This window comes from Nuphar pumila, chromosome 12, assembly GCF_984573655.1.
Source record: "Nuphar pumila chromosome 12, dmNupPumi1.hap1.1, whole genome shotgun sequence".
In the NCBI taxonomy this organism is placed as follows: domain Eukaryota; kingdom Viridiplantae; phylum Streptophyta; class Magnoliopsida; order Nymphaeales; family Nymphaeaceae; genus Nuphar; species Nuphar pumila.
The window spans coordinates 5,675,584-5,747,672 of record NC_143260.1 but is presented as its reverse complement, the minus strand read 5'-3'; the positions used below and the strand labels follow the sequence as shown (position 1 = coordinate 5,747,672).

The 72,089-nt window shown below is 38.8% G+C and overlaps 3 protein-coding genes across 3 annotated transcripts; all 3 read right to left on the bottom strand.

The window, feature by feature from the left end:
* Positions 1-7,225: 7,225 nt before the first annotated feature.
* On the bottom strand, positions 7,226-8,497 carry LOC149819775 (small ribosomal subunit protein eS26x-like). Its single transcript, XM_089983752.1, has 5 exons — positions 8,406-8,497; positions 8,217-8,309; positions 8,054-8,138; positions 7,610-7,740; positions 7,226-7,509 (listed from the first exon to the last, which is right to left on the bottom strand). The coding sequence occupies exons 1-5, from the start codon at positions 8,406-8,408 to the stop codon at positions 7,444-7,446; spliced, it is 378 nt and encodes a 125-aa protein (XP_089839878.1). The 5' UTR covers positions 8,409-8,497; the 3' UTR covers positions 7,226-7,443.
* Positions 8,498-14,567: 6,070 nt separating this feature from the next.
* On the bottom strand, positions 14,568-15,461 carry LOC149819774 (uncharacterized). Its single transcript, XM_089983484.1, has one exon. The coding sequence runs from the start codon at positions 15,459-15,461 to the stop codon at positions 14,667-14,669; it is 795 nt and encodes a 264-aa protein (XP_089839610.1). The 3' UTR covers positions 14,568-14,666.
* A 22,886-nt stretch (positions 15,462-38,347) lies between these two features.
* LOC149819773 (aquaporin NIP1-1-like) lies at positions 38,348-42,607 on the bottom strand. Its single transcript, XM_089983751.1, has 6 exons — positions 42,540-42,607; positions 41,449-41,600; positions 40,414-40,635; positions 39,644-39,841; positions 39,305-39,366; positions 38,348-38,755 (listed from the first exon to the last, which is right to left on the bottom strand). Exons 2-6 carry the CDS (start codon positions 41,596-41,598, stop codon positions 38,536-38,538), a joined length of 852 nt encoding a protein of 283 aa, XP_089839877.1. The 5' UTR covers positions 41,599-41,600; positions 42,540-42,607; the 3' UTR covers positions 38,348-38,535.
* Positions 42,608-72,089: the final 29,482 nt, after the last annotated feature.

The following is a 72,089-nucleotide window of genomic DNA, read 5'->3' as shown; positions in this document are numbered from 1 at the left end:
CACCAACGGAGGCCACCTTCTTTTTAAATCTTGGGCAATCCGGACGAATATGGCCCGGTTCATTACAATTATGGCAAATGATTTTCCTTCCTCCACCACCATTATTTTTGAAGAAATGAGGTGGTTTGTATGGCCTTACATTGTTGCCGGGTCTAGATACGGCATGAACTTCATCAACATCTCGTTTTAATGCCAAACGAGTCTCTTCTTGACATAAGTCGGCCAAAATATCACTTAGAGGAGTAGAGGCCCTATGGAGAAGGGATCCTCTAAGTTGCTCAAATTCGGGGCGAAGCCCATGAATAAATTGGAAAAATCTTCCTTTTTCCATTTGCTCTTGCCTCATAGCAATAGCATTACCTTCCCATTGGGGTTCGAGAAGGACAAGTTCATCCCATAAAGAAGATAGGGCACTATAGTAGTCCCTAATACTCATATCACCTTGTTTAGTAGCTCTTACCTTTTCTTGTAGGAAGAAATGCCTAGCAAGGTCTCTTTGAGTGTACATGCCTTTCATAAAGAACCAAGCTTCATTAGCCTTTTTGAATTTGGCGAGATTTGCACAAATCTTTAATTCAACATTGTTCATGAACCATGCTAAAATTTTAGCATGCTCACTTTCCCAATCTTCTAATTTAGAAGAGTAATCAAGAATAGCCTTCTCTTTTTCCTCTTCGTTCAAAGCTTTTTCCTCATTACCTTCAAACTTAGTCAACTTCAATTGTGGTTCCGGAATGGTTCCACATACATAACCCCAAAGTTTTTTACCTTTGAGATTGTTTTCCATGGCGGCCGCCCACATGCGATAATTGGTCCCATCCAATTTGAATGAGAGGTCGATTTTTGCATCCTTGTTGGCCATTTGTAGAAGAGGAATATAAATGCACGAAAGAGAAGGATATTACTTGTCAAAAGAAGATCCGATGAAGCTTTATCAACCAAGGCTTTGATACCATGTAATGAAGTGCCGGATGAAGTCTCCAAGAGCAAAACAAGAGAGCACGCACATACACAAATAGCCACTAATGGGCAAAAGAACAACACAACCACTTAAAGTGGTAAGGCACCCAAAAGAAGAGGAAAAATATATATTCCACTCAAAAGGCTTCAAAGAAACATACTTTACAATGGGGAGAAACCCCTTTATTTATAGACAAAAGAGGAGGCCTTGGAAGGGCTCCTAGAGGGACGTTGGAGCCCTTCCAACGGTCATAAATATGACCGTTGGATGCTCCAACGTCCCCCTAGGTGGGGCCCATTCCAAGGTGGAAAAGGAAAAGAATAAAGAAAAATAAAAAAGAAAGAAAAAAAGGAAATAAAAGAAAAGGAGAAAAAATACAATATGCGATAAGAAGTAAAAAGACTGTTTTACCCCTATATGGGTCTATTTACAAAAGATATAAATATATATATATTTATATATGTAGATAGACACATAGACATATATATAATTAATATATATATGTGTATGTGTCGTGATCTATATATATAAATATATATATGTACAACATATTTTAACACAAAAGCCAGCCTTTAAACATGTTGACTGGCTCTTGGATAATGACCCAGGAAGGTCGGGGACAGCAAGATGACACTCGATTGAATGGGCTGCATTTGGAGCCTGAGCAACGCCAGAGCCACACGCCTGGCTGATAGCTTAGCAGGCAGGCCTAGAAGCTCCGTAGGCAGATGCCATCATCTGAAAAAGTCATCCTTGTGCCGCTGCCTCTTTCAGCAACAGGTCCAAATGAGTGTAATCAGGACGCAACCGGTTTTGTCACCGTCCATTTTCATTGGGCCCATATCTAGTAGAAAAATGTTCACCCAGTGAAGCAGGCTTGTGTTCCCAGTACAATAGACTCAGTTTGGGGACGGAAAGTAGACACTTACATATTATATTGTACATGCCAGCCTTAGTCGAAAGAGAATGTAACACACCATTTTGGGCTTTATTTGCAGGATCAACTGAGAAGAGGAAGCAAATACTATGAAATAAGGTAAAATAGAGGAAGATGATTGTCCTGCAAATGTGCTCCCTGAATTTGATGAGCTTTTGCTGCCACAGCAAGAAATACCAGGATCTCTCTCTCTCTCTCTCTCTCTCTCTCTCTCTCTCTCTCTCTCTCTCTCTCTCTCTCTCTCAGCATCCAATCAGGTGACTTTCGGTGTACAACTATTGACAAATTGATATTCATAGATTAGGGACAGGTTAATTAAATGCCCCACAGTGGGAAACAGGTTTCAAGCAAAATGCACCGCAATCGATAACAGAATACTTGGAATATAAAGATGCTGAATAGAACATCAATAAAATATTCAGGGGCTTCTTTCCTGTCAGATTGCATTTGGGTGAATGAATTCGCATCTTGACAGCTTTTTCCTAAGCAATTAACCAAATCGCAATTGCAGCCAAAAATAATAAGCAATAGAATAAAACCGTTGGCAATTGCAGCATGGCCGATGTGTCCCCAAAACATGCACACAGTTAAAGACTTACAAGAGAGGAAAACGTTTGGGGAGAAAATAGATCATGTCCACGACCATACAGTAAATAAGGAATTTTATCAAATTCAGTTACAATAAACCATATATGTTATATAATATGTATTCTATCTCACTTCGTAGATACTCGGATGGATCCGATGGATTTTTCCATATAGAAAGAATAGAAAGAAGTTTGTTAATATTGGTTTGGTTGACACTGCACACAAGGGCCGAATCATAATTTTCCAGTTGCCATGTATGATACAGTGCTGTTTCATAGATACCTATAACGATATAGGTGACTGTTCTAAACCAACTAAAACTTAGCAAGAGTTGTTTGTCAAATCTGGTATTTTTTGGGAAAATTAGCACACGACCAATGTATGTATAGGACTGTATCGTACGATATGTATCATTACTATAAGGAATATTGATACAATATGCACTCGTATCACGATACGAGTATCGCATGTATCATACGATACATGGTCAGGCCGAATCATAAATTTTCAGTTTTAAAGACCTCTTGAGAGCTGACTCCATTAGAGAGGTATCCACGCACCCTAAGACTTGTGAGAACGATTTGAAGGCCGATCCGTGCACAAGGGAAAAGGCTTGCTAAAGTAAAAGTACATTTTCACAAATTTTCACTCAAAGTGGGTTAAGGTAAAAAATCTTTATTATAAGTAAAATTACAAAACTAATCAAAACTACAAAATGCCTCCAACAAAGTACTATCTAGCATCAATCCCTGCTTTTCCTATTTCATCAATGACGCATATCCTAATTTAAGTTCATCTTCCAACAACTGTTTACAATAAAGATCATGAACAAAATAAAACTCATATACCTAAATTCTTCACCTCAAAACAAGCAATTGTTTTCTCTTAACCATTTTGCAAAGCACTAGTCATATCCTCACTGAAGACCCTATCATCACCATCAGCTCTTCCACAATTTAACAAACAGCAAAAAAAATCCTGACATATGCAGTTATGTACCACCTCAATACTGTCTTTACTAAAATGATCAAACCAAGCCTAGGGACCTGTAATTGCATGACTCTACCCAAAATTGACATACAAAATCAAGATTAAGATGTTGCAGATATATTTCATAGTCACAAAATTTTCATGCTAGAAATGGATTAAAGTTGGCTGCCCAACCTACTCATGCAAAAGATTTCTCACAGTTGCATACTCGAATTGCCATCCTTTGAGTTAAATGGTTAGGAATCAGATTAAAATTTTAACATGTGGCAGCAAAGAACACCATTTTTTTACATCTAATAATGATTCCAATCAGATGAGCCTTTTCATCTGTAATCATCTTTAGTTTGCTTATTTAGTTGCAGCTGTAATTGTTGCTTTTTGTCATTACTAGGGGTGTTTTCAGCTTGAGCCATGGGATAACCTGGTTTTTGTAAGTCACGACCGGGATGGGTGTGAACCCAGAAGACCATATATCTCCTGATAATTCTTAACCAGTGTCACCGATATATTGAAAATATCACGATATTATCAGCTATTTCAAGGTAGCTGATAATATCAGGAATATATTGCAATATTTCAATATATCAGCAAATTATATTTATCATGATATTATTGTGATAAATATTGTGGTAGAAAGGAAAGGAAAGAAGGAAGAATGGGAAGGAAAGCAAAGGAAAGGAAGAAAAGGAGGAAAGGAAACAAAGAAAGGAAAGAAACAAAGGAAGGAAAGGAAAGAAGGAAGGGAGGAAAGGAAGAGAAGGGAAAGAAGGAAGAAGGAAAGGAAAGAATGAAGAAAAAGAAAAGAAGAAAGAGAAGAAATGAAGAAGAGAAGGAAGGAAAGGAAAAAAGAAATAGAAGAAAGGAAGGAAGGAAAGGAAAAAAGAAAGAGAAGAAAGAAGGAAGGAAAGGAAAAAAGGGAAGAGAAGAAAAGAAGGGAGGGGAAAAAGGAAAGGAAGGGAAGGGAAGGGAAGAAGGGACTGTTTATTTCATTTTTCTATTTTCTTTATTTTTACTTATTTTTTAGAAATTTTATTTAATTTTTATATATTGCCAAGATATTCCTGAGATTTATCAACTTTGAAAATCTCTCCAAGAAATTACCTTTAACGATATAGGTGACTGTTCGAAACCAACTAAATCTTAGCAGGAGTTGTTTCCGTCAGATCTGGTATTTGTTGGGAAAATTAACTCAAAAGACAATTCGTTTACAAAGATATCTAAGACGATCATAAAACCCAATCACAGAGAAACATACTACTTGAACAGGAAGACATACATTAGAATTGTACAGGTAAATTAGCCAGAAGCAGTGTTATTAAAAACGCGCCTCAAGGCGCAAAAAGCGCACCTCGCCTCAAGGCGAGGGCCTTTGTGACTTGAGACGCAAATGCACAGAGGCGTACGCCTCAGAGGCCTTGAGGTGTACACCTCAAGGCGAGGTGTGCACGCCTCAAGGCGAGGCGCGCACGCCTCAAGATTATGGTCAAATGAGGGTCAAAGCCCTGATTTGACCATAATTAAAATCTTGCCCCCGACCCTAACGAGGGTCGGGGCCCCTAAATAGTCTCTCGCAACCCCTCTCGCTCTCATCTCTCACAATCTCTCCCTCTCTCTCGCAACCTCTCTCCCTCTCTCGCAGCCCCTTTCCCATTTTTCACAGTCTATCTCTCTCCCTCTCTCTCGCAGCCCCTCTCACAGACCCTCTCTAGGGTCTCTCCCTTATCGGCCTCCTCCTTCTCGTTGGAAGCAGCCATACCCCAGGTAACCCGACCCCTTCATCGTGTCTGTGTCATTGTGACATAGGTGTGTCATGCTTGCCCTTTTTCCCTGCCATCTCTTGCATGTGTTGATTGATAACCAATGTTTTCAAAGCAACTCGGTAGCATTTTGCGTCAATCTGTGAGCAAATTTTGGCAATATTTGAGCAAAAAATCATTGTGCTACTGCATTTGAGCACCCTCCATCTTTCCGGCCGTGGGGCCCAACAGTAGATGGAGGGTATGCTCAGGGGCAGTCTTACAATGATTTTGTGCAATGTGATTTCACCTGATCTCCATTCGATGTGGTGGTCGTTTATGCAAGTAGCTAGCTAGCTTCCTACTCGGGTCATTTTCTCTATCATAATTAACTGCCCAGAATTTCACGTGACATGAGATAAGTCTCGTGATTTTTTGCATAAAAAAATTTTATTGCAGGAAAGTAGTATCCTTCTACTTTTCGTGATCCTTGGAATTTACTGCATCGCATCATCCATGTGCAACCAAATATATGGACGGAATTAGGACAAAAGCAGTACTTTTGTTGTGCACACACTTTGCATCTTTTAAGCATGAACATTGCATGCAATGTGTTATTTATCGCATTATTCGTGTTGTATAGCCTTGTAAACCGCTGGCATCTGACCACTCTCCATCTCTGTGGCCTGACGGTGAGATGAAGGGCATTCAGGTGTGGCGGCACACTTTTGATGTGCAATGTCGTTTCACCTGATTATCCTCAGTCTAGATATGTCTGCGGTGGGGTTGACTATATCCAATCATCAATTATATTCAATTCCAATGTGACCTCACCTGCATCACAATGATGCCTCCAATCCTTTCCCAGATGTGTCCCATGTGTCCGAGGGATTCGATCTTGGGCCTTAAACTTGACACAGGACTCTGCTTACCACATGGGATACCACCTGGGTATAAAACATAGTAAATATGCTATTGAGAATTCTGTCTCCTAGTTCTGTTTCCCGTGAATTAATGTACCCCAAAAAAGATACTAATATAAGCTAAGGTTTTGTCTAAATTTTTCTTTCTATAAAAAAAATATAGACATTATTTTTCTTTATACTAATTATCTCATATTTTTTCATATTTATTCGAGATTTTTTATTTCGTGTTGGTTGGTGCTTCATCAATAAAGCATTTCTTATTTATTTATAATTTTAGATAATTTTTATAGTTTTTTTAAGTTTAAAAAAAATTGAGGCTTACGCTTTGCGCCTCGAGGCTTACGCCTCGCCTCAGATTTTGGTGGAGCGCCTCGTTATGCCTCAACGCTTTTCACAACATTGGCCAGAAGACTCAAAGTAGAAAGAAAACCTAAGTAGAAGCATCACAGAGAACAGTTGTATTTGTGTGAATATAAAAATGAAGAAGTGAACAACCAAGGTAAAAACTATCTAGTCAGACACAATGAAAACATACATCAAGAAAGGTAGTGATTTCACGTCTTTCTCGAGCCTTGACATAATTATTTTTCATGTATTGATGTTGGAATCAAGGAACAAGAACGTTATGCATTTTATTATGATGGTGGTTGTAGGGCAGCAAGGATAAAACTGCATTAGTGAACATCGATCTTGCATAATGCCTCAGGTGGGATGACATCCTAGAAAATCATGGGAAGGTGAGGACTGATTTCACCTTTCAACTGTTTCATATGTAAGTTCTCTTTCTGGACCCCAGCCAACATACATGAAAATCAAACTTCAAATGAGGCAATGAAACATTGCTGTAAATAACACATGTGATCTTAAACTCCTAGTCAAATGTTTTGTCCACTAAAAACAGTTCAACATTACATAATGGTATCTGAAGACAATGCATCCACTATGGAACAAATTCATATAACTGGCACTAGATTAGCACCATAAACATCACCAATAGAAGCACCACAAACATCACCACCATGACAGATATGAAACAGTAGCAAAATGATAAAGTGCAAGAGGAACACAAACGAAACAAATGCACCCATTAACAAAAAAACATTGCAATAATGATATAAAAAAACCAATGTAGTGCCATAGAAAAGTCTACCACCATCAATCCTATGATCAAGTATCTCAACATTCAAGAGTAAACCTGAATATTTCTCGACAAAGCTAGTCAAAAGTAACTACAAAACGTCTCCAACATTAAATTCTCATCATCTCATATGAACAGAGATGAACATTGAAATCCTATCTGATGCCTCACGGGCGGGGGGGATTCGCAGGTGCACCAGGACGGGGTCCTTGCCCGGGCTTTGGAAGATCATCCTAACGAAAGCATAAATAACAAACCAATCAACAATCAAACAACATAAGACAAAAACAGAAAAAAATTAGTAAAAATGGAAACAACGACCACAAAACACACCCTTCTCCTGAATCGCTGCGGGGGCTCCCTGTTGCGCCTGTTTGTGCGCGAGCGCACACGAACCACATGCGAGTGGATCGCACAGGAAACACAGTACTGCATCTTTGCGTAGAGCTTGGGCAGAGTATACCCTAGCAGAAATTAAGTTTTAATTGAGACTAAATATTGAAAAAAATAAACAGCACCAGTGAGGCGTTTCATGCACTCTTATCCAAAAAAGTGGGATAAGTTAGGATATTATCTCAGAGAATAAACTAGACCTTGGCATTCTTAAACCACTTTTATGAATCAGAATAAACGGTGAACCCAAACGCCCAGCAAATACCACAAAACAAACAGAGAACAAATCCAAGAAATAAAACGAGAATTGGGTGATCCTAATTCTGAACATACGATTCATTTAACACATTGAATAAGAAAAAAATGACTAAAGCATGGATTTACCATCATAGACGCACGCTTCTTGAACATCCCTAACAGCGGCTTGTTCTACGATGTTACGAACCAGAAACCTCTTGATCGCCTTGTCCTAATATCGGATCAAACACACTAATCTCAGACCAAAATCAAAACCACAAAAAGGAAAGGAACAGAGAGAGAGAGGGACCTTAGGGCAGCACTTGCCGCAGTTGGAGCATCGGATGAAGTTGACGTGCCCCCTTCCGTGCTTGTTGCGACCGCCATTCCTCCTCTTGAAGGTCTGTAAAAAGACACAAAACGTAGAAAATCAGCGGGAAACGCCGGGGAATCGGAGAGGGAAACGTGAGAAGGAAGACGAGGGGAAGCGAGATCTCACCATGGTTTCAGAGAGAGAGAGAGAGCGGCGCTGTGGAGGCTCAGGAAGAGTTTTTCTGTCAATAGACGTCTAGGGTTTCTCTCAAAACCGCAACGAGGTTCCTTCAAGGGCTGTCAATGAGTCGGGTTTGTCCCGGATACTCTACTCGACCCGAACCGTCCACAAAGACCGTAGTTTGTCACCTGACATGAGAGGGTCAGGGCTCGAAACCCATGGGAGGCACCCTCCTTGGATGCAGGTTCGATGCTGAGTGTACTATCTGGTGAGCTGGAGGACCTTCAGGGTTTTACTACTGCCAATTTGCGCTACCAAGGACAGGACATGGTGTCCTTGCCCTCTCTTTTCTGCGGACAGGACAGGACAGGACAGGACAGGACAGGACAGGACAGGACAGGACATGACATGACAGGTCATTGGCGGTCAGACCACTGGACCCGCTTGGCATGGTTGCCGTATACATTTAGTCAAAAGTAAATGAAGCTTACCAACGCTCTGTGTGGTTGGTATGAGCTATCTGTGCACGTCTCCTTGTGGTGGGACGTTTCAGGTTCAAACCCTAGCGTTACGTTGAATAATAATTGGTAGAGGTCTGATTAACCTCAGCTTGCCTTTCAAAAAAACAAAGCTTACCCGGTTGTTAACTAGGTGTTTGATTAGCGGCAGGGAAAGACAATCCTAACTTGTCGGTGGATAACTCTTGACAAGGACACCTTAAGACGTGTTTTTGTTTCTATTCAAAGGTGTCTTGTCATGTCTTGTTCTTCCCTGTTGAACACTCTAGGACAGCAAAACGCATCCCAAAGGGACGCACGGGATGCAATGTCCCACAGACACCGCATCTCGCACATTCAAACGCCCCCTAACCCAAATAACGTTCTGAATAACTTGAACCCGCCGCCTCAAGTAGTATGTGGCTTGGATTTGGGCAATGATTTTTGCCAGATATCCAACTTAACCCGACTGACCCGAGTGTTTCTTTTTTTTTTCATGTAAAAATATAATTCTAAATACACTTCAAATTATGTAACTTGGATTTTGGTTTCCATTTTCTCAAACTCGCATAACCTGTACCACACCCGAATCAAACTGCATGTCATTTATGAAAGGTTTCTATGGAACTAGTGTTTTCTACTTTTCTAAATTGTTATGCTGGTTGGGGCCAAGGTTGTTTTGAAGGTCATAAAATTGGATAGCAATTGACACAAGTCTTACATACCCATCTCTCAACCTTGTCAGACTTAAATATATGAATAATTATGCAAAGGTTAATGAGAAATATATATATATATATATATATATGTGTGTGTGTGTGTGTGTGTTCAAACTACAACAAGCACTAAAATGATAATTAGTGATCAAATGCCTCGCATAAGAACGAAATGCAATTCAAAGAACCTTCACATCTGAGTATTAGAATGTTAAAGAAAAGAATGACTATCTTGCAAGGTGATTTGATGAGGATTAAATTTTGCTTACATGCAGGGCTGAGATGAACAAATAATATAAGGCCACTATATCTGTTCTTCCTAATTCTGTCCACTGTACTGATCAAACAGTCCTTTTTGTTATTAAAAAAAATGAGAGAGGAAACCGTGAAGCAACTAAGAGTATTTTATAAATTGTATAGTAAAAGTTGAAAATGGTCAGAATGCTTGATATCTACAACAAAAGCTCGAAGAAATCATTATTATTATTACTTTAACTTTTTTTTTAATTCTGTTTTGTGGATATGTTGGAAAATGCTTCAACAAGAAGATTTAAGATCCATTTTATTTGATTATCAATGTAAACCTTGAGTTATTGAACAAATTTCTCAAAAGATGCAGAAATTTGAGATTAAAAATAATTAGACATATTATGAAGGTATGCTAACCAATGTCCGCACTTGTGGAGGGGTGACAACCAATTTTCCTATAACGGTTGGGTTACATCTAGGATCTGCTTTAAGCCCTTTCCTATTTGCTATAGTGATGGATGAGCTTACGAGATCAATTCAAGAAAATGTGTCATGGTGTATTTGTTTGCTGATGATATTGTTTTGATCGATGAGTCTAGAGCTGGGGTTAATGCTAAGTTAGAATTATGGAGACAAACATTGGAAGCAAGATGTTTTAAGTTGAGTAAGAGGAAGACAGAATACATGAATGTCAGTTTAATAAGCAATGAAGTAGTGATGGGAGTGTAGTGAAGTTTGGTGAGCAAGAAATACCGGTGGATGATTGTTTCAAATATTTGGGATCCATCATTCAAAAGTATGGAGAAATTGATGGAGATGTAAATCATAGGATAAAGGTTGGGTGGATAAAATGGAAAAGTACAACTGGAGTGTTGTGCGATCATAAAATGCCATTGCGGTTGAAGGAAAAGTTTTATAAGACGACTATTAGGCCCGCTTTACTATATGGTACGGAATGTTGGGCTGCTAAGAGACATCATATTCAAAAAATGAGTGTAGCTGAGATGCGTATGCTTAGACGCTTTTCTTGATTTATGAGTAGATCATATTGAACAACAAAGTTATAAATAGTAGAGCCAATTATAATAGATGTTACAAAGCTTTCATACTCTATAAGCATCCCATTGAGAGTTATCTGAATAAGATCTGTGTCATCAATAGAATGATGCAAGGTAGCTAACAAATCATATACAAATCTGATTTTGTCAGGGTATGTCAACATGTCTATTGATTCTTTTTTGATAAAGGTTAACTCTTTATTTAACATCATGATTCACAATGGTGACTGCGAACCATAGGCTTTCTCTAGCATTGACATGGCATCATGGGCAGACTTAGTTCTCATGATTTTCCCAGGAACCGCTTTAGAGACTGTAGTGTCGATACAACTCAGAGAAAGCTGGTCGGCTTTTCACCAGGTGTGATAGTCAGGATTGACTACTTGCCTCCCTTATCGGTAACAAATTCGATGGGTTGAGAAGACGACCCATCGACAAATCTTAAGAGGTCTTGGTTCACCATGACAGACATCAGTTGCGAACGCCAAAGAAGATAGTTTTCTCGTTTCAATTTAATCGAGACTAGACTTGCCACCGCATTCCACTGAGTTATTGATGCAGTGAGTATCATTGAGACAGACGAGTTGGATGAGTTAGATGCCATTGATTTGCTCGTTAGAGTAGGAGGCTCTGATATGTTCCTTGAAAGATGGAGGACATGATTTTAAGAAATGCACACTCACAGGTTGTGTGTGAGATGTGAGAATATCTTGTTTAAAAGATTACGATGGCTGATAGTTACATTTGTGGCCAGAGCATATCTTAGCTATTACACGATTTTAGAAAAATAACTTACATGGAGATGATAGGATATCTGATCACAGGATAATAGCAAGCGGTTAAACCCAGCTACATTTGCCTATTTTTGAGGAATTGAGAATCGGCAAATGCTGGGTGGATAACGATTACATGTTAACTACTGAGTGTAACTCTTGAGAGTTACTTTTTAGCTTAACAGGTATTGCTGGAACCGTTGGCGGGGTGGAGGGCAGTTGTGCGTAGTCTCGCGTGCTGAAGGAAGCATATAGTGCATTGGGTTCAATCCAGATTCTTTGCTAGAGGCAACTTAATTTCTAGGAGTAATGGACGCAAGGTTGGACGAAGGAAGAAGCTGTTGCTGTCATTGAAGTTGCAATCCGGTGCACCGAAGCTGATCCAGAGAAAAAGATGCGCGATGGGAAGTGTTGTTGATATCTTAGAGGGGTCGACTTAACTCGAAGCTGTTATCAAGCTTCTTGTAAATATTTTGGATACAGGATAGTCTTGCGATTGATTTGTCATTGACACCATCGTGGTTGTCCTCGTCTATGCGGATTCCATGGAGTCTTAAGCGAACCGTGGCATCGTGGTTTACTGGCCACGTTCATCATCAACAAAGTCTCCTGCTCGCCTAGCTACTTAGGAAGTTTAGTCAGAAGGGACCAGTGGAAATGATTTAGAGGTAACTGGGATTCTTTTTCGTGTTTGGGAGCATGTCTAATGATTTAGTGGTAATAGGGGTTCATGTTAGTGATTTTCTTGGGGCCTGTTTGTTTCATCCAAAATGGCGTAAAAATGACACACTTTTGTAAAAGAGCATACCAATAAACAAGCTGTATGAACCGAATAAAAGGTGTTCAAGCTCAACTTGCATTGTGCAGCATCAAGGGGGTTGGCATAGTGGGGTGGGGTCTTGGCTGCTTGATGGGCAGTTAAGGTTTGATTCTCATGGGAGTCGCCCCTCTGCGCAAGTCAATGCATATAGCATAAGCCCTGAGGGTAGGGGTCCTAGCCTCGGAGTTTTACGCTGACTGCACGATACCATAGGTATGGCAGACTGAGCTAGTGCGACCAGGCCTTTGTGCCGGGAGTGGTTTTGTCGGGTTATAAATTCAAAATAAAAATTTGTATTCTGCACTATAATGCAATTTTTTCAAGCTTAATTTTGGTTACGTGAGTGCACCCATACCCATATTTACAAGCATTTCCATGTTTTAAATACATGATTTTATAGCAATGTTTAAGGGCACCATATCATACCGACGAACATGACATTTTTGAAATGACGCTTATTTTCAAAACGGTGTTTTTAACCCGACATTAACACAATAAAAATACTTTTGCCTTGTATTGTTTGTATTTGCGTCTTCATTTTTATGTATAGTTTATATATTTTATACACCTATATATACCTATATTCTCCCACGATTTTTTTTTCTTCAAATTATTAGAAGATTTTTCCTTCCCATATTTCCCCAATAACGAGATTTGTGGCTAATCCAAGCACTTATATCATCATACTCAGATCGGGCCTCACAAAAACACAGAAAATCTCTGCACTTGGAGCAATTTTCAGTGTTTGGGTTTAAACAAGCGATTCTGTGGCTCGGTCCGGTCACCTAACCGCACCTCCATCATACTTGGTTCAGCAACTCAGACACTCCTCCAATGAGACCCAAAACTAACTCAAAAATGCCCAAAACGGTTCCACTCAGCCCTTATGTCATCCCTATCTTCGTACCCGTCTTTGAGTTTTCGTTGATCCAAGTTGGACTCCATACATGTACATGTGATGCACAGCATTCATTTTATGAAGATGACATTCAAATCTCTGAAGTTCAATTTGTGTGCAGGACTTTTTTGGTAATTAAAAAATCAGCCGTTGATGAGACAAAATTTACGTGTATTAAAAAATCAAGTTTTTTCTGCCAAAAAAAGTACATTCCAATGGTGGTTTCATGTTAGATCGATGATGCTGAATCCATCTGTTAGATTTGATCAAAATAACTTGCATCAAAAGATTTAAGAGGGGTTCGAAGATGGGGGATGACATAAGGGCTGATGACTGAGAACTCAAAAATGAGTCCAGATAGGAAACACGTCTAGTGGTTTGGACATCCTGCTTGACACAAGTGGCACTGAGATGGAGCAATCCAGACTAATCATTTAGTGTATATATATACATGAAAAGTGGTAGGTGTTTAAACATTAGGCACTTGACAGCTACTTGAAGTCCTCCATCGCATATTTGATGAACGACATCATAATTTTTTTTTGACATCAAACACGAGTTTTTCCCCAAACAAGCAATAGTGGTGACTTTTGTCACCACTATTGACTTTTAGCAGCAATTTTTGTCGCTGCTATTGACCTTTAGCTGTGACTTTTGTCATCGCTATTGCTCATTTGGTGGAAAACTCATTTTCGATGCTGCCCATCCATCAAGCGCATTGGACGTTCAATATGTTCAAATACTGTCAATACCTACCCATTTGGTGTTATAAACCCTATGTTAAATAAGTTTTCTGGGTTTTTTTTTTTTTTTTTTTTTAAATTTTGACCGTACAGATGTGATATTTGTACTTGATTTTATAGGGATCAGCTCTTGAAGCGTTTGATTCCAACAGATAGGTGAGTTTTTATAAAGTTTGAAAAATCAATGGTCCAAAATCTTTGTAAATTTTTGAGGCTCCCAATATTGTTTTTTTCATAGAAAAAAACATGATTCGGGTGCGGATTATTAGTAAATCGACCATGCCCAACACATTTATAGGGTTAGAATAGCATAAAAAGCACAGAAGAAGCTGAAAACCCCATTTAACACGCAGTTTAGCACCAAATATGTTTAGGATGGGACCCATCACTCGTCATATACAGGATCCAATCCAGTTAATCAGAACCAATCAAACAACGCTTTTTATTTCTACAAGATGACGAATCAAATGTTCCACAAAAATTACACCAAGAACAAACGCAGGCTTGCAATTTTCAGGACTCTCTGCAATCCGACCCCGAGAGATAATACGACACGGCGTCCCTCATGTCGTCGAAGCGCCCGGCGATCTCGAAGAACTTGGCGAGTCGCCGGAGCTCGCCGTCTCCGAGGTCGTCTACGAATGGGCTCACCGGAATCGCATTTTCCGGCTGAAACGCGTAAGAATTCGGGTTGTCATCGACGATCACCATGCTCCGCAGATCCCGGCCCAGCCCGGAGAGGTCCTTCACCAGCCTCCCCTCGACCTCCTTACATGAGTCCCTGTACAGCCTGTGGGAGATCAGCCTCCGGCCGGAGTCCAGCCGATCCAGCACCAGGCTGGCGTACTCCATCAGCCCCGCCGTGAAGATAACGATCTCGTACTCCCTGCCGATCTCTTCCAGCAACTCGTCGACGCCCGGCCGCTTGACGACGTAGAACGTGAGCGGCGCGCCGTCGATCACCGGCCGGACGACGAAGTCGTACCTCTTTGGCGGCGGGTCGGAGGTGGAGTGCACCAGCGTCTCGTCGAGGTCGAGGACCACAGTCTTCCTGTCGGCCGCGGGCGGAAGAACGACGGCGGCCGGAGGCGGGAACCGGCTTTTGAGCCGCTTGTAGCCGGCTTTCCGGCCGCCATTGTGGCTCAGGATCTCGTTGAAGAGGCGGAGAAGGCGGCGCTTGCACGTCTGTATGGAGGAGAAGAGAAGGGCCGGGCCGGGGATCGCTTTGACTGGGGTGGTGGACTTCCGGCGAGGGGTACGGCGGTCTCCGGCGAACTTGGGGGAGGGTTTATTGAGCTTAGAAACCATGGCGGTGTGGGGGTTGGTACAGTGGTGGACTGTTGGTGGAGAGCGGTAGGGGGGAGGGGGAATGAAGACGGTGTGAGGCTCTAACGGTCATATTTTTTGAATGGCTCACATTGAGAATTTTGAGAATTGGTTCCAACGGTCAGAAATCTTACCACTTTCCTTTTTTTTTGGAAAGAAAAGGACACGCTGCTCTGGTATCGGCAACATATAACAGTTCTTGGATCGAAGCGGGTCGGACTCGCGTCGGATCTAAGCATTGTCGAGTCTGACCCCTAATGGATGTTGCCTAATTAGATATGGATTTGGAGTAGGGTGGGGAAAATGTAATGCTAAATCTGAATCCAATTAGCTAATTGGGTATCTTTTATATGTAATCGGGTAGGATAATCCGTCTTTCCTATTTGTTTCCAAATTTGATTATTAGTCCGATCACTTTTTCTCTAGCAAATCTGACCAATCAAATTCGGATCTCGTTGGATATCTGTTGTGCCATTAGCAATCCATGGGTCCCACTGATTCTGATTGGCCCTGAAACCCAGGGACTCTCTCTCTCTCTCTCTCTCTCTCTCTCTCTCTAGGCTATATCACCAAGGGGTCGGACTCGCGTCGGATCTAAGCATTGTCGAGTCTGACCCCTAATGGATGTTGCCTAATTAGATATGGATTTGGAGTAGGGTGGGGAAAATGTAATGCTAAATCTGAATCCAATTAGCTAATTGGGTATCTTTTATATGTAATCGGGTAGGATAATCCGTCTTTCCTATTTGTTTCCAAATTTGATTATTAGTCCGATCACTTTTCTCTAGCAAATCTGACCAATCAAATTCGGATCTCGTTGGATATCTGTTGTGCCATTAGCAATCCATGGGTCCCACTGATTCTGATTGGCCCTGAAACCCAGGGACTCTCTCTCTCTCTCTCTCTCTCTCTCTCTCTCTCTCTCTCTCTAGGCTATATCACCAAGGGGTCATGGGCCGCGATCCGCTCGTCTTTCAAGGCTATATCACCTGTCGGTCCCGTTTTCCATGGTGGTGCTCATTATCGTGCGTCGGCTTATCTGTCGCAGCTTCATATTTGGCCTATCTTAGTGCATGCATGCATCATTCTTCTACCCCTGTCAGGTCCCATGCTGCTTTCCTTTACCGCCGTCTATCATTTGATGAGCGTGGTAACGGGTATTGATTGTCGTCTTTGGGGGGCATCTCGAGTCGCTTGGGATGATGGGGCTCGTATGGGGGGTGGTGTCCACATCTCTTTTGCTTTTGTTCTCCCCCATCTCGATGACCTTTTTTTAGGCGTCGGGCTCGATTGCGATGGGGCTGCCGGTGTTATCGGGTCTGCTATGCCTCGATCTCCCTCCCCCCCACTGGTATTGGGGGGCTCGGAGGTTGTTTGATCGGTGCGCTGCGTCCTTGCCGTTAGTCTTGGTGGTCTCTACCTCGGTGGTGCCGAGGGCTATAGGCTTTGGTGTCTCGATGACTCATAGGGCTCTGGGCTTTTGTGTCTCTCCTATTCTTAAGGTTTGCTCAGGTCGGGTGTGCTTGCTTCGGCCATCGGCTTAGTTCTTGACAAGTTTAGTATCTGTTTGGTGATTTGGCATCGCCTCGTATACGCTGCTTGCTCGAAGAGGGTCTCTCGTTCATGGTGTCGGCTATCGGTGATCGTTACTGCACCTCTCCGTTATGTCGGATTTCATGCAGTTTCATCCCTCCATCCCCTCTCTTTGTGGTTGTCGGGCCCCGCTCATCATCTACCATGCTGCATCCCTTCGTGGAGTCGGGTTTCGTTGGACAAGATGTCTCTCCCATTCAGCCATCGTCTTCAGTGGTCGATCCATATTTCCAATGCAGCCATCTATCTTACTACTTGGGTTGTTCAATGGATATAGTAGCTCGGCGTCTCCATCTCTCGCATATTCGCAGCATCTCTATCCTGATGAGGGAGTTGTTCGCTGATATCATCGAGGATTTGCCTTTGGTGGACGTTGATGCCTTGGTCCCCCTTCTGTCCCCTCACCTTCCTCGTCTGCGGCCGGGGGGATTTCTCCGTCGGGGCTGGATGGTGCCTCTCTCAGGGGTCGGCGACGGTCTTTGAAGTTCTCCACATCTCAGTTTGGGGTATCTCCAAGGCATTCTGTGCTGATCCGCTCTCTGTGGCGCTTTCCTGATTTCCTGACACGAAGATTCTATGCTGGAATATCAGGGGCTTGAACTGCCCTCAAAACCCCCTGTTCCTTGCTAGTTGGATCTGACAGGAAAACCCGAACCTTATCGCTATTTGTGAGACCAAGATGGTAGAGGTTCCTTGCTTGATAGTTTCTGAGATCTGGCATGGCACCGTTTCTTTCTTCAAGCCATTGTTGCTCTTTGCGGGCGATATCCTTATTCTTGGGAGGCCGTCGCTCGGAGTTTATCAGCTTGATAAAGGCGAGTTTTCCCTATCCATCACCATTCCTCTTCCGGCTAAGTCGGTGCCGACAGTGGCCACCATGGTGTACGGTCCGCACCGCCAGAGCCACCGGGAGGAATTTTGGGTGGACTTGAATAGGATCCTTCAGTCGTTCGGGGGCCAACACCTCATCATGGGCGATTTCAACTGCCTGTTGTCCTCCTCCGACTCAAGTAATCATATCTCCTGCTCGGCTTCTATGATTGGGTTCCAAAATTTCATTCAATCGAACCAACTGTATTTTGTTCCGCATTGTGGCGAAGCTTTCTCTTGGTCCAATCGTCACTCTCACTCGTGCTACCGCCTGCTTGACTGTGTGCTCCTCTCCCCGGATCTGTTGACCTCGCTAAATGACCTATCGTGTTGTCTTCTCTTTCCATCTGTCTCTGACCATAGTCAGTTGGTTATCCGATAGGGTCATAGATTTTCTCGCCACATCAATTTCCTATTTGAGCAATGGTGGATCAGGGAGTCAGACTTTGAGTCTGTAGTTCATCTATCTTGGTAGGGCTCGTGCACCGCAACTAGGGCGACTACTCGTTGCATGGCTAAGTGATGCCGCTTGTCTCGAGCAATTAAATTGTGGCTTATCTCGAGGCATATCAGCAAATTTCAGCATTTGAGGGATTGAGAGCCCGAGCTGTCGTTGATTCATCAGTCTCTCTCAGATTCAATCTCCTTGGCAAACTCTGATATTGCCAACCTGAATGCTAGATCCATAGAACTGACTCTACTATTACGATCGTGGCGCCTGAAAGAGGAGATTCGCTGGAGGCAGCGGTCTTGTGCTATTTGGCTTAAAGCGGGTGACGAAAATACTCATTTTTTTCATTCCGTTGCCTTTCATAGGCATCGGAGGCAGGCCATTCCTTCCATCTGCATTGAAGGTGTCTACCATTCTGAGGATCAAGTTCTCCCAACGGTGACCAATTTCTTTATCAAGTTTTATGTTGGAAATCCTTCAGCTGGTGGGTCGATGGGTACAAACTTTGTTCGTTGCATTGACCAAGCGTTATCCAAGTCTTTGCAGGTATCCTTTTTTGAAGAGAAAATCTTTGCGGCAGTAACAACTTTGTCCGGTTGGAAAGCCCCTGGTGTTGATGGTTATCCTGTGGACTTCTATCGCACCTTTTGGACGTGCGTTAAGGGTGATATTCTTAGTATGTTCGCTGAGTTCCACCGCAACGGTCGGTTACCGTCTATCCATCATATGGCCATTGTATCTCTTATTCCTAAAGATGCTACGTCGGTCGACATAGCATGATACCGACCCATCTCTATCTTAGGAGGAATCTACCAGATCATCGCCAAGGTATTGGCTACCAGGATGCGCTTTGTTGCTAATTAGATTTTTTCATATGCTCAATTTACCTTCATTCCCCATAGATGGCTGCAACATTCGTTTATTCTGGCCACAGAGGTTGTTCACTCTCTCAAGTCCAGCGGAAGACCATTCTTTACTCTTAAGCTTGACTTTCATAAAGCTTATGACTCGGTGCACTGACCTTTCCTCTTTCACATGTTGGAGAACTTTGGATTTGGTCGACGCTTCTCTAGTTGGGTGTGTGAGTTGGTTACTAATGCACAATCCCAAATTCAGATTAACGGGGTCTGTGGTAAGCAATTCAAGCTTGGGCGTGGTATTCAACATGGATGCCCCTTGTCCCCTCTGTTTTTTAACGTCGTTTTCGAAGGCATTGTGGTCTTGTTCAATAGGGTTGTGGGGTGTGGTTTTATTAAACCACTCATAATTCAGGAGTTCTCGAGCAATATTCTTACTTACGCCGATGACATGATTATTTTTGGCATTGGCTCCATTCAACAAATGTTAAGAGTCAAGCTCATCATCCTCTTTTTCCTATCGATGTCGGGTCTCTCGCTGAACAATGATAAGTGCTGCATTTCCATGATCAATGTTCCTCCGGATATGCAGGACATCGGTCAGAAAATGTTTTAGTGTGCCACTTCGAACAAGTTTTTCTCCTACCTTGGTCTGCCACTTCAGCTCTCACGTATTCCATCGGTTGCTTGGAACGTCACTCTCTAAAAGGTTTCTATGGTCTAGGCAAGGTAACAATAAAAAGCGTCACCTTGTGGGTTAGGATAATATAAGGTTGCCGCAGAATAGAGGGGGGTTGGGGATTTCGGACTCCAGGTTAAGAAGTATTGTTCTGGTTGTTAAACAAAGCTGGCTTGAGCACCAACCGGGGTCCCCTTATGCAAACTTCCTTCTGGCTAAATACGGATCAGTGGAGTTTTTGTTTGGGGGTCATCGCGCTATTAGGTCTCCCATTTTGCACCTGCGTAGATCGTGGATTCAAGCTTGGTCTGCTGTGTGTGATGATGAGGGCGACGACGTTGCTCAGAGCCAGAGCGATCATGCCAAATGGCTCCTTCCGCAACAGAGCTACCTACCTTTCTCTCCTTCCAGCAGGTGTGAATCGATTCCCTGCGAGTATTATCTGGGGCAAAGGTCCTCCTCCGAGAGCGCGCTTTCTTGCTTAGCTTATTTTGCAAGATCGGGCGCAGACGGATAGCTTCCTCAAGTCTATAGGTTTTTGTATTGTGAGTAAATATGTTCTCTACGAGGTGTCTGAGGAATCTGCGCTGCACATATTCTGGAAATGCCAGGTGTTTCAAAATATCTTTAAGGTTACCTGGAATAAGCTGGTTGTTTGCGTGCTTCAAGAGTTTCGTTGTAGACCTCTTTTGGGGCTCCAAGCCAGTTCGTAGATGTAAAAGTTGACAGATCATTTGGAGAACTTGGTTGCTTTCTTCCTGGTGGGTTGTTTGGATGTTACGCAGCAATGCTATTTTCAGGCAAAACCCGGTTCAGTTCAATAAGTTAGTAAATTATATTCTGTCAGATGTATACGCCTCGTTACGCATCTGTCTTCCTGATCTTTAGCGTCACTTGCCGTTAAGGCCTCCCCCGGATCCAGACTGATTGCCTCTATTTTTGTTTTGTATTTTGTGTACTTTTTTTGACTTATGTGTTCTTTGTCGTTCTGAGTCCTGTTTGTTTTGTTTGCCGGTTTCAACCTCCGTTGAACTTGTCGTAATGTTGATATTCTTAGTCTCTCTCTCTCTCTCTCTCTCTCTATATATATATATATATATATATATATATATATATATATATATATATATATATATATATATAGAGAGAGAGAGAGAGAGAGAGAGAGAGAGAGAGATTCCTTTTCTTTTTTATAATGGGTTTTGTCAGACCGCTTCCAGTTTTATTTCATAACAAAAGATTTACATACAATTAGTATTGACAATTAGCTAGGGATCTGGCAAAAAATTGGTATATTTCTCTCCTTTTTGGATTCTAACTCTACTGAAGCTGTACATTAACAAAAAAAAGATCCTGATTTTTTCTTAACATGCCCATGTCTACCTTTCAAAACCTGCCTCACACAGTTTGCAATATCTGCCATGTTTATTTCAATGATTAATTTAGTGTCCTTGCCCTGGACTCTCCCCCATGCAGTCCATTCTCTATCTTTTACCATGATTAATTATATATAGAGTAACTGAAATATGTTTACCAGCCAAATATGTTTATTGGTATAAACCAAAATCTGTGTAGTTTTTTTTTTCTAAAATTTAATCTTACAGATGTGATTTAGATGCTTAGTTTTATAGAACCAGACTCTTGGATCATTCAATTATGATGTATAAATTTTTTTTTAAGGCTTGAAATCAATGGTTCTAAATTTTTGTAAATATTTAAGCATAAAATATCGCATTTCTTGACCTGAATATGCTGGGACCACGCCGAATGCATCTGCAACATTAAATTTTCAAAAAAGTCTATGAAAATCTCGATTCATATCAGCAAACATATGTTGCTGATAAACGTATTTCAGTTTTCCCTGTATATATAGATATATCATCTCTCAACATGATTATTATTAACAAACTCTACTATCAATACTTGAAAATTGATTAGCTTAAAAGACTATTCTAAAGCACACCAGAATTTAGATAGAAAAGGACATTGCTTGAAGCGGGTTTGGGTACAATATATACACTTACAACCCTCCCATAATCACAAAATCTCGTTATGGTGATTTTCTCAGCAGAGAAAAATCTCAGGATCAACTAAAAATATTTGCTTTTCTTGAAAAAAACTTGGAGAAATATCAGTATATTTAAATTTTAATAATATATAATAAATCATATAAAAATTGAAATTAAAAAATACATATATAAATATCACTAACGTGATGATATCACAGTAAAAACATGAAAATATCATGTTTTTCTCAACATTATATCAAATGGAGAGATTAAAAAATGTGATATTTGTGACTATGCTTCACCATCTTGATGGGTTGGTACAGGCCTCTGCACACTATATTTAGGGGTGTAACTAGGTCAGGTATATCCTACTTGACCCGACATCTCGAACCGATTATACCTGACACAACCTGATTTTAGTGGATTCATGGGTTTGGGTCAGGTGTAAAATATATACAAATAATGAAAATGGGACAGGTCTTGAGTATTGTAATTGAAGACCAGAACATGTTGGGACTTGACCCGTTTTTATACCCGACCCAAACGGTTCCCCATAATGTAAAACTGAACTGAATCAATTATGTAATCGAACTCACTCTTGAGCAGACCCGAACCCAAACTGACTCGAACTCAAACCAATTATGTAACCAAACCCGTTTTGTATGTGAACCGACCCGGTACATACCCAATATCATTGATGTCTTTTTATTTCAAACTTGAAATGATTGGTTGGCATCCAGATATTCATTTTATATTTAGATTATGACATTATTTAAAATTTATAAACTTATCATTTTTTTTAACATTACTTGAAATGATTGGTTGGTATCAAGATATCCTTTTTATATTTATATTTTGATATTATTTAAAAAAGTTAATAAACTTCTCATTTTTTAACATATGATCTTCTTTCATTAATTTACATATTTTTTGATTGGTGGGTGATTAGATCTAAAATACCAATCATGTTAAGACGAGCTGAAATTCAAACCCGTTAAAATTCGAACTGATTATATGCCAACTGGTTATACCATATGACGACACATTTTTTAGCCATACCCAAACTAGAACCTGGACCCAAATCAAAATGGTTTGGGTCTGGGTCTAATTCTCAGACCTGATTAAAAAACAGGTCTATTGAAGACCCAATCAGATACATAGCTGAATCCGTTAACCTATATGGGTCCATAATTTTCAACTGTATCCGAACCTGAACCCAGACCTGAATTAAATTAGGTTGGATTTGGGTCTAACTTTTAGACCCAATTCAAAATCGGGTTTAGTAAGACGGACCGGATTAAGCCCCTAGCTATATTGCATCAATTTGCCAAACCTGTGGAGAGAGTGAGCATCTCATGTGATATTCAGAATCACCTACTTGTTTTAACATCATCACCGTCCATTGACTCCATTCAATCAGACGATCAACAACTGAACAAAGAGATGTTGATGATGACGTCATGCATGCCTAGTCTGCATCGGTTTCACTTGTTTGCACAACGAACGGTGGGGATATAGGGAATGAAACTGACATGCCAAAAAAACCTAGGATGGGTGATTCGACTTGTCACCTAATCCTTTTTGACTGATCAACACATAATTTTATACTTTTCGTACTCGAAAGTATGAAATCTAAACTCATGACAAGCCAAGGGGCATGCTTGTAGACTTGAACCAATTCAACTTGGCTCTTTTGTGTGGTGAGCTGACAATGAACCAAAGTTAAATGAGCTAAGTTCGAGCTAGCTTGTTTACAAAAATATATATATTTTAAAATAAAAACTAATAAAATTTAAACTCTAACTTACTGATCTAAGCTCAAATTGACTCATTCACAAAATAAATACATTGTTTCAAAGTTGTAAACAATAAGATTTGAGCTCTAAACTTATTGCTTGCAAGTTGCAAGCCAAACATTTCAATTAATCATCTAAATTTGAACACCCCAACATTTTGACGTAAATTTTTGGATTTTTTTTGAAGTAGTGGAAGTGAGAAAACCAAGTGTTGGGCGAATTACAGATGAGACAACGACTAAATAATTTCATTTATTGATCAAAGTGCCCATTACATCACATAAATGAAGACTAAATAACTAATCAGAGTCTAATAATGAAATACTGAAATAATTGAGATCTCTTGGCCACATCCGTATGTGATGCCCGATGCTCCATTTTACCTGCTACCTGAAAAAGATTGAAAGCAGAAGGATCAGACTCCTCTATCTGCGTAAGCAGCATTATATTTATATGTTGTGCTCAGTGTCCTGTGTACAAATATGTGCAACATTTACAGTTATTCCAATTGTAAAATTTCATGCAATATAACTTGCTAAGAAGAAAAATTTCATTGAGATAGGCATGCTTTCTACTTTACTAAGAAACAATGTAAAAGTACCATATACATGCTCATTCTTATAGACATTACTTGTTTCTACCATTTCTAAGATCCAATACAATGATTATAATATTTACTCATAAACTATTACGAGAACAAAGTAAAACTTTTATGTTTATCTTTCTCTTATCCTATGGGTACGCATAGGCATTCGACATCGTATCAGACCGAGACCATACAAAGGTCTATTATTTTATAACCCGTATGACTAGCCGTACGAATATCTAAAAGAGACGGTTTGTGATCAAGAGAGAACTCTCCAATGACTAAAACGAGAATTAGGATGCACCCTGAACACTTCTGCAGAAGACTTAGATTTACCACATATGACGCATTGGTAGTCCTGCCCCCTAACTCTGTGGACTGGAGACCGGGTGAGATGCCTAGCTCTCACAAAAAAACTCAATTGTGCAACGAAGCTCATACCATCTACCCTCTCCAAGGTAGACCACGAGTTCGGTAACATACACCGTCTTTTAGATGTACCCAGAGCCCAGAGAATCCGGTAACATATACCATCTTTCAAGTATACCCAGAATCTTGAAGATTTTATATTTATGCATACATTTATCACCTTCAATTATGTTCTTTTGCGAGCCATCACACCACGAGGGATTTCAAAAATCCCGAACCTACAACTGGGTTCAAACACATTGTATGCATTTTACCATTTAAGGTGTCTCATAAGCACCGATCATATATATATCTTAGAATTCGGCTCGACCCAGATCCCACATTTGAACCTTTTTTTTTTCTGAGCTAAGGCATATGCATTCGTACCTCACAAATTAAGCCATCCATGTGACATGGTTTGCTTGATCTCTCTCTCTCTCTCTCTCTCTCTCTCTCTATATATATATATATATATATATATATATATATTTCATGTGTGCTATTATTAAGGCCTTAGGTACTTATAGCACCAAATCGGGCTGCCTTGAGCCCTTTCGTGTCGTGGCCTCATGGCTACCACCACCAGGTCATGCCATCAGGATAGTGTACTACCCGCCACCAGCTGCTCAACGAGGAGCTGGAGTCACCGGTTCTACCTACCACACCTGTGTGTGCAGGGCCTAGCTAGCACCCGAATGGGGTCCCCCCTCCGCCCCCTTTTTGCTACACCCATGTTAGTGGTGCAGCGCCACCATCCAATCCTGCAGGTCATGACAGACCCCTCTGGGCCGACCAACCACCATAAGCAGTGGGCTACTACATCCCCAAATCCCGCAGCACTCTGCTCGGTTGATGTCGATCAACTCCAGAATTTTGAACTAACCAAAATCAGGCTGGGGTCCAGCCGACCCCAGGCCACACCCACTCCTTTGCACATGAAGGAGGGTGACCAAACCTGGTTGGCTTCAGCATACCTTCACCAGCCTACAACTGACAGTGCCAACACCACCCGCCTACTTGCCGAGTTCCTAGGTCTACGGGAGGCAACGGGCCAGACCTATCGGATCTGACAGTCTCCTTGCGCCTCTCTGAAATGGTCACAAGGCACAGGATATAGCGTGCATTCGGTTAGGATCACGCTGCACCATCTATTTGTATAGTGCGCAACCAGCCCACGCGCTTACGCACATGCTGGATGACTGTTATACCTATACAAATTTTTGACCCACTGCTGGAATGTAAGGTTTCGTGCTACGAGTATTGGTACCACGTTGCAAACAACCACAACTCTCTTTCAACCAAGGAATAGGTAACTAACTGGATGTACATGTTGTGTCACATATAGATTTTTTTTTCTTTTGACAGGCTATGTGCGTGTGTGTGTCTGTTTTCCAGGATTGTTCATTCAACAAGATCATGAACTACATGCTAGACTCCATTAATACCAGAATGTATATCAGTGATGGACGTGTGCAGCAAAACAACATGCTAAGATCTACTAAAAAAAATGTAGCAAGATCCAAACGTATATCATATGAATTCTTTTCTTGACTAATATCTACTTGCAGCCAACTTCCGAGCAGATTGTCGGATACATATGGAACAATGAAAAAAAAAGAAAAGTTGATGTGTGGTATTGACTGTGGTTGCATTGGCCAAGCACTCGTCAGGTCATTCACGCCAAATGCTTATGGCATATATCCAATCAAGCATTTGGACTAAACCCGCACCCTACTCTCAACGCATGAACCTTCTAATACATATTTTTTTAGTCGTTAAATCTGAGTCCATTCATACCTTGTTTGAAAACTGCATACCCACTACAAGAAATATGTGGATTAGCGACAATCACAATCCATCGCTAATCAGTCGTCAATTCGTCGATGTACAGTTTAGCGACGGACAACCTTCATCATAATTTCTTAGTCGCTTGAAGCATGTTTGAAGCATTGATAACTTATCATTTATTTTTATGTGCAAACTCATTCATAACATGATACATTTATTTAAAGCATATTTTCATGATATAATTTCACATGGAAGGCATAATCAAATTGAAAATAACTGCATTCAAGCATAGATAGAGTTACATCAAACATTGCAATACATTCAAATCAATCATATTAAAACAATGTCAAACATGCACCTGCAGCAAACACACTCCAATATCCCGCTAACTACTATCATGACTAACATAAAATCCGAACTCCAAAAATAAGAACACTTCTATTTTCATACATTAAAATCATGCTCAACATGATCGCCAAACTCCATCAAAGCAATCCTAGATATCCACAACTAAGTGTGTGAACAAAAAAATGTTGCATCCAAGAAATTAAATAACCTGTGATGCGCTTGCATCATTTACTCACCACGGGTATTTACCCGATTTACATTGCTTTTGCATTTGCATTTTTTTTATTGCATTTTTAACCGCATGCGATGCTTAGCACTAAGAACCACACAATTAGCTTAGATACGTACCTGCAAAACATAGTTATATACAACAAAAAAGGAGGGGGGGTGAGGAGATGTGGATGCAGAGGCCAAAGGCCCCTACGACTCTTGAAATGGAGGAGGCAGGAGTCGATGGCCCGTGCCAGACCAAGATGAAGGGGGGGGGGGGGCAAAAACCCCTGCGACTCTTGAAATGGAGGAGGCAGGGGCCGATGGCCCCTACCGGACCAAGATGAAAAAAAAGGAGACAACGCAGGGAGAGAGATGGATCACCTGAGGGAGAGGGAGCGTGGATGGGGGGCTCCAACAACTGAGGAGGCTGGAAAGGGAGAGAAACAAATAGGAGGGGTGAGGTAACCGGATGAGGTCGATCGCTCGACGAGGAGGCACCGGTGGAGCTGTCAGAAAAGAGGCGACGGTGGTCGGACAAGAGGATCGGCTGAGACGGGAGGGTTAGGGTTCGATTTGGGGGAAATTAAAGAGAGGGGAGAGAGAATGTCACGGCTTAGACAGGCTTATATCAAAAAATAGTAACGGATTAGCTACAGAAAAATTCCGTCGCAACCTCCGTCGTTAAGTAGCGACTTTCATAGCGACGAAAAGCTTATGTCACTAATCCTTTGCTACGTTGTGAGAGAGTTTGATACGGAACTTTTTCGTCACTAATCCATCGCTAATTAGCGATGAAGTATGAGACAATGTTATCGTTGCTAAATCCGCAACAAATTTCAATTTTAGCGATGACTACTTTTCTCTCGCTAAGCCGTCGCAACTTTGCGATGGAAATAATCTGTCACCAATTTTTGTCGCTAATTTATGTTTTTCTTGTAGTGACCCAAGCCGTGGTTGGTATGGTTTCACACCGATTTTTGGCGAACAACAGGCCCTATATTCGCACCACACGACAATGAATATGAACACATAAGCATAATACCCATTACCTTTTTGGAGCTTTAACTGGTGATAATGGTGTTCCTTTTCTTCACGTTGCAACCCACTTCTTCATGAAGGAGAAGACCCCCACGTCCCGCTATGGAAGTTGAGCATGATGAGAGAGAGAGAGAGGGGGGGGGGAGAGGAAATCGTGCTCCATGATTTCTAAAGCCTCCCCATCCTATTTTGTCTCCACTTTCATAGGTGGAGTTTCAAAATTCAAGCATCAACCACCCCCAATCCACGATTTTTTTTTTTGCTGAGATTGATTCTCTTCCAATATCGCCCTTTTTTCCATGTGTAGATTTTTTCCCCAACTTCGTCTCCCATTTCCCTCTACTGTTGTACCCCTCCTATCCTCTTGGAAGAGAGGAAAAAAAATAGCCAACTCCGACACATTTTTCGTCGGAGATAGGCTATAATGTAGGGATTCTTGGAGTCCTCATTTTTATCTTTTTACCGAGGTAAAATCATGGTCTTTTTTTGCAAAAAGGGAACTCCATGCACAGGGGTTTCAAACTGGGGTTGCGGCTCCACACAATAGTGCGTCCTACCACAACACCCCTTCACCATTTGTTGTTTTATTTTGCAAAGTAATTCCCTATATGTTTTCTTGGGACGTTTTGCTAGTTGGTGGATTTTCGCATTTCCACGCGGGTTTTTCTCAAGCTTTTCCGTCTCTACACTATCTTATATATAATATGGTTTGGATCTCATGCTATATTCTTGGAATATTCGAATTCCTCGAATTAGCCTCACGAACCGGGTCAGATCTTCGGATCTCACTAAAGTCCGAATTCAAGTCCCACTTCAAGTATTCGTTATCGGATTCACAGTAACTAACTCGTACGCATTGAAATAGCATTGAATATGACATAAATATTCATTGAAAATTTCTTAAAATTTGTGGGTTTTGCGTGTAAAATATACGTACAATATATTTATTACTATTAAATTAACTAGCCTATACGAATTGACTTAAGCCGAACATGTGTTGTTCATATTTGGCTTATTTGTTTCACAAGTTTGAAGATGGAGGCATCAGATCAAATCCAACATACACACGAGTGTATCCGTAGTTAAGAGGTAGACCACGTAAAGCAGGGTGGTCGCGAAGCCCTACCCAGGGATTTTCTCTCTTCGACGAGGGTTCCTCGTTATAAAAAACTAGAGAACTTGTTTTATGAGTTGGATCAAGATCTTTACTATCTGAATATAAGCTCAGTCATGAGTAGCTCATCTAGTTTCCTAGCCCTGCTAGAAGAGTTTGGCAAGGAGGCTGTGCTAGTTCAGTAGTTCCAAAGGATAGGGACAAAAGTCTTTGGTTGGTTACCATATATCAAGGATACACTATTTTGGTTGTGTATCTTTGGTGACATAAGTTCAACGCTGTAAAACCTGTAAATTTTGAGAGTTATAAAGAAATATCCTTATCCTTAAGTTAGAATGCGTTTCTGGCTTTTAAACTTCATTTATTGATATAATACATGTCATTTGCTCATTTATGATCAATAAGGATAAAATTGGTATTTTTATAAGTATTTCAAACAATTTACTATTTAAAATATTTAATTTATAATTAAAACTATTTATTTTAGTGAGTTGTGTCTCATCAAGGTGTTTTCAAAGTTTTTTTAGCATAACTAGATGCATTTTGGGTGTTTATGGAAGAAATTTTATCAAAGAGTATTTTGGTCATAAATGATTTAAATAAAATATTTTAATTAAATATAATCATTATTTTAGAAAGTACCAAAACCATGGACTATCTAGAGTTAGAATAATTATTTTGTGTTAGCAAAATATAAGATTTTATTTTGAGAAAAGAATTTGTTTTTTAGTATAGACCCGAAGTCCAGATGGGTTTGGACTCATATAAGTCGATCCAAATTAGGTTTTTTTTATGAGATTTTTAATAACTAAAAAGAATTTAAATTATTATAATTTTTATCTAAGAATAATATACATAGGGTATAAGATTTATATTTTTATTTTTGGGTATTTATTCAACACATAACCTGATTTAGGGTTTTGAGTTGAAATGGGTCCAAATTGGATCCGATTTGGACCTGGTTTGAATAGGCACATAAGTGGGACTGGGTGGGGCTCACTAGGGCACCCCAACCCCTTAATCTTCTCTTTTGTCTCCCTAGAGGTTGACACCTTCTTCCTCTCTCGTTTTCCCTTTTGGGTTTCTAAGAAAGCCCTATCTTCTTCTTCTTCTCACCCTAGCTGATCGTATTGGGATTCATGCCATCAAATTTTTGGGGATTGGAGCCACCCACGACCACCATTGGTGCCCAGGTGAGTCCCTTTCTCCCTCATCTGCACCTTCTTCACCTTTTTCCTCTCTTCTTTGGTGTTTCTCATTGCCATTTTTCATAAATTGAGAATTTCTTGGGATTTGTGCCATTTTAGCCTTGGGAACCATGTTCGAGCAGATCTGAGCTCTCTCACAACTCCATTGATGTGTGTAGGTATGTATTCTTCCTCATCTCCTTCTTTATCGAATCTTTTTTTATTTTTGAGCCTTCTTCCTAGCTGATTTTCCTAAATAGGAATTTTCTTGGATTTTGTGCACATTCTTTGTATTGGGAATTATTCCCTACAGTTTGATGCCACCTCCATCAGCAACTTCAGTGTGGAGCTTGTTGCCTCTACCTCCTTCGTTTTTTAAATTTCGTATTGGTTTCTCCAAGGAAATCAGATTCCCTTTCAGAGATTGGGTGTCTTGGAAATTGTGCCAACATAAGAGATATCTTGGGCTATGTGTAGATAGAGGAGAACATTCAACCACTGCAGATCAGTCCAGCCTTTGTCGTTTTAGGTGTTGTCTGGTTCGATTCTTGGAAAATCGGCTTACGTGATTACCGATTTGTATTGTTTCATGTGCGAAGAGACCATCCGGTAGCTCTTTGATTCGCATGAAGCGTTGTAGCACTCTCCACCAGAGAGAGCACCGCAACTGAGCGTAGATTAATGTTGTTATTTGGTGGCACACACGCACACTAAGTGTTCAATGAATTGCCAAAAAGGCAATTCGTTGTGGATTTCGTTGAACCCCTTGGATTTTCAGGTTTCGCCAAACATATTATCGAATCTACAAAGGTAGGATCCCTTGACTGAAATTGTAGAATGTATATTAAGCTTGTTCTGTCACAACTTAACATGATTTATACATTATGTTAGTCTAAGCATGTAGCATAGTATCATGTTAGTGAAGTTAGGTTTCGTGATGCCTAATGATTGATTATGTTGAGTCTAATGAGCAATATGAACTTGTAATTAAAATTGATTATTTAACATAATTAAATTTGTTTTGTATGTTAGTAGTTCTGTAGTTTCATTTTTCTCTTGGAAATTGTGTCGTACACTAAGTATTTGGTAACATGCTCGAGAGAGAAAATTTTATATTTAGATGCAGTTTTGAATAGGTTTCAAAATCAATTTTTAAATGTTGATCATATGTATCTAAAACTTAGATTTGAAGTGGTTATGTATACATTTGAGTTATGATTTTACTTATATGTGAAATGCGTTATAAAAATGCATGTGAGCAAGCACGAATGTGCATGGTTAACTATGTTAACAAACACATCATAATTTTAGTTTGGCACAAGTGCTCATATATTATTTATGTTCACAATTATAAGTGCATAGATGCACGTGTTAATTCAATTTTTAATATATATAAAATGAAAGTTATGTGTATACACCACTTAGTTGTGGATGTTTAGAAATATTGTGAAATATTGAAAGAAGTTTGGAGATCATGTTAAACATGATTTGAATATATGAGAATAGAAGTATTCTTCTTGTTGTGGTTGAAGAGATAATTCTTGACATGATTTTAGCTTAGTGAAAATAAGGAGTGCGTGTTACTGTAATTACCTTTATGCATATCCCGTGCTCTTATGGATAATCCATGATTTGTGTGAATACTATTAATGTATATATACTATATATGTGTGAGACACATTATGCATGAAATGCTTGCTTTGCATATTGATTCGCGTGGTGAAAATGTATATATGACTTGAATATTGTGTGTATAACTTGAAATGCGTAGGCGTTACATGTGTTAAAGTTTAATTGCTTCGTAATATGGAATGTGCATGTTCACGTACGCATGTACGAAATTACATATCATGTTTACACATGCTTTGAGGTTCAATTTATGAAATGCAATGTTTCGTGTGATTATGTTATGATGTGTATGATGATATGATTTTGTATGATGTTGAAATGCCACATGATGTGAAATAATGAATGCATGCGATAAAGGTTTAGGCTCAAGATTGAGCTATGGTTCATGAAACTTTGTTGGCTAAATGTGTGATTTTATGATTTAAATGTCATATGAAGTGATGTATGATGTGACACATTAAATGATGCATGAAAAGAAACATGCGATAGATCTTTTAAGATCAGTTGAATGTTCAAGCCCGAATAGTGGTTTATGACCAAGTGTTCGGTTGATTGAATTGATATGTGTTGGTATTTCGAACTGGTAACCTAAAATCTTGTGATTTGCCAATTGATTGCATACATGATTGTGCCGAATTGGTGGCTATTGACTTTGGAAGTGGTCAATGATATTGATGCATGTATGACAATTATATTTATTAGATAAGGTACCCATTATGAAACTATTCTCGAGGGGATCTTTGTGAGGGTGTGCATGACCAAATCAGGTAATTCAGCTAGTGCTTAAGTTTCTGTAAAGATGTGCATTGTCCAAAAGCAGGTAGCCCACTGAGACAATATACCTTGTGAGAAAGTGCATTGTCCAAAAGCAGGTAGCCCGCTGAGACGATATACCCTGTGAGGAAGTGTATTGTCTAAGACTAGGCCATCCAACTAGGGCAACAACTCCTTGTGAGGTTGCACATTTCTGAGAGTAGGTGATCTGATGTGGATGTTGTAAATCTTTATTATGATTAAATCAAATGTTATGATGATCTTCTGAGTTGGTTGTGATAGCCAGTTATGAATATATGAATTTAGGTTTTTTGTTGTAGCATTATTATATACTGAACTTAGAAGTGGGAATCATATATTTATTGATTTGTAAACCTTGATATGAGGTTATGATTGCCACACTTATGTTAGCGTATAGGTGAATGACACATTACGCATACAAATAACTAGGTTGACTTATTAGGTGAATCACACATCACACCTACATAGTCATGTTGCAAATGATTGTATTATGTTTGTCGAATTTAGATATATCACATCTATGTATCATGATTGATGTATATCATGAATATCTAACTCGTTTATTTGAAAAGAATGCATGTGTGTTTTACGTTGAAACGATCAAATAAATTTTGACTTATTGTTTATAAGAATTATGCATACATATGAAAAATGATGTGATTTGTATGTCTTGAATGTATATGAATTATATTTTATGACATGAGTTAATCTTGAATGAAATATTAAATGATGAAATGATTTAGGTTTGAATGCTTGATATATTTTTTTCAAGTTTGGGATTGATTTGCCCTACTAGGCTCTAGCGAGTCTGACCTCATTTTATGAGAACCATGTAATGCAGATAAATAATGATGAGTATCTGAAACGAAGGACCAGTCTAGCTGCATCCTTGAGGGCTCACTCTTACCTTACAATCTTGGTAGATATGATCTTTTTGTTTTAACTACTTGATCATGTAAAGACTAAACTATTATTTGTATACACTGATTTGGAAAGAAATAAATTTTTTTTTATATTTCAGTCTTAAATTGTATGTGATAATTTGAAATGTGCATATCTCGTGCATCTTTGTTTGATTTATCTCTAGTATGACCCTGCCAAGAGTTTTAACTCTTTTGAAAAAATTGTTTCTCCAAGATTTGATTCACTTATTATTTAAAAAAAATAAAAAATAAATTGATCTCAAAATTTTAATATTGGAAAAGTATTTAAGGTTAAATTTTGGGGGCTTAATAAACACACTTTGGCCTTATGACATAAACCAAATGCGTGTCCATATTATTTTTAGTATTTTGTAATATTTTGATAAAAATATATCTATATATTCAAATATGAAAAATAGTTTTATTCAATGGCCTAGCTAGGATTCATGGGGTGGGCAAACAGGGGTGTTGCAAAAAAAAAAAATGGTGTGACAGTGGGGGGGGGGGGGGTTTGGGGGCACCACCTCAAAATTTATTTTTGAGATAAAATAAAAAATGGCTACAATTATTAATAAAAATCTATTTCATATGGACAAATCAAACTATTTGCTGCTGGGCTAGGACTGGGCCGCCTCTGGTTTTATTGATTAATAATATGCATGCCCATGTGATCAGCAGGGTCCTATGTTAAGCTGAAGGGTCACGATCGAATCTTGATGGAGCATGTGGCTGCCATTGCTTTACGCGTAAGGCTGGTCATGTTACCTTGAAAGACAAGCCCATTAAGTGGCTCAGTTTTTTTTTTTGTAATTTTCTTTAGACATTAAAAAACAAAAAAAAATCTCTTGAAGTCGTGTCCCGATCGTATTTTTGTGACGTAGGTTGGTAAGTTCATCAATGGTCTACCGTCTTTGTTGGAACTGATTTAATGAATAAGGAAAATAATTATGGCTACTTTTTCTTTTCCCAATTGCCAACCTAGGTGTGGGTCTGGTGGGATTTATGATATAGCTAATTAGCCGACTACATTATATATGGCACAGACCATCCATCAGTGGTGGGCCACGCGAGCTTTTTCTCGTTTTCGTTTCGTTTCGATAATGTCATCATTTGCTAGTTTTATTCATTCTTAATTCTACAAAAATAATAAAACACTTGACAGATGCCGGAGAAAAATAAATAAATAGATGAATGATTACGTGGACGGCCATATGCATTCCTATTAGATGATGACTATTAGGCAATAGCGATGCAAACGTTCGGATTCGGGTCGGATATGGCCAAATATTATATTCGACTAATCTGATGGCTAAACGGATTCAAATTCGGATTCGCCTGCCGATAGTGAAAAACTTATATTAGATCCACTTATTTATACGTAAATGGATTTGGATATCCATCAAATTTAAATATCTGTTGGATTTGATAGCAAAAAACCAAAATCATTAATTATAACCCGACATAGTTTTGGGAGCAGTGATGGAAACGGCAGATCTGGCAATATCCTCGTGAGGATGTTGTTGAAATCCGTCCATTTATAATGTCATCTCTCTGGGGATGGTAGTGGATCGGGGTGAGTGCAGGGGCCAAGTTCTTTATCCCCGCTTTGTTTCAAAATTTTGTCCAGTGGCCCGGTCACGTGTAGTTTGATCCTATTTCGAACCGCAGCTGCTTTTGGCCGGACCAAGAAGGAGAGAGAAAAAGGGGTTTGCAACTATCTTTCGTCAAACCAAAAAGAGAAAAGAGAAAAGAAAAAAGAGAAAAGAGAAAAGAGAAAAGAAAAGAAATAAATAAATGGGTCACATGAAATGCATGAGTCAAACTGCCGATGCTGCCTTCCATGGGACTAAAAAGGAGAACTGATCAAGAAAGAGAATGAGAGAGAAAACCAAAGAGTCACATGGTAGGCTTATGCCAGACCGCCGCTGCCTTTTCTGCTGCTACCGCCATTTATTAGAGGAAAGACCAAAGGAGAGGTCATTTTAAGGTTAGGAACTTAGAAATATATATATATATATATATATATATATATATATATATATGATTTATATGTAATCTTATAAAATGCTAAGAATATTTTATTTATTTTATTAACAGGGATCAGAGGCGAGTGAGGTCGGGGCAGGGAAAAGCGTAAGTTCATCCCTATCTCCATCCCTCTACAGGTTTTGAATTTTAACTGCATGCCCTGTCCATTCCCCCATTTAATGTCCTCCATCCCCGCTACAAAATGGGGCGAGTTTGGATGGATCCTCATTTTCTCAAGTCCACTGCCATCCCTAGATCTCTCCCTATCAACGCAACCCCAATATTCGTCTCCTACTCCTAATTGCAGCTCCCAAACAGATAATCAAATTTGGTTGGATATCAGATAAAAACCAAGAATTGAATCATTTGAGAATCAATACCATTTTACCATCCGAAGACACTTGTCATTAAACAATAAAAAATATTTTAAAATATTAAACAAATTTTAACTCCCTTAAAAAATTATTAAAGAAAATGAATTGATTAAGCCCTTTTTATAATCATCATTGGGCCAATTCGATCTGAATCGGCTGAGTCAGACAGAATTTAACTACATTGGTCCGATTAAATATTCGGGTGGAACCTGTGAGGTTCGATTAAAACACAGATCACAAGAGCATGGTTTATGAAATTTCATGCCAAACTATGGTCCGACTTGAATTCAGATTAAGACGTGCATTTTGTAATGTAAAAAATATATATATAGAAAATATTATTTTACCAAGTACAATGGGTCTGATTTACATAATCTTTATTGAACCTGGGTATGGTTTTTCCTATAAAAGATTCTCCTTACCTATGAATGGCTGAAAAAGAAAAGAGGGTCACTCTCCAGAGTCCGTCCATGTTTTTCAAACGCAACGGCAACCTCGTGTGAACGGGAACTACAATCGACACCCACACTCCTCTTAAATCATTTTTTTTTTTTGAATTTTTGCTGTGAGAAACCGCCCCTGATGCCGAGACCTAGTTGCGCTGGCTCAGCCTGCGTTACTTACGGTCGCTGTCCGGTCCGGTCGGCATTAAACTCTGAGAGCTTACCCCTTGACCCCATAGAGTCGCCAAGCTTGGCTTACACGGGGAGTCCAACAGCCTGGCCCTATCCCACTGCATCATCCCCCTTCGATCTTAAAACAATTGGTCAAACAAAGATGTGACATTTGTCTTGAGTACCAAATTTTCTTTTAACGAGTGAGAACATAAAGAACTTTATAATTTTTTAGAGTTTCAAAGATCGAGTAGAGCTTAGGTGTTTGATGGGTGTTTTTAGGTCTTTGTTGTTTTATTTATAAATTCTGACCGTACACATGTGATCTATGTAGTTTATTTTATAGGGATCAGCTCTTGAAGTGTTTGATTCTTGACTCACGACTGGGTTTTTTATAAGGTTCAAAAAATCAACGATCAAAATCTTTATAAAATTTTGAGGCTCCAAATATCATTCTCTTCATCGAAAACACATGATCCAAGTATAGATTTCTCGTAAATCAACCATGCCCAACGCATTTATGGAATCGAAACTGCAAAAAAACACCAAAAGAGTAAAAAAACCCATCAAGCACGCATCGTAAGCACCTAATATTCAAGCACCTAAGCTCTACTCTTCAAATATCACCCTTTGATTAAGGAACAGATCACAATTTTGCTTCCCAAATAATAAGAGGAGTATTCTTTTAAACCTTCCAAGCATAAGCATGGGCGGCTTAGCCATGGTATTTTGTGCTTTTGGGATGGACAGACTAAGGCAGCCCGACCGGGTCTTCGGAGACGGTTTATTTGAGTAACAAATCGAGAAAAAAGTGAGCTTAGATACAGCAGCCAAGTTTGAAGACTTTGAGATGCATTTGAACAGCAAGGTCTTAATCCGGCCAAGTAGGTTCTGGTGACCTTCCTGAGTAGCTAGCCATGGTTGAATTTTGAGACAATGTTGGAGGAAGTCTGTCACCTTCATCTACTCTATATTGAGAACTTTATAGCGTAAACGCAAATAACTCAAAAACTCACTAGCTAGTTTGATTTTTTTTTTAAATAGAGGACACATATGGTTTTTAATTAATAAAAACTATTTTTTCATATTTTGATATTAAAAATGCATTGTTATTGAAATAATATTAAAGACATTAAAAATTTTAAATAATATAAAAATATAAGTGTCCGTGTCCACGTGTTTGGTAGTGTCACCAGGGACACACTGCCCAAATGGGTGTGTCCTTTTAACGAAGCACAATAGGTGTGACCAGGTAGATGGGTAACTAGGTGGGGCCATGCCCATTTGAGCGATATGTTACCTAGGGCCCAAGCCTAGCCGAGTTTACTTTTTGGAACTTGGCCACAATGGTTCTTGCAGGAATTTACAAGTTCATGTGATAATATGTCAATTTGAGTTTCAGAATTGGCATTTGAATACTAGGAATGTGAATCAAAAGTGATAAAAATATTGTAACAAAACGTTTAAATCAAGCATAAAGGAGTCAGCGCGACCAGGTCTCTGTTTGTGAGGGGCAGTTTCTCCGTGTAAATATCAAAAAGCATAAACCACCAATCGATCAATGAGAGTTAATTTAATACTCAGTTCATATTTTTGAGGAAGCTTATAGAAAGTTACAAACAAAAGATCATGGAGATAAACTCTCTCTCTCTCTCTCTCTCTCTCTCTCTCTCAAACAAGCCCACCTACAGATCAAGCCAGTACATTTATACTCCACATTAACATGTGGTATCATGAAATGGTAAGTACAACTCTGTTACAGAGAGCCACTCCTCCCTACGCTCTTCAAAAAGGAACCACTCTTGGTTATTTCGCTTAGGGGCCTGTTGGTGAAGCGGATGAGGTTATATGCCAATGCACCACACACTGCACCGCAAATTGGACCCACGATGTAGACCCAAATGCTGTCGTATCGGTTCCCGACTATAGCTGGACCCAGACTTCTTGCTGGGTTCATTGATGCCCCGGAAATAGGCCTGCAATGAGGAACAAAAATCAATTAGTGTACACCTACAAAGCAGGTTAAACGCCATGGTCATTATGGCTGCCAAGTTGGTTGGCCCACTTGAGTGGGTTGGTTGGGTTATCATAACTCACTGGTCCCAACTGAGTTGTGATAATTGGACTAAGCCTACCCCACTGGGCTGGGTCATTATCATAAACAAACTGTGCACTGGGCCCTGTACAGTTTCTAGGTTGGGCCATGTCAATTTGATGCACACATTAACTTGCATGATATCACACATCCCATGGTCTGGATCACTTCTCAAGTTTGGACATGTTGACAAATAATCTTTAGCCAATGCAAAAAAAGCAGAGCAGATCCAGTGACACATCAGACAGAAAATCGCTGCGTGTTTTGAGTTTTTCAGCGATTTTCTGTGTTTTGTGTTATACACAGAAAATCAGTGCATGCATGGTGATTTTCTGTGTGTGTGTGTGTGTGTGTGTGTGTGTGTTTTACAGAGTATGATAGCGATTTTGTGTTTTGTGTGAACCGAAGACAAGGGCTTTTTAATCAATACCCTGAAAACATCACATTTAATAGGATGGTAGCTCCAACTGCAATTCCTGCAAGTTCTCCAATCTGCAGTAAAAAAAAGAAAGCCAGATTGGTTATCTAAAGACAGGCAAACAAGCTAGTGGTAAGAAACAAGCCTCGACAAGAACATTATTTCAGCGTAAGAAACTTTCCAAAATGTGAACAAAATTTAATTCTACACTGCACTTTTGGTTAAACTGAAAATGTGGTATCCACCAACCATTAATAAACTCTAAAATTGAACCCTAATGAAGGGCATCATAACAAAAAATGAAAGAACATAAATCTTAATGTTGAAGTCTTTGAATTCCAATGTACTCACAGCTCTTGTATCAGTGGCAACTCCTGAGATAACGAACATCAGGTAAAATGTGATTATGAATTCAAGAACCAGAGACTGCAGGTTTGATCCACTAGGCAGTGTTCCTGAGAAATGTTGCAGCCCTCCACCAAACATCAGACGAAGTGTTCCACTAGCCAGTGTTGCTCCCAGCATTTGTGCTATCACATAAGCAGGAACCTGCACAACAATAATTCAGTCAGTAAAATAAAGTGCATAAATAATGTAACTTTAGGGCAATACTATGACTGACCGCAAACTAAAAAATATAACAAAACATAGCCAATTTATTGTTTTCTTTACAGTTTTGCTCTTTTGTTTGGTCGAAATCATGGCGCTTTCTTTTTCCAGAGGACAACTTTCATGGCGCTTGATTTTTACAGGCCACAAGTTACACAAGTGGTTTGACCAAGCCGCCTAATTTTTTAGGTGACAAAAAGGTTGAACCATTCAGAAGAAAATTAATTGGTCAGATTTGTCATTTTTTATGATCAAGTTGGGGATTAAAATCCCTCTCTTTCTAGTACACTAGCCGTGTGAGTTATGAATTGATCATGTTTGTCATATTTTTTCAGTCTTGGCCAAAAACACAGAATGGTGCCTAAAGTGAGTGCCATCGAGGTCTTTGTCAGTTATTTTTACCATTGACAGCAGAGTGAAAAGTGAACCAGTTTTAATTACCACTATACTTTTAAACGTGAATGCGATGAAATTTACCACATTGGTCAAGACAGAAAAATTTTTTTTTTTACCTGCTTCCAAGGGAACCTTCTAGAGATTGCAAAGGCAATGGTAACAGCGGGATTGAAATGTGCCCCTGAGATGTGTCCGACGGAGTACACCATAACCATGACCACCAGCCCCCAGACAATGGCAACCCCAGGGAAGGTGATAGTCCCTTTACTCTTGTTAATGGTCACTGCCCCACACCCAGCAAATATTAAGAAGTATGTTCCAATTATCTCTGCAATTATCTGCAACCAAAATTGCAAACAAATTAATCTTTTTTTTAAAGGAAAAACGAATCAACCATCGTCCACATCATCATCATCATCATCATCATCATCATCATCATCATCTCTCTCTCTCTCTCTCTCTCTCTCTCTCTCTCCGCAGTTGTGGGTGTAATGAGAAAACTCAAAAATCGCAAATATAATCAATCTCAACCATACAAGTGTCTACTGCACTGGTGAACCATCTTGGGAATCAGGCTCAATCTAGACTCCCTTGGTCTTATGTCACAAGGACACGGCTATGGACAATTCATGCGAGACACCAATACTCAATTCCTTTTGAAAACTAGGAAAAGGGGAGCCGAACTTTTTTAATTGTTAACTAACTTTAGGTGTGTTACATGATGTGCCCACGTGTCTTGTCGTGTCACACAGACACGGGACACCTGAATGGCATGTCCCCGTGACGTGAGAACTTGGACCGTCCAAGTACCGAATACGTCATCATGGTCCCCCTGAGCTCGCTCGAGACCGAGTCCTCGAAACTCTAGGATTAGCTTTACCTCCATTTCCGGAATTGGTAAATACGCTAAAAATAGACCTGCTGGTGCTTAACCATTCGATAGTCAGGAAACAGTAAACTGGAATTGTAGAACTCATAAATAAGTCCATCTATTTCTTCATAAATGGTTCAATAAAATCTTGCATGAAAAATTAGGTGAGAGCTCTGAAAGTTTCAGAGAAATAAATAAAACCATGAAAAAAGGAAGCCATTCTGTCATATCACAAGTAGAAGAAGAATTGGAAGTGAAATAAAATAGAGAGGAAATTCACCTTCTGCAGTAATTGAACTGAGAGATAGCATCGTGATCCATTACGTGACTCCTGAGAGCAAGAAATATTCCCACTTTCCATTCCACCGATTTGCTCATCGCTCACTGCATTGGATACTGGTTTAGCATGGGAACCGTTGATCTCAGCCATATCTGCATAAATCATAATTGAGAAAATTAAATGGTGGTCTTTGTGAAAACAATGATTAGTAAAACAGAAAGACCTCAACAAAGGAAAGAACTGAGATGAATTCATTTGTGGTAACCACAGAGATCCTAATCAAACACCTCAACAAAGGAAAGAATTGAGATGGAAGCTTGCGGTAACCAGAGACAGAGAGAGAGCCGAAAGAAGATCTACATTACCACTCATGAAGATCAACAAAATGTTGAACCCATGAACCGAACAATATAGAAAACAAACCTAAAATATAGAAAAATAAAAAGCTAAAGAAAAAGAAACTACAAATAGCAACAGACAACAAAGCCAAGCTCAACCAGGATCCGTAGGATTAGAAGAAACCACCGATGAGTGAGAGGGAAGGAGAGGTCTCTAAGATGCATACTTAGAATCACATATATATATATATATATATATATATATATATATATATATATATATATATATATATATATATATATATATATATATAGAGAGAGAGAGAGAGAGAGAGAGAGAGAGAGAGAGAGTCTCTAACAAAAGACTTCACAGAACAGTGAAGAAACCCACAAAACCAAATAGCAAGATTGAACTAAATTTTTTAATGGGTCCCCAAAAAATTGCAAAAAAAAAAAGAAGCTCTGCAAATTCAGATTCAACAGAAACATGTGTAGAAGGCCACAACAAGAACCAGCAAAGAGAAAATGAAAGGACTGAGCTCAAGTCTTCATGAATAACCCCAAGAAGAACAAACAGAAAAAAAAAAACTCTCCCCATTTCCAACTTTTTCACAGCCAATTTTGTCGACAGAAACCACAAAGGATGGTGTTGATGGCAAACCATACAGGTAATTAATTGAAAAACTTTGAGCAGAAGAATTTCATACTTGTCCAAGAAGAAGCACAAAAGCAAGAACAAAAATTCATCTGTACCTTGGAGTGTAGAAGAAACAACAGGAGAATCAGAGTCCTAAAGCCCAGAATCAGAAATGCTGGGTGCTGGTACTCAGTAGTAGAAGGCTCTACTTATAGTCTCACACGAAAAGCTAATTGACTTGTCCCGTTCTTCCTGTCAATTTGGATTTGGACCAAGACCCAGTGATTTCACACACAAAAGTTTGTGGGCTGAGAGAAAGAGAATTAAATATAAAGTAAATTTTGGATGGTGAAAGAGAGCATTGAAGGTAGGCCTAAATAATCAACCGCTTAGTGAAAGAGAAGTTGAGTTGGTGGTTGAGTGCATTAACTTTATATGGTAATTGTCATTAACTAGCAAGAAAATATAAAGTTTAATGTGATCACACTACAAGAAAACAAGTCATTACCTATAAAAAAAATAGAGACTATAAATTATCATTGTCTAATAATTTAATCTCGATGACATAGTGAAAACATCTATCGGTAATGATAAATATTGTCGCTCTTATCCTGTCAGTAATATGAATAAGAATACGCGAAAGATGTTTGGGAAGAGTTGCCGATGAAATTATCGTTGATTTTAAATTACGATGATAATCAATCGTCACAAAAAATCTTTTATCATTACGACGATAATTAATCATCGCCAATGACAAGACGATGATAATTATCGTAGATAATTTAATCAGTAGCCGACAATACTTATCATTAGCATAAAATCATATAGCGGATGATATTTATCGTCGATGTTAAACTAACATGGCCGACGATACTTTATCGCTATTATTAGAAATATAGCCAATGATTTTTATCATCGGATATGTTCATTTTTTTATTTTGAAACTAACATAGTCGATGATAAATTATCGTCACTATAAGAAAAATAGCTGACAATTTTTATCGTCGATTATATATTTTTTATTTTAAAACTAACATAGCTGATGATAAAATTATCATTGGTATAAGAAACATAACCGACAATTTTTATCGTCTACTATGTTAGTTTAAAAAAAAAATGGATATAACCAATGATAAAAATCATCGGTTATATTGCTTATACTAACGATAATTAATCTTCAGCTATGTTAGTTTTTAAATTAAAAAAAATGGATATAGCCAACGATAAAAATCGTCGGCTATATTCCTTATACCGATGATAAATTATTGTCAGCTTATCATCTAGCCAATGATTTTTATAGTTGGTTTTAAACTAACATAGCCGTCCATAGATTACAAATAATCAGCATATCCCTCATAATTTTTGCACATATAATACTAAAATGACAATAATCATTGAGAAAATCCCTTATGTGCAAATTTCGTCTAAGAGTTTTGCGTTAGTACAAAAGCGATCTTTTGATGTAGAAATCATGAAAAGTTTGTAGAATTGACAAACTTTTGCATGCAGTTGACTTTAAGAGATACAAGATTTCATTTTCGCGTTTTAGTGTCCGAATTTACCTATATACGGAATAGTGCATCGCTATAAGTCGACAACATGCAAAAATCTTGACGAATTTCATAAAAAATATTTTAAGAAAGTTAACAACACACTTAATGCTTGCAGAATTCTTATGAAGAAAATGAATTTTGCATCAACTCATGTGACATTTAATAATTTTTGAAAACATTAGTGGTTAATAAGTTGATTATTTGTAATCAATTGACGCCAATAACACATATAGTACTAAAATCATGACAATCTTTACAAAAATCTCTTACATACAAATTTTGTCAAGAGTTTTGCGTTGGTAGTTGCAAAAGTATACTTTTGATGCAGAAATCATGAAACGTTTGTGAAATTGATGGACTTTCACATGTAGTCAACCTTAAGAGATGCAAAATTTCATTTTCACATTTTAGCATTTCAAATTTACCCATATACATGATTGTGCATCGCAATAAGTCAACAACATGCGAAAATCTTGACAAATTTCATAGAAAATGTTTTAAGAAAGAAAATAACACACTTAATGCTTATTGAATTCTCACAAAGAAAATGAATTTCGCATCAACTCATGCAATATTTAGCGATTTTTGTAAACATTCATCATTAATAAGCTGATTTTTTGTAATCTATTGGCAACGATAATTATTGTCCTCAATATGCTGATTATTTCTTAGCTGTTGATTTTTAAGCCTTGAAAGATCCTTCTTATACCTCATAATCAGATGATTCAAGAGTCTTTCTATAAAACCATGCATCTAGATTGCGCCCGTATAGTGAAATTTTAGAATAAAAAAAAAACTATGAAAATCTTGGTGCATACCAGTTTACATATTTGATTGGTTTACATATTTTAGTTATGCTCTATAAAAAAAATTTGAAATATATAAACTGGATGCATTCGGCATGGTCCACATGCTTGGAATAGACAATTGGATCACCATATATAATCAGATCAAGCAATGTGATTTTTTAGGCTTGCATATTTATGAAAATTCTGAGCCATTTATTTTCAAGCCTTAAAAGATGCTTCTTATACATTCTAATCGGATGATCCAAGAGTATGTTTCTATAAAACCATACATCTAGGTCATATTCATATGGTGAAATTTTAGAAAAAAACAAAAAAGCCTATAAAAATCTTGGTGCATGTTAGTTTACATGTTTTAGTTACCCTGGACAAGGAAAACTAGAATATGTAAACTAACAAAATATGTAAACTGATATGAACCGAGTTTTGCATAGTTTTTTTTGCAAATTTAACCCTATTGATGCATTAAGCGTGATCCACTTGCTTGGAATTGATTGTTGGATCACCGTAATCGGATAAAAAATTATAATTTTTTATGCTTTCATATTTATGAAAAATTCGAGTTGTTGATTTTCAAGCCTTAAAAGATCCTTCTTATACATCATGATCAGATTATCCAAGACTTTGTTTCTATAAAACCATATATCTTGATTGAATTTGTACGATGAAATTTTAGAAAAAAAATTAAAAAAACCTATAAAAATCTCAGTTCATGCCAGTTTACATATTTTAGTTACCCTGAATAAAGGGGAACTAAAATATATAAACTAACAAAATATGTAAACTAGTATGAAGCATGATTTTTATAGGTGTTAACATTTTTTTTTTCAAATGGGAAAAGATAGAACTTACCTGGATTCGCTAAAATCCTTTTTAAAATTGTGGGGATGCCGTATATGAGCCTCAATCGTCCTTCGCCTGACAGAAAAGTACAATCCAGGCAAGTTCTCCAATCTTTGTAGAGTTCGAATCACACCATTGAGATGCTTGAATATGCAATAAAGATCAAAATGTATTAGTATCCATTCATAAAATAATAAAAAACAAAAAAAACTGCAAGAAAATGATATGAAAATTTGTCTTTTCAAACTCGAGGGTCCGTTTAGTTTTTAAGTTCTTTTTTTAATCTGATAGCACCTCCATGTAGGTACGATGGTTGTTGAATCGCTTTAATAACACCTCTGCATGGTTATGACAACTTGAAAGAGAAGGGTATGACAAGGTTAGGGCTCATTCTCTCTAGAGCCAACACTTAGATATGGGAATTCCAGATAACCAGGTCCTAGGGGGAGACTCTTATTTATAGTCTTTTGAATGGGTCACAGATCATCGAGTTCTTCTAGATTTAGATTCAGATCCAATCCAAATGAATCTTAATCTATTCCAAATAGGAATAAGGCTCATCCAAAAGAGTCTTTTTTCTTTGAAGCTTCATCGAAGAGGAGACCTCCCTCTTAAAAATCTTGCAGGAAGGAACTATATAGGAATGAAATGAGATGAGGATAAGCCATATAAGCCAAATGACTTATCCTCTAACCAACCTGTGGGATAGTGGGGCTTTTTGGCCATCCTAGGCGAGAGTTGCTAAACAAACAACCATCCCATTGGTGGGATGGTCAGACCAGCCGTCATCTCAAGATGAGATGACACCACGTGTCGTCGTCCCTAAACACGACTGGGGTTAGGACACATGGTGAGGTCAAACAACAAAACAACCACCGTTTGGGTCCCTCACAAGGTAAAAGGAGGCACATAAGGCTGCAAAATAGTTAGGGTTTAGGTTGGATATCTGAACAAATCGAAAACCATTTAGCTAGATTCATTAGCCAAACGAAGATCCATTGGTTCCAGATTCAGTATCAAGTTAGATTTGGATTCGGTTTTGGATTACCTTCATCGGATTCTTAATTTGAATTTGGATCCAATTATGTCAGACCCAACTTAGTTAGACTCAGTAATGCCTAGATTCAACCCAAGTTCGAACCGAGGCTGCGCGGGCACTAGGAGTGCAAATTTCACCTGGGCAGCTTTCTTCGATCCAGCAATAAATGGTTTCGCGGGCACGATCGGCGGCCGGTGTCTCAAATAGTCTTCATAGAGCTAAATCATTGGCCCGTTCGCAAGCCCAACTTCAAGAAGATGGCTCCAGCTCAGTTCAACGCTCATCCAGTCAAAGGCGTCCTAGGGTGCTACTTGATTATTTATCATAAAGATGTGTATTTGGAATATTAGGGACATGAATTGCTCCCATAAGTGCTTGTTTTTAGCTAATTGGATTAGATATGAAAGTCTGGACGTTGTTGCAATGTGTGAAACCAAAATGGAGAATATTTCGTTATCACTGGTGTCTTACTTATGGAGAGGTGCGACATATGCTTTTAAATCGACCGTTGAGTTTGTTAGGGGCATCTTGGTTCTTTGTTAAGCTTCTCTTAAGGTGGCGATAGTGAATATTGGTCATTATTCCATCTTCCTTTCTGCAAACTTGCTACCGTTGCTACAAGATGTCGTCTTTACCTTTGTGTATGGACCTGTCATGTCTGCCTCACTACCAACTTTCTGGGTTGACTTGGACCGAGTTTTGGATACATTTAGAGCTCTTCAGTGTTTAGGAGGAGATTTCAATTGTCTGTTGTCCACGCATGATTCTAGTCTACCGGTTCTTCTCAACCCCTCCATTAGGGGGTTTCCGGAGTTTGTTTGGTGGAACCAGCTTTACTCGGTGTCTCTTGGGGGGGAGCAATTCTTGTGGTCAAATATGAGGTCTTGCCCTTGCTTGCATATACTTGATCATGTATTTCTCTCCCCAGAACTATTTCATGCCGTCTCGGATGTCACTGCATGACTGCTGTCGTGAAACCTATCCGATCATGGACAACTGATTGTTTCTTGGGGCGCAAGCTTCAAAGCGTGTCATAGGTTTTTCTTTGAGAAGTAGTGGATTCATGTGCCAATGGTTGGACAATCGTGGGCTCAACCTGCTACACGATCTTGGGCAGCCTTCCGCATCCATGCAAAGCTTCTTTATCTTCAACAACGTATTGAGGAATGACTCAACTTTAATAACCTGAACAAGTTTAGGTTCATCGGTCAGTGAGAAGTTGAGCTCTCCTCTCTTGCCCAATGTCAGGTCGATCTTGATGGTGTGCCAGAGGGTCAAGTGCTTCAGATGCAGGAGCGTATCATCGTCCTCTCTGCTCTTGTTGCAGAATGAAGAGCACAAGATAAGCTTAGATAGAAGTTGAGGGCCAGAGTTGCATGGTTGGCTAATGGTGATGGTAATACATGATTTTTTCACATGAACGCATCAAATAAATACAGTAAGAACCGGTTCTTTTCGATCCAGATCGATGGATGCCAGTTTGTTCAGCAAAATTGCCTGCCAGCTATTACTTCTTATTTTTCCAGGCTGTATTCGATCGACTTAGGCGTTGGGGAGGTCATCGGTGGTATGGGTTATAAGCGGTTGGCGATAAACCAATTTGTTCCTGTGCAGACTCGATTCACCGAAGTTGAGATTTCTAATGCTATTAGTGGCCTCTCGGGATAGAAGGCCCCAGACCTTGATGGTTTCCACGTCGACTTCTTCAAAGCCTTTTGGGCAATTATTAAAACTGACCTGCTCCACTTGTTCGATGAATTCTATTGTAATGCAAGGCTGCCTAAACCATACCATGTGGCAGTCATCTCTTTGATTCCTAAGAGGCTAGGGGCGTCAGACATATCCAACTTCAGGCCAATTTCGGTGATGGGTGCTCTGTATCGTATTTTATTTAAGGTGTTGGCTAATCAGTTGCGCGCTATCATTGATCAACTTGTCTCTCTGAACCAGTGGGCTTTTATTTCAGGTCGAAGTTTGCAAGGGTCTTTTATTTGTGCAGCTGAACTTCTTCATTCTTTACAGTCGACTAGAGCACCGTACTTCTTGCTAAAATTGAATTTTCACAAGGCTTATGATAGTCTGCCATGGGATTTTCTGATTGAATCTCTAACAAATATGGGGGTTGGGCAGTCGGTTTATAGCATGGGTTAAGGAGTTGGTCACAAAATTTGTGTCGTTGGTTTGCATCAACAGACTAAGAAGGGAAGAATTCAAGTTGGCTAGAGGTGTGTGACAGGGTTGTCCCCTAGCCTCTATCCTTTTTAATATCGCGGCAGATGGTTTACCTATTCTCATGAAAATGGCAAAACAAACAGGCTTCTTGGATTCCTTGGGCATTCCTGGTTTTGTTGGTCACACCATTCAATATGCAGACGATACTATAATATTTGGTTATACGAATGTTAATCAAATGTTCAGGTTGTGCTTCATTATTAAAGTCTTCGCTACAATTTTAGGCCTTCGCCTGAACGAGAGTAAGTGTGCTCTGGTCTTACTCAATGCTGAGCCTCTTCTCCAATCGGCTACTGCAAGGATCTTCAACTGCCCGATATCCGACCTTCCAATCAATTTCTTGGGTCTATCGTTGCACTCACCGTAGTCGTCAGGAATTTCGTCTTGGATGTCTACTATAGAGCGGGTGCAAGGGAGATTGCAGTCTTAGAAGGCCCAATATTTATCTTTTGCGGGCCGATTGATGCTAATACGCCATATTTTGGCCCAATTACCAGATTTTCGTATGAGCATGTCCATTATACCGATGACAGTAGAACATACGATTAACTGTTTGCTCTCGCACTTTCTTTGGTTTGGGAATGAATCTCACAAAAAGACCCTGCTTGTTTCTTGACAACAGATCGTTTTCCTGAGGCAGCAAGGCGGCTTGGAGATTTCGGCTCTGAGAAAGATGAGTATCGTTTTAGTCTTGAAGTGGGCCTGGGTCGCTTCCACATCTCCATCTCCTTGGGCTACGTTTGCTAGGCAAAAATATGGTAATCTACTTGACTCCCTTCTTTCGACGCTCAATTCAGTGTGTCATTCGTCCCTCTGGCTGGAGTGGCGGAACATACTCCGCTCCTTCAGTGGCAGGGATCTTTGGCCTGTCCATGGCCGCTCGTGGCTTCACTGGGCCATTGCGAGCGAAGATAGGTTTTTCATTAAGCAAGTTTACCATTCCTTATTGTCTTCCGGGATTGACTGGTTTTCCATTGATTGTATGTGGGGTAAGGGGCCCGCTCCAAGGGACAAAGCTTTGGCGTGGCTAGTGGTGCTGGATCGTGTTCAAACCCAGACTAATGTCAGGAAACAGGGGCTTCAATTTCTCAGCATGTGTGTTCTTTGCGAGAAGGTAGAAGATGACACGACTCACCTATTTTGGTTTTGCTCGATCATTCTAGACCTATTTTTTCAAACTTGGGGTGCACTGTCTGTTCAAATTCGTTCGAGTTTCATTATTCGGAACCTCATGCTTGGTCCCATGATTTTACGACACAAAAATAAAGGGAGATTATTGTGGCGGGTATGGTTGTTTTCAGCATGGTGGGTGATCTGGACTAAAAGAAATGACATCTTCTTCAGGGACATCAAATTCGATTTTGGAAGGCGGGTTATGTTTGATGTGTATCTGGCTCTTCAATTATATAGTAGAGATGGGGGTTTGATCAGCTTGTACTTTGAACTATGCACAATCACCATCTAGATTGTGGTTGTCTTACTCCTATGTTCTTCTCTCATCTAATATTCTGATGGATGTTTCTCTCTCTCTCTCTCTCTCTCTATATATATATATATATATATATATATATGGGGTTAATATTAGCTACTAACAAAGGTACTAAACTAATGAGTAGAAATTACTCTCTTCTTCAAAGCTTTTCAATTTTTTTCTAAATCAAATGTTACAGATGTAATCTATATGTGATTATGATACATAATTAGGTTTTTAAAAAAGTTAAAAAATCAATGGCCCACATTATGCCAAAATTTCTTAACTCAAAAGATACAAATGCAAGATCCAAGCCTTGATCTTTAGTAAACAATCCATACTGAACACATCTATGTGGTTAGACTAAGTTGATACAACTTGCTTATATGATTTCCATCTCATTAGTTCGTTACGTTCATTTGTACCAAATGTTTTTCCCATATATATATATATTTATATATATATATATATTAAATCTTATAGCAAATCAGATCCTACAGATGTGATATACATAGTTTCTTAATAAGAAATAGGTTTTTGAATCGGGTGTTTTTAACATGTGAACAGTTTTTTCAAGAACATAAAAAAGCAACAGTCTACAATATACCAAGAGTATACGGCTCAACAGATCATATTCTTACATTTGAAAAACATGGTCCAAGGTCCAATTCTTAACTGCCAAACCATGCTTACACATGATTATCACCTCAACAGCCCTATACGTTCATTAGTACCACATCTTTCAAATAAAGAACTGATAGTATTATTGTGCTCCTAAAATCTTTCAATCTCTCATGTTAAAAGCCATGAAAAGAATATTAAATTAACGTTTTATTTTTTTAAAGTAACATATTGAATTGACAAGCTGAAGGCATTCTTGTATTCATGCATAGCGTAGTTATAAATTTGTCTTTGTCAACCTTTAAAATTGGACCATTTCCACAGGGTTGTAGTTGAGTCCTAATCAAGAAATCGACATGAACTCCCCCGAGTCCAACAAAGCCCGACTTGTTTAAGCTAAACAAGCTGCTCATGAATCGAGAACGAGTTTGTGACGAGCTGAATTGATCCGAGTCACGATTTGCCCTGTTCGATTACAGCCCTGTCTACAACCCCCAAAAAATAGGTGAGAGTTAAATGGAACTGTGCCCTGTAGGGCCTGTACTATTTACACATGATTTTACCTTTTCCCCATTATGACAATGAATTTATTTATATTTTTTTCTGAACATTTAATATGGGTAGATGTGTTAGCCTTTGTGTGGGTGATGCAACCCTCTCAAATTTAATTCCTGTACTGACCACAGTTGGGTCATGTCGTTGTTTCTCTTTCCTTATCTAAACTGTTTCAGTGGAGAAACTAGTGATCAAATGCACATTTTTCCGAGTCTGGTTGGGTCGAGGCCCATGATTTGTCACTCTTTGTAGATTGCTACCAGAGAAATGTGCATTATTGAAACTTGGGGATGATTTGTGTTTTATTTTTGGTTATACGTGACCTACAACATCTCAGTAAATCTTGGGTGTTCTAATCTTCATCAAGCTTGCACTTGCTTAGATTGAAGCCTAGCTTTGGTCCAAGTTAGATTGGCCAACATGATCTGGGCTATTTTAGATGCCAGTCAAGCAAAGCCGGCTATTTAAGGAAGGGGAGTACTTAACACTAATGCTGCGCAAAAACAGATATATATGGGAAAATATTGGCTTTACTCTAGGGTACAGTACTCTCTGCTAAGTGCACTTTGGGTTGAGTGGTTTTATCGTAAAAAAAAAATGATTTCCTTCTTGGTGAAATCTTGTGGTATTATAAACTGTTGAACTTTGTGGCACTTAGAAAACCTAATTATACAATATGGTTGGATGATCTAAAACATGTGTTCCAATAATCAAATTATAGATATAGTTAATATTGGTTACTAATGAGTAAAATTCATTTTTTTTTTAAATCTCATTTTTTTGTAAATGTCATGGATATGATCTACATGGTCATTTTAATAGAAAACTTGTTTTGGATCATGTGATTATGACAAGTAATTAAGTTTTAAAAGGGTCTAAAAATCAATGGCCCCACAATGTGTCAAAATTTCATAACTCAAAAGATCACATTTTTTACACCAGAAAAAGACAAATGCTTTGCAAACCAACCAATGCTTAACACATCTATATGGTTTAATTGAGTCGATACAACTTGCACCTATGATTTCTAGCTCATTAGTTTTGTACCTTCATTAGTAGCCTATATATAGAGAGAGGGAGAGAGAGAGAAATGGGTAGGTGCGAAATTGATACGTGCTAAATGGGTTTTTCTGCATTTTTAGTGTTCTTTTCGCAGTTCTGACCCCATATATGTGTTGGGCATGGCCGATTTACAAGGAATCAACACCTGGATAATGTGTTTTTGATGAAACAAATGACATTTGGAGCTTCAAAAATTTACAAAGATTTTGAACTGTTGATTTTTTTTAACCTTATAGAAACCCACCCATATTTCGGAATGGAACACTTCGACAGCTGATCCCTATAAAACCAAGTCACATATGTACGGTTAAAATCTAAAAATAAAATGAAAAACCCTGAAAAACTCATTTAGCATTTATTACATAGCACCTATCATTTAGCACCAACCCATTTCTCATAGTGAGAAATATATATATATAGAGAGAGATAAGCCCGTAACAATGGACCAGCAAATCATCCACTGTTATCATATGCTTTTCCACCGCTGATCGCACATGGAACAACGCCAATAGTTTTTTTTAAAGTGATAGAGAATTAACTACGGTAGCGACCACCACTAATTCTGTTTTTTCCCTCCCAGCACATTAGCAGCGACCGTGACCAAAATGATAAAAATCCAATGCTGGACGTGGGTCCAGCGCTTAAAGCGTTCACTGTTACAGTGAATCATATATATATATATATATATATATATATATATATATATATATATATATATATATATATGCACCTAACAGTTGCTCAAGCATAAATCATGGGTCTGGTCGTCATCTAATTAAATTGATCCTACAAATGTGTTAGACAAGGTTTGTTTATTAAAGCACGTTGAATCAAGTAGTTTCAAAGGAAGAACATGATTTTTGTATTTGTAAAATTTTAGCACATTGTGAATTATTCATCTTTGGAGCACTTTAATAACTTGCTTATGCAAGATATAATATGATCCAAAACGTGTTCGACTAAACAAACCATGTCGATCTGTAGGGCTTGATGCACCCCAATAAAAATTGATGGCATGAGAATCGAGTTCTATATTGTAATCAATTGTACGTAGTCTCTTTCTCTTTCTTTATATATATATATATACATATATATATATATATATATATATATATATATATATATATATATATATATAGGTTAATATTTAAGATTAGATGAATTTAACCTCATTAAAATAACTAAGACACTTTTAAAATAGTATAATCTTTGAAAATACAAAGTTGTTTTTTTAGCATTATATGTCTTTTGAACTTGGAGAATATTGAAAGGTCAAACATTTTTTTGAAAAAATAACTTATACGAAGCTATCATGTTACCTTTTTTACCTTAAAAATAACCTTGTATCTTAAAATTAAGATACCATTATTTTAAAAGTGAATTCATCTAATATTAAACACAAGTTTAATATTAAAAAAAACACAATTAGGTTACTATTAGATTAACCCTATATATATATATGCTCTATTTTGTTGCTTGGTCAGGGACTATTTTAGCATTGACTTGATTGGCAATTGGCCATTAGGCTAAAGGTCTATTGCCTACATCCTGATGCCATCATGATTCAGGGATGATGTCAGCCCGAGCCATCTCGGAACGTCGATTCAAAAGTGTTTCGTTTTTATTGAATGCTTGTGTTTTGACTTAGACTCTTAATTGGGATTTCAATGTTGACATTGATTTCAAGGCAATGGTGGAGACTCGAGTGAGCATAATTTTCAAAGGGCGCATGCACTGTCCAACCATGGTGGAATTCTGATGCCCAGTGGAAAAAGAATTGTTTATTTTGACTTGGTGGTTAAACTTGAGAGAGTTGGTGAACCGAGTTGGACTGGGTCTGACTTCGTTGGCCCGTGGAACTAGACTGGGCAAGGTTCGCTTGGCCATTGAATGAGCCAGCCAGTCGTTTTATTGTGCACCTCGACAAGCAGTAAGAACATAGGAAATAAGAATTGATCGAAATCGTGGTCTATCAACTCGGCCGGCCGGTTTAGACCAGTCTATGGACATATCAGCCAAACTGGTCCATGCCAGGTCCGACTGGGTATGGGTGGGTGAGCCAAGATTTGGGGCCAAGGCCAAGTGGACCTGGTTATGTTGTCAGATTGGGCTGTGAAACGAAGATTGCACTTGTTATGTGTGACACAGCTTGGTCTAAGGTGGTTTGCACCTGAGCTCATAATTGCTAGGCGTCTGACTTGACATGGTGAACTCTATTTAACATAGATGAATCTTGGGGACTGTCAGGACAGCGACCATAAGTAGGTCAATCAGCAAGGTTAGGTCTCTGATCTTGAAGGTGGTTTAATTTCTCCATGTAAATATATAAAGAAAAAAAAAAGGTCAAGAAATGACCCAGATCCTGTGCGTCATATATGACATAAGAATATATACATGCTGATAAGGGAGGGAGTCAGTTAAATTGGTTCAACCAAGGGACGCTTAAAGAAGGGTACTGAAAATTTAGGTTAATTAATGAGGGTATTGAAAATCTAGGTTAATTAATGAGTGCAGTTTCAGTTGAAAGTGAAAACTTAAAGTTCAATATCTGACATATTTCACAAATTAAAGTCTATGTCCATGATGTTCAAAGGAGAAATTGCGCCTGAATTGTTGGGTAAGAAGAGAGCAGGATCCTGAAAAAGTCTTGTTATAGTATTTAGACTCAAAAGCAGAAGCGTGCTTAAGTTACCACTTCCCACTTTAGGTGTCTTAATTTGAGTTCTCTCTCTTCGATACTTTTGTTTGTTAGCACTGTAGAAGAACTGTCACTAGGACCTGCCCTAGTAGTAAGGCAAGACTTTGTCCAGAACAAATTAAGTGGAGCCCTTTGCTTCGTCCAACGAGTTAGATCGACTGATAACCAAAAGAGAAGAAGCAGAGTTTTATGTTTTTTTTTTTTTTGAATAACTAAAGAAAACTACCTCACCCACCTGAGGGATCAAACCAGACCAGGATCTGGATCCGAAATATGAGGTGTGATAGAATCTGGGATGATGGATCAGATGCAATCACATTGCACACTTTAGTCTGCCGCTGCACATGATCCACACACCATCTTCTGTTGGACCCCACAGCTGACAGGCTGTACCCCAGAGATGGAGGGTGGTCAGGTGCAGCGGTACACTCAAAAGTGTGCAATGTGATTCCACCTGATCCACCCTCAGAATCTGGACGTGGACAAGACTGGGTCCATCCCTACCTGCCCACATCTACAACTTACAAGTTTGGAGTGATGATGGGGCAGAAAGTTTTAGAGTACCGTTGGAGCTTCACGGCGATGGGTCATTTTCCATGGTGGATTTCTATAGCACAATGTCAAACATGAACCCAGAGGTTCCATGCTAAGGTTAGCCCCATAACACAAGCACTTGATTTCTACAATATTATTTAGACAGCTACCTCTACGGTTGCAGTTAATGAATATGCTCATATGTCAAACGTATATATATATATATATATATATATATATATATATATATATATATATATATATAGAGAGAGAGAGAGAGAGAGAGAGAGAGAGAGAGAGAGAGTTCTTAATCAAAGAGTAGAAACTCATGGCCCAGCATATTTATACCCAAAGACATTTTTGTCAGTGTTTTAATTGGTTTGGAGTTGGGGTAGGCCATACATGTTTGCAGGGGCAGTGCCCTGTAATTCTTTGATTCTATGATTGTAAATCACAATGGCAATACTTTCCCAAGGTTAGGGAAATATGAAAAAATATTGTAATTGTTATTACCGGCTGTGATTGTTGTTTTTTCCTGATTTGCCTTGAATATTGTGAAAGTTAGTCACTCATGCGACTAACATTCATAACTTCTACTTTCTCACTTCTAATCAAAACACGTGTCTGCAAAAATGTCTCATTTTTTTTTTGTCTTTGTCAAGGAAAAACCGCAGCCACGAAAGCGCCACTCATTTGGTCGAAGGGGCTTGTGAACTTCACCAAGTGTTTGTCGTAAAATCAAGTGTGAAAATTGTGGGAATTCAATTCCCAACAATAAAAATGACAAGAGGCATGTTACATTGATCGCTTTTTTTCATCCATCACAATGGTACAATGAGTTTAAATGTCTACGTTAACAATACAACGAGCCAACTACCAGTGTTGTACTTCTATTCGGCTTTCACAACCTTTCAAAACATAAATGAATGCATCAAGGAAGCTCTTGATAATCTTTGAAAATTAAGATGCAAAAACACTATCTCTATTGCACATAAGAGTTAATGTTTCTCCAGCAACCCAATTAAAAAGCAAGATTGCAAAATGTTAAGAAATCAGAGAGAAAACAAGAAGTGAAAGAATTCTCATGTATTTTTGTCTATTATGTTTTTTAATAAGCAGAAATGTTAAAAAAACATGAGACACCTCATTGCATTTTTACAAATGAGTATTGCCTGTTCATGTCCCTCCATCAACATGCATGGTAAAGAGACCACCAAACCCAACGGTTAAGTGTTTTTTCTCATTTAAATGTGACACGCCACAGTATATATGATTGAACCTCAAAGTCAATATGTCATAAGACACAACTTACGTAAAAAGCTAGCCACCAACATGGAACGTACTAGTCTCTCAAGAGTCTAATTACTACATCATCGTTCGTTCATGTCAAAATACACTATGTATGTGAATGTTTGACTTTAGACTCATGTCAAATTCTATAGCCATAAGGCTTGGATAACCATATACCATAATTAATGAACAAAATAAAAGAGATTTTTTATAATAATTTTTAAAAAATTACATATAACCTCAAATCATTAACATTTAAAAAATAACTCAAATGATTTTATAAATTATTTTGAAACTAATTTTTATGACAGTGTTAGGACGTTATGACTTCAATACCTATGGGTATGTTGCTTGCTGTGACTTAATTATAAGGGTCTGCCTCACCCCAGCTTACCTATCATTATTTAAAAAAAAAAAAACTAGATCGATCCCTCTCATCAACAGCATATTGGCAGACCTCTAGTTGGTGAAACCCTTTAGGTCTTTTCTCTGCTGGATTATAACAGGCTTCAGCCTTGCGGTAAGGTATGCCGCCCTTCATGGGTTTCAAACTGTGATCGTTCCATAGGTGACAAACTATGGTTGCGCCAATGGATCCTTGTAAGCCACAAAACACCTCTTAGAAATGGATTTCATGATATAATATATGGTCTAAGCATTATGCATGTCTAGACTATACGTTTTCTAAACTTTTTTATTATAGGGACGTCAATAGATCCGATGTAATCCAACCTATGACCTGAATCCTAATATGTTTCTTCTTTTGGATTTGGTAGTCAAATTCAAATCCGATTATAATCAGATCCTGATTCAGCATTGAGTTTTGCATCCGAATCCGAGTGTAAATGTCAGATTTTAAGCTATCCATAAGCAGATTTAATTTTAGCTCATACCATCCAACTCCATATAAACATGAATCCAAATCTGGTTAGGTCATATCCAATTCGGTCCAACTTGGTAATGCCTAGATCTGACCTTAGTCCAACTTGTTTACATCCCTACTGTTTTCTGTATCATGGTCCCTCTGAAGAGTAATTGTGGTTTGGTTTGTACTTCCATCTGAGAATTGCCAATCTACTGTAAACGTAAACGTCATACCAACGCCGATCTACATAATTGTAACTTCCTGTTTCAAGAGCAATATTTGATCCTCCAAAAAAGTTATAGTTGTCATTGCCTCAACCTGCCCAAATTCATAAACCCTAGTATTGTAATAACTAAGAAAATAGTTGGCAATTAGCGAACTTGGTCAGGTTTTGTTAACTAAAAACAAAAATCTGGACTCGCCCTAAACCTTCATCCATGATCTGACTGTCTAATATTTTCCTCTTGTAGACTCACGGCTGAACCAACTAGAATACCTAGGGATAAAATAAATGATTTACAAATATCTAAATATAAATGCATTGTGTGCCGTCGATTTTTCATGTTTTGAAAACATGACTATATGCCGTAAAGTCTTTGTATATTTTTTACTAAATAAATTATAAAGAACAAATATATGAGGTCATGAGATGCTCAAGCATTAGAGAAGGAGAGTTGGCCGATCGTCGTTGGTTATATATTTTTGGACCTTAATTTGGTTGGGCTGACCCCATTTCCTATGTATATACATATAAGTTATACAACTATTAAGCAATTTGAAACTAGGCAAGCCCCTATCAGTATACGTAGGTATCGAAGTCACGATGTCCCAGCACATGCGACGTTAACAATCCCCTCTAACCATATGAGCTGACCCCTCGTAGAGCTACATTTGTAAAGGAAAGATACTCATATGCCAGGTACAGTCTAAGCAAGGGTCACAAATATTTGAGATCTTTTGAGAACATTACAATTTCGACAAACAAAAAAAATTCCCGATAAAATCGTGATGTTCTAAACATATCACTTCTAAAAAATATCACTAGTTTTAAATATAGATTTCATCAAAATAATGTCAGAACTAACATATTCTCAATTTTTTTGTCTTTTAAAAAGTTGATTTTAAAATTTTCTAAGCTTGGGATTTTCCTGAAAAACAATTTTTTTTTTAAATTTCTCACTAGATTTTCAATTGTAAGAAAATCCCAACATTGAGATTTGTGGTCCATAAATCGCAATAAACCACCCATATGCACAGATTAATGTTCTTATTAACTCTAATAAAGAAAGATTTTCCTTTCATGCACCAAGAGCGGTTTTTATTTTTCACGAACGGAAAACTATCCTCAACATCGGAGACCTAGTCACGCTGGCTCAGCATGCCACACTTACAGTCGCTGTCCCGGCGGTGGTGCACCCCGCACCCCCCAAGGAGTCGCCAAGTTTCAGCTGAGCAAATGCTTATCTCTTGCCCACATTAATGCAAGGGGCTGGCATTCATGAGAATGAAGTTCCACTGCACCAAACCCCTTGGGGGCACCCAAGACCTGGTCGAAATATTTAATTACCACTAAGAATTGTAACAGTATCTAAATTGATGACATTCTTTCATAATGCTTCCTATCACCTCGATTTACTTTTGAGCTGCAAGGAAACAGTCACAGTGCTACATCTAAGAATCATTATGATTTATGGGATTCGTCTTTGATATGGTGACTCTTTTCACCAATAATGTTGGTTTTTAGGTTTATGCAGTCAATGCTGGTCCTATCATAGACATAGGCTACTGACTGGCCTTTAGAGTTGGTAAGGCTATTAATTTGGTGATGCAATTGGCAACCGCGCCTACAATAATGAAGAACCAGCTCTGCTCTACAAAGCATCCATCCAGTTACAAAATAAATCGTGTCCGGTTAGCAAGATGGGAGAATCGAAAAGATCTCAATAACTTCATGGTTATCTGTCTTGGGGCTGTCAATGGGTTAGGTTTGTCTCTAATACCCGACCCGACTTGAAACATGTTGTCAGTTTTGGACCTTTTGGTAGAGAAAAACAGAAACCCACAAAAAGAAATTATCGGATTTGGCTTTGATTTTTAGAACCTCCAGCATATCGGGTCATATGATATGGATCCACGGATCTGAAAAAAAATCTGGCACTCGAAACAAGAGGCGCATTATCAGATTCGAAGTCCATAACCAATCCTGGAACCTGGATCAAAACCAGAGCTGACCACTTCATACTCCATGGGCATCATGCCACAAATTTTTCTGCAATAGAACACCTTTTCTGATAAGACAAGCATATAATTTAACTATAGCTACTGAACATCTCTTCAATAAAAAAATGTGCATTGCTGATTTCTAAGGGAACATGGAAAAAAATTATTGAATCCACAAGCAGCAGCATAGCTTGATGACCAGTACAAATTAGGAAACAGTTTTTTAATGCAACCAGTCACCCTTTCTGCACACTATTCAATGCCACTCTAAAAGGGAAACTTGCATTGATTATATCAGTTGAACATTTATTATCAGGGGTCATCTTTTACGATACAGATTGTCAAAAGATAGATTGCTAACCAAGATGAAACGCCGGTGCATGAAGACAGGTCGTATATTAAGAAGGTTATGAGATCAATAATGATGCAACCATACATTGTTGGCAACCAAAGGATGAGCAGAATTGGGGATGAGAGTCCAATTGTCCTATATTCAGTTGGACGGTAGCGACTTCTTTAAAAAATTTACTCACTAAATTTACTTAAAGCACCAAAATAAGCAACAGGCTTACCAGATTGGAAGTTAACTCAAGGACTCTTTTATCTTTAACAAATTCAGCTCAGACCAATACCAAACCACAGGAAAAGCTTCACAAATCAACTGATGTGAAGGTAATCAGTTTTGTGCTTCAAATTATACAGGACCACTTTTGCTAGATGCCATCAAAAACAGGAAAAGGTTATGGGATGCCATAAACTGTGTATTAACACCATGTCTTACATGTAGGTATCTCTAGGTTTTGAAAAAAAAAAGCAACATGGATCACAAAGATTTCCCCTACATCATTAGCGGGTACATAAGAATTCATAAACACGATGGTCATATTGTAAACTGCACAAAGAATAAAGCAGGCATCCATCACAGATATGCTCATATGCATGGGGGTGATCCCATTTGTTTCAGTAGAGCACAGGAACACATTCAGAACAATGACATCTGAAAAAGAAATGCCTCCAAGAATACTCCATAATAATTCCAAAATTATCGGATGCTATTTAAGAGCTCCACCAATACGAATCTGCGCATCACTGTTAAGCATAACATCCCTGCACCAGTAAGCTCTTCTGTTACCATAAAATCTTAATGTTACAGCATGCAGAAGCCAAGAATGAATTCAAATGATGATGATAGAAAACAAATAAACTGGTCCACTACAAAAGGCAATGAGCTGATATGTTCATGCACTCCAAGCATATAACAAGCAATAGATGCCTACACAACATAGACCAATAGCAACAATATACCACAAATATGCCACTGACATCACAAGATATCAAACAAAGTTTAAATATCAATATTCCAGCTTATGATGTTAGGACTTATGAATAGGGAAATCCAATTTGGAGCAATCCAAGTTTAAATTTGATCTAGTACAACTAAATCACATAATTTAGTTAAAGCACCTTGGCAGCTTAAAAACAAATCCTTCACTTTACCTTGAATAAGCAAAAGGTTCATTCAGTCTTTTACAGAGTTTTTTTTCCCTATGATCACATCACACGGTCATACCCTCAGATAGAAAGAATGATGAAGACAGCTCAATAAAAGTAAATATCATATTTGAAAACCTAATGACTTGTGACAGCTCATTGAATCTCAAGTCAAGACTTAGGCAGACCATTCCAGTGAGTCAGCTAGATCTTGCAAGCTATTAGTCTTCACAAGAATAGTTCTAAAGATAGATACTGCAAACCTAATCAACCAACCGGCTTGATCCTAAGCTTTGATCCAGGTTGAATCTGATTAGCCGCCAAATAAACCCACCGGGTTTTTAGACTATGTCACACATACAAGAATTAATGTTTGAATGTTAAATTGTGTGTCTTTACATCTTGCACCACGAAAGAAAACTCCACTTTTAAGGCAACACTACTACCAAGGTTACCTGGAATGCAACTAGAAAAAGCAATACTTACCAGATCTTCATTTCCTATTCATTTAAGAATCCCAGATAGAATTTGGTGACGCTTTAAAATAATAAAGAGCCACATTTATATTACCCTACAACAAGCTAGAGGCTGTTTGGATGCATCATGCATCTAATTATCCAAAAAGTTAGGATAAGCTGCGAACTTGAATTGCAAAATTGCACTGTGAAGTACAATGCAGTTTCCCAGCTTATCCTACTTTTTCTGGATCAGTAAGTGCATCTAAACACCGTTGGTAAACTCCATACATGCACTATATGTTGCTTTTATATCATACATGCATTTGCTGACCGATGGAAAGCGTTTCCGTAAAATTATTCTTCTCTTCCTGTATCCTTGTGTTGGCTCAACCTGAAGACCTACAGAGACTGCTTATGCACCCCATCATGGCAATCATGATCCAGTTGCCTTTTTATTTTCTTTAAACCAAGACACTAGCTGAATAGCAGCACACACATATCTGCTCCAATTTTATTGTAGCACACACTTTCATGGATAACATGCAACTTCAGAGCTTCCTCACAGTTCAGCTATCTATCTGTTTCAAGAACAAGACTCTAGATAATGGATTGGTAGTGAACTAGTTGTGGTGCAGTTTAAGGAGTGAGAATAAAATCATAGTTAGTTAAAGTCACATGCTAGAGACTATGTCAATAAAAGAAAGTATAAAGTTTCAACAGAACACCAAGAAATACAAAGCTAAGGATACTGTTTAGACAATGATCTATCACTCTGTTCAAGTATGAGGTCATCCCATGATTCTGGAATTTTAGACTTTGGTACTTTCCTGTCTGAAAAGAGATGTGTTTGACTGTTGCATTACATACAACAATGGGGCTATTTCTTACAAGGAGCCATGCTCATTGTAAAATTAATGACTATAATCAAGATGTTCAGTGGGGTTATTTGTGCTCTTAATCACGTTAAATATGCATGACAATTGCAAAATAATTAAATTTCTTTGTGTTTATGATTGCAAGAATTTAGTGAAATGGATAAAATTTTGAAGTAAAAAATTATGCAATTATGTTAATGAAAGGAGAAAGGTTTGCGACTTCACTTGTATAAAATGTTATTGTATATTCTGTTCTCTGTTTTGCAAGGAGGGGCTTCATTTAGTTTGACTTTTCCCATAGAGTCATGACACTATTTGATCTTCCCACGGGAAGCTGTTTGGTCTTCTTTTTTTCCTTGAAATAGGGGACTTCATTCTGTTAAATAGTTCTTGATGTGGTAGGATTTTAAATGTCAGTTTATAACATGTCTCCCTGTAATGATCAACAACAGAGAATAAAATTGCACTAAATGCAGCAATTTTTCCAAGCATACCATATTAAAAGCTTGTTGAGCAATGCCACATTAATTCCTCTAGGTGGTCTTTGTGTCATGACTGGTAAGTGTGAAAATCATTAGTCATCTAATATAAACACTTTCACTTTTTAAGAATATTAAGTACTTCTGTTAGCACAGAAAAGTGAATTGCTATATAATGAATCTTCAAAAGTGTAAAGGGGAAAATAAAAAGGAACATCATAATAATGAAACTGTCTGAAAACCAAGCCCGTGATGATATCTTAGTATCTTAGTTTCCAAAAACACTAGAGCTTGAGTGATACATCATCATTGATAGGGCTGCTACATAGTCATAGATATGGCAATATTTGTCTGAGTCTAGCTAAAAGCTAATAGTGGATCTTTCTATTAGAAAAAACCCCTGTGAAGTACAGTGACATACTTGAACTTAAAACTCATTGTTCAAAGTTTCAAACCAAATAAGAAAACCAAGCCCAAGAATACCAATAGTCACCCAGTTTCTCAAGATATATGTCCTGATTAATTTAAAGGTTCTTGACATAAAGCTGAAGTAAAATCAATACAAAGTAATCAAAACAAGCTGCACGCAATAACGTGAAAGCATCATAGCTGGGTCAAACAAATTGAAGTAAACAAAAAAAAGCTGCACACAATAACATGAAAAGCATCATACCTGTGTCAAACAAGTTATAGTCGATATTATGCAGCAATGACCATGAAGCTGACCACAAAATAGAAAGATTCGGCCAGCTCTAACTTTCCCTTGAACCAAAACTAACATTGTATTATTTGTCTAGTTTTGAAACTTCACCTAGACCCATAAAATCATAGACCTTGAACTGGGAAAAATAATATGTTGATAGAAGACCAGAATCAGTAATAATTCCGTGACAAACAATCCAAAGGAAACCCAAATAAAGAATGCCCTTTTCCAGTTCCACATAATCTTTTTAAATATTGGAAGCACAGACTCAATGAAAAGCAATGCTGAATACATTTCAGGGATACCTTCACCTGGTCTGTACTCTGCACGGTGCTCAAGATAGACATGCATATGGTTCAATACCTTCTGTAAAGCCTGTCATTCTAATCCTAAGAGTTTGGGACTCGGAAGAATAACCAGCAAGAAGAGGAAAACTTTTCGAGAAGGTTCCTGAAAGTTGGTTTGCTCGTCTTTTAAAACAAAGCATGGGATGCCTTGAACTGGGAAGTAATTCACCATTGGCAGACAAGAAATCCACCATAACCTTTACACCAGCAAAACAAGGAAACCAGCCACCATCATGCTGATTTGGACAGCGATGGCATGAAGTCATGAAAGCAAAAAACTTCTCTTAAGTATCAACAAAATTACATTTTAGTTTATTTGCTATATGAATATTTCAAATATATAAACCTAAAATAACTATGTTCTCCTAGTCATAAACATGATAAAAGGTACCATAGATGGATAGAGAATTACCGCATACAGAATTTGACTGCCAGGGATAATTTTATTTGCAGCACATGCTGATTAATTTACCATCCAGGTTGTTATTAAGCCAAACAGATAGACTTGCTTTGAAGCATTAAAAATCGTGAATCCAGAAAGGAGTTGGGGTTCTGGAAAAATACATTCTATAATCAAATATCAAAGGTTTAGGTAAAAAAGAATCAAGTAGACTGTAAAGCTATAACATCTACAAGTATACAAAAAAACCAGTTGGACCTTTTGAAAAGACATTCATTGGAAGATCATAAACAAAACAATTCTCTTGAGCATTGGCCAGAACTCAGGTAGAACCCCTAAGTACAATGTGAGCTTTCAACCATGCTTGTTTGAACAAGCTTAAGCGATTAATTGCAGTTGTTCCTAAACATAAACCTTACTCATTATAACTGAATCAGCCAACAGCCGTACAAAAACTTAATTAATATTAAAAAATCAGTAATTATTATAAACACCCAATAACCAATCAACAACAATTACATTTGTTACATTGAAACAATGCAGCTCGGCATCCTATTATTTGAAACACTCAATTTAGTTCTTAAATGCAATCAAAGAACAGATATTCCAACTATTTCTTCTACCATTGCAGAAAATAAGAAATGAAAGAAAGCCATAAAAGCAACAAGATAACTTTTTACCTAAGTAAAAAATATAACTCAAATATGCCATTGAAAAGGATAGACTAACACACCTGGAAGACTCCAAGTATTCAGACTCTGGTAACGTCAATGAGACAGTGAGAATGCGGCACAGAAAGACAGCCCTCATTCATTATAGCTTTAGTTTTTCTTTTGCAATTCTGAGAATAACTTGCATCTTTACAGGAGTTGATAGGCACCACAGCTACTGGATTATTTACGGTATAATCGAAATTCAGTTCCCTTGTCATTTTGAATGGTCCTTCTAAGAAGCTCCGCATTAAGCTACCACTCAAGATGAACGACAATACGAATAAGCTAAAAATCACAGATGCAATATAGCAGGACCATAAACACCCCCATCGAATTGTTTTTGCTAATTTTCCTATTGATGGCCAACTCGCAGAAGCCCCGACAGCCCTTTCTAATACGAAGTTATTCACTTTTCTGAGAACCACGAAACCACACTCTTTAATTTGGTTAATAATTGCAAAAGGGTCAGTCGTGAGCATGTGTAGATAACCTAGCAACCTAATCTGAAAACCAAGAAAAATCACAAACAAATTTATCTGCAAGCCGATCGCTTTAATGATAAATCCTGCTAAGGAAAACAGGAAATTTGAAAATGACGAACCCTCAACAGCATCCAAAGAATAATCGAGCAACTTTTCAGCATAATTGTCCACCAATTCAAGCTGATTCGGACAATAACCATTGACACCAAACCCAGAGACGGGTTCTTTCACCATCCCAGTCAATGCGGGTGCATCCTTATCTCCACTCTCTTTCATCAGTTCCTTGACGAAAGAAGAAAGCCTGGGAATGTTAAGGACACTAGTCTTTTCACTATAATCCGGCTCCTTTGACATTTCCGAGTTCTCAATCTTAAAAGACGAAACCCTGGGTATCTCATCGCCCTTACCGAGACGCTGACTTACCCTATCCTCATCAAACGGCGAAGCCTTAGAGCATTCACGATCCAATACGCGCATGTCACAATCAGATCCCTTCATCCTGCCCAAATTACCATCATCCAATGCAGAAACCCTGGAAGATTCACCATCCAAGCCACAGAAACCCTCGGAAACCCCGCCGAACGCCGAAGAATCCGTTCTATATGAAGGAAATTCAGCGCCTTTGAGGTTCCGAAGGATCTTACATCCATCGCTGCCGATCCCTCCGGTCTCTTCGATCTCCAAGGCATCCGATCTGTTCACGCGAGATAACTTGCTGAGTTCTCTCCGTATGATCGGAGATCTCCGCCGGACATGCCCGGAAGACAGGCGAGGCGACGGCGACGGCCGAGAATCGAAGAATTCGACCGTCAGACTCGACGGATCGGCGCGATCAACGGCCCCTTCGTTCCGATCGGAGGGAAGGGGCCCTTCCAGGGCATCGAAGAAGAGATCGGGAGGGGATTCCTCCTCCATCATTGACGGTACGGACGGTGAGCGTCTCCCGCGGCCTCTGTGAGCATTTTTGAAGAGGAACCGACGCAAAGAACGCGCGCGAACCCAACGGATCAGCGACGGAAAGGGTGCCAAATTGCCTTATATTGGGACACTTTAATACCTAAATTGCCCTCAAATGTGGATCGGATTATGTTTAATCGGATCCTTATCAGAACACTGCTTCAGATTTCAGAATAGGGTGGAATGGAAGTAAGGGTGTCAACAGGTCGGGTATGACCTGATCTAGACCTGTACTGGATCCGGTAGGGACAGGGTTTGGTAAGAAAGGAAGGGGTCTAATTAACTATCTGGTTCGGACCCATAAGATCCAATTATTATATGGGCAAGGTATGGCTTATGAAATTTTGTGCCAAATCGGATTCAACCCGGGTTCCTATTAAGATCCACAAATTTTCAACGTAAAAAACTTGAAAAGTATTATTTTACTGGGTCTGGTTTATGTGATTCTTATCAGACTCGAGTATGGCTTTTCTTATGAAAAATCTAGTCTGACTCAGATCTGGACCAGATATTGACAACTCTTAGTCAGATACGGGTCTGGACTCACCGATTTTGGTAAAAGTTCAACCCATTGACCCCCTAAATGGAAGGATGAAGGATCCCCAATGGCCTGGGGATCTATTCAGCATGGTCCTGGTAAACAAGCTGAATGAACCAAATTGAGGGTGTTCAAATTTGACTCTTTGTGGCGAGTCAAGCCGAGTTTGAGCTCATGGCAAACCCAAGTTAAACGAGCCGACTAGTTTACAAAACAAATACATTTTTCAAAATTGAAAATACCTATACCTGCTGAGCTAACTGCTCAGCTTAAACTGACCATAAAATCAAGTTTTATACCTGTTGAACCATGATTAAGTATCCCACATGCATGATCCAATTGTATCTGAATGCCTGAATGTAAGACCCACACCCATTGGGTTCAACAGAAGTCTAACCAGTAGAAATCCTATACTTCTTGTAAGGTGAAGGGATGTAACATCAAGTTATGATCTTTATAGTGCTAACAAAAGTTAGGTGCCTATGGTAAACTTTGCAGATATACTCAGCATAGTCATTTGCTAGGAAACGGTACTTTGATAATTTATTTTTTATTTAAAAAAACATAAATTTTTAAACATTGAATATTTATAAAAATCTTAGATTTTTAGAACACATCTGTATGGTTAGATTTGAGAAAAAACATGAAACTCCAAAACCCCCCTCCAACATGAAACTCCAAAACCCCCCTCCCAAAAGCTTAGTGCAATAGCTATTCGGATAGGTGTAGGCAGTACTCTCAAGAGTACAATACTTTCTATTAAATAGTTACGGATGTGTATATTATAGTTTGTTCAGTTGTAAACATGCACTGTATATGCTTTGTTCAAACTTTTTTTTTTCTAAAGTTTTAGTGCATTTTGGGTCAATGATTTTAGATTATTTTTTGAAGGGTGTCAAGGATCTCATGAGATCCTTCGATTGAAAGACCCCTTATTTTCCATGGGCCTACAAATCAAACCTTCAGTTACGAGAACCGAGGTATTCAAAGGCATGTTCCAGCGATCAGGCCTGAGTAATTTACAAAGTACTCCGGCCATACAAAACATAGAAAGTTACTGCACTTATAATGATTTTTCATGATTTTTTGTACATAGGGTAGAAAATCATTGTGTGAATCACTGCACAATTTTTTTTTTTTAAATTCATATCATAGTATCATAACTCAAAACCTTTTCAAGCTACATCATTCATCCCTATCATAAGTTTAATAAAATAAAAACATAAAATAAAGTTTCATCTCCATTAGCCACCTAAGAACACCTGCTGGAATTGTGGCGACTCTTGACTGTCTTTGGTCAATTACTTGGAACCTACAGATTTTGAAGACTTTAACTTACAACTATAGTGGGCTCCTAGCCCCTAATCTTAGTTTAATGTTTCATATCACATAACACACATATTTGTTTCTTTTAAATTCCTCTATTTAATCATCTCAAAACTCATAAGCTAGCATCCTCTCGATGTTAACTATTGTACTAAATTAGTTATACTGATAATAACCTACTTTGAGCATAGCAACTCATGTAAAATACCTCAATTCTATGATGTTGGCCAAATTATGAATCATTTTTTCTGTTTTCACAAGAGTCACGATGCATTGTAGTGAAAGAAGACACATCAATAGCTAGTTGAGAAGTCAGACTAGAGAGCTATACCTGCTCCTCGAGGTTTGTTGTTCATGTTATATCTTGATTTGCCTAGAGTCCCAAATGTTGTGTGAAACATAATCTCTATGATGTATTAAGCAACTCATTGCTTTTTCACATGAACTATCTCAAGTTCATTTTTTTTTTTGTAACTTAGATAAGTTTCTCAAGCTCTTCTTAGGGTTTTGATATGACAAATATCTAAGCATGCAAACGATGTAGTAACACTATAGCAATAAATCACCGATGACCCATGCTTATGGCGGCTCTCACTCTAACAGCCATCAGGTAGCCCTTTCTATTTGTCGTCTCTTTCAAAAATTTATGGGGTTAAGTTGTAGCCTGCTAAGTTGTCTTAAGCTTCCAGTAAACTAATTGAAAGTACAGACTCTTAGGACTTTCCTCAATAACTCAATTATGTTCTCATGCATGTCATTTTATATTCTCTCTATGTATTTTTGTCTAAAATGTAATAATTCATTAACATACAGCTTGTATTTAGAACTTCTAAATACATAAAATCACTCTTGGCATTACAACAAACTCATATGCATTCATTTTCTCTCTTATGTGATATGAAATAAATTATGGAATGCAACTGTATCAAATACAAGATACAACTATGTTCTTAAACATATAAGATTTCATGTAAGCTAACTCACATTGTGTATTATTAACTAAACATGTTTATATTATCCCTTACCTCGAAATGCATATATTGAACTTCTAACCTACAGTTGAATCACTCATTGAGGTATTAGGATCTGTTCAATATATTCTAAGTTTAATTTGAACCTGAAACATACTGATTTAGTTCTAGATTTCTCAACTTGGATCTAGATCCAAATCCATTTATTGTGGATCCGAACTAGATAGGGATTCAATCTTTGCTAGGTTCAAACCCAATATAATAGATCCAGTTTGACTTGGGTTCTATTGGATCTGTGCCATGGTAGAAAATAGAGATACCTCTTATCTCAGTTTTCTTCATAATTATGTGGGTTAATACTAGGGGTGGCAATCGGGTCGGGTTGGTGGGTCAGAATACCTCAACACGAACACGACCCATTTATTAAACGGGTCGAATGTGGCAAACACGACCTATTTATTAAATGGGTAACCTGACATGACACGGTTAACCTGTTTAATAAATGGGTCGGGTCGACACGACACAGGTTGCGGGTTGACGAATTCGTGTAATAAGTGGGGGTTGATGGGTTCGTGTAAATGGGTTGACCCGCCTGCCTAACCTTTTTACGACACAAACCTGTTTAAGCCAAACCTTAACCCGGCTAAGAAGCGGATTGGCGGACCGGGTGAGATTTTGCCACCCCTAGTTAATACACACACACACACACACACACACATATATATATATATATATATATATATATATATATATATATATATATATATATATATATATATATATATATATATAAAATCCTCATTTCTTATTTTTCTTAAACCTACAATGGGTTTGAAAACTCACCCACACTGAGTTTGTTTGGGTATGGACCTTACTGACCCGACCTAGGCTGCATCCAGGCCGGTCTCCTCCGGCCAAGCCCAAACTAAGTTAGTCTTTAAGCATATTTTCTTCTTTTAGGACCAGATTAGTCGGGCCCAAACTTTCTTCACATGGGCATATCACGCCTAGGGGTGGCAATCGGGTCGGGTTGGCGGGTCGACCCGGCGGGTTGGCGGGTCAGCATATCTCAATCCGAACCCGACCCGTTTATTAAACGGGTCGGCTGTGGCAAACACGAACCTGACCCGTTTATTAAACGGGTAACCCGACACGACCCGCCAACCCGTTTAATAAACGGGTTGGGTCAGGTTAGCGGGTCGGGTTGGTGGTTGACCCACCCGCCTAACCCGTTTATTAAACGGGTCGGCCGGGTTGGCGGGTTGGCATACCCCTAACACGAACCTGACCCGTTTAATAAACGGGTTAGGTGGGTCAACCCGTTTATTAAATGGGTTAGTTTAAGCCCAACCCGAACCCGCCTAAGAGGCGGGTTGGCAGGTCGGGTTGGCGGGTCGTGTTAGGTTTTGCCACCCCTAATCACGCCCCTTAAGAAACCCGGCTCACCTGGTAGCGACTGGACTTGGTTTGAAAACCCAGACCGAGTGGGTCGCTAGACCGTTTGTGATACGGAGTTTATGCTCCGTGTTATGCCACAAAAAGATCGGCTTTGACACAGAGCCTACCTGCAAGCCCAGACCGAGTTGACCCTGACAAATAAAATTGCTGTCGGCAACCATTGTGGTTGCCGGTCTTAACAAAATCATCATGCACTGGCTACCTCCATGGTTGCTGGTGCCATTAACATAATCTAAAAAAGAAAAAGAAAAAAAAACTTGGGAAGAAGACCTACCAGTCGTCGAATGCGAACTTCCGCGTTGCCTTCTTCTTCCACCGTCCTCCTCCTTCCTCTCTCCCTCCCTCTTTCACACAATCTCTGTCTTTCTCACTGCAAGTGAGGTTGAGAGAGAGAGAGGGGACCCGTGGCTTTTATAAGCCATGGGTGAGGGACGGTTTCCCCACCCCTCCCTCATAACCCCCCTTATTAAGAGGGATTCCTCCCTCTCTCCCCACTAACAGTACGTAGGGGGAGAGGGGGTTACCCTCTTAATTGGTAGGAGGTGGGGGGCCTTTCCTCTCCCCACTAACAACGTGGGGGAAGAGGGAGGGACCTCCTCCTCCACCTGCCTCTCTTAAACGAGAGGTGTTACAGTTTCAGACTTCTGCATGTTTTTACAAAGTTGAGAATCCGACTTCC

What these genes read in the sequence shown, in the direction of transcription:
- LOC149819774 (XM_089983484.1), bottom strand. Translation starts at nt 15,461, where the DNA reads ATGGTTTCTAAGCTCAATAAACCCTCCCCCAAGTTCGCCGGAGACCGC.
- LOC149819773 (XM_089983751.1), bottom strand. Translation starts at nt 41,598, where the DNA reads ATGGCTGAGATCAACGGTTCCCATGCTAAACCAGTATCCAATGCAGTG. An exon ending in CAGTTCAATTACTGCAGAAG is followed by an intron (nt 40,636 to 41,448) that starts GTGAATTTCCTC and finishes TTTTGGTTGCAG; the next exon opens with ATAATTGCAGAGATAATTGG. An exon ending in TTAAATGTGATGTTTTCAGG is followed by an intron (nt 38,756 to 39,304) that starts GTATTGATTAAA and finishes TCCTCATTGCAG; the next exon opens with GCCTATTTCCGGGGCATCAA.
- LOC149819775 (XM_089983752.1), bottom strand. An exon ending in AGAAGCGTGCGTCTATGATG is followed by an intron (nt 7,741 to 8,053) that starts GTAAATCCATGC and finishes AATTTCTGCTAG; the next exon opens with GGTATACTCTGCCCAAGCTC. An exon ending in CGCAGCGATTCAGGAGAAGG is followed by an intron (nt 7,510 to 7,609) that starts GTGTGTTTTGTG and finishes TGCTTTCGTTAG; the next exon opens with GATGATCTTCCAAAGCCCGG.